Here is a 69,606-nt window from a genome sequence, read left to right on the forward strand (position 1 = left end):
TCCCCTCTCTGTGGCCCTTGGCCCTTGGCCTCACAACCTGCACAAGGCCAGCATGATGAGGTCTTGGCAGCAGGCCCTAGAGTCGACTGCCTGGGCGTGGGTCCCTGCTGTCCCTATGTCTGACCCTGGGCCAGTCTCCTAGCCTCCCATGCTCCGGTTTGCTTTCTATAAAATGGGATGCTAATCCCGCTTGCTTCAGGGGGATCCTTGGAATCAGGGAAGCATGTAAATATCCAAGAGCACAGCAGGAGAGCTGGCAGGGCCTCTACCCTTTGGGTCCTCTGACACAGAGTCTTCTCTCAGGCTGTGCCACTGCACTTTGCTCTGTAGCCTGGATGCTGCAAGTCACAAGTCTCAACTCAGATGGGCTTTGGCAGGAAAGGACCTTGACTGGCCTCAGTGACTAGGCGGTCTCTGTACAGGTGAGGCTCGCTCCTGGTACCATGATGGCTCAGCAGCTCCCAAGACCCCCTCTTTGGGGTGCAAATCTAGCACACAGAGAACATTTGCCCTGTGAGGACTGCAAACTCAAATCCGAGAGTAGGGCTCCTTTGAGCAGCCTGCCTGGCTCATGTGCCCGTCTCTGAGCCTGCCACTAGGAACAGGGCATCAGGCAGTCGGAGCTCATTTTCTGAGAGGGACTGGGGTGGCTGGAGGCAAACCCACCAAAGCATGGGGACTGGGACCAGCAGCAGAGAAATTGCGAGTTCTCCCAGGAGCTGGAAGGGGCGATGCTCCCTGACATCCAGATGCCACCTCCTCCAGGAAGCCTTCCTTGAGCCCTCTTCTCCAGCTATTCTCCCTCACAGTGAATCTGTAACTCCCTCCCTCCCCTCGCCTCTCCTCCTTTCCTACTCCCTGCTCCCGGGAGAGTAGGTAGGAAAGGTAGGCTGGTTTCCGCTGCATTCCCAGGGCCTTGTCCAGGGCTGACACCTAGAGTAGAACCATGAGCCTCAAGCCTTACTCTCCTGGCTCCAGCGCGGCCCGTGCTCCTGGCTCTGCTGTCTTGCACGTTTGTTTTCTGTCTTTACTCCTCTCGCTCCTCCCACCCCTGGGCTCAGCCTCCCCATGAGGGGCTGTTTACAAAGCTTAGGGAGCTTCTGGGACCTCTCACAACCTAGCCTGCTGCCCTGTCTTCGTTCTGAATTTTAGACCTGGAGCTCTAACTGTCCGTGGGACAGGGCCCCTCTGCAAACCCTCCTGGGATGGTCGAGTTGGGACAGGTGCTACTCTCACACCTAGGTCTGAACATAGCGTTGTCTGCTCTGACTCCCATCTGCATTCATGGTCCTGTGACAGTCCGTCCCCTGCTTTGAGAGATGGTGCACCAGGGCGGTGAGCAGAATAGAGCCAAGTGGGCCTTCACCTCCTCTCTGCTGTTTGGTCTCTTTGTCTCCATTTGGTGTGACAGGCAGGGTTGGGAAGTAAATGGACAGAGAAGCGAGGATTCTCTCATCCAGCAAATGAGCCAGGTAAGTGACCAGAGAGCCCTTCACCTGGCCACCAAGACACTTGAGGCCCACAGGCAGTCTCTTGCAGCTGCCCTGGCCGCCAGACCCCCCACTTCATGTTGCTTTGTTCCTGACGCTTTGTTTCTCCCTCGGATTTGATTGATTCACTGTGTGCATTTCCTATGAGTTGTCTCAAAACCTCTGTGGAACAAGGTGGGAGAATACATTAATATTTAAAACAAGATAAACAGAATGTCAGTGTGTGTGTCTTAGGCTGGAAATTCCTTAAGGGCAAGGACCATGTCTGTTTGTGCAGCACCTGGCACAGCGTCAAGCTGAGGCCTGACAAGTGAATTTTGATGAAGATGAGAAAGAAGCTGCCCGCATGAAGACACAGAGCTTCAGACCTCACGCTCTCGCTATGCCTCGTCCCAGCCCCCTGGGCTCCTGCCCTACCAGAATCCTCACCCAGTCTTGCTCCTTCCCATGCACGCTCCCAGGACCAGCCTCGGCCTTGCCTACCCTCTGCCCTCTCGCAGACAGCCACAGCCACACCCGCTCAGTGCTGCACCCTGAAACACCTGGCCCACTTTCACCTACCACCCGGCCCCTCAGGCTTGCCCAGGCTGGGCAGCAGCGTGGATGTGAGGAGATGCCAGCGGCCGAGCCCTTGGAGGTGCTATCCCCGTGGGGGCCTCCAACCAGGCGGAGACCTGGCAAAGTGGGGAGACGGTATGCTGCTTCAGAACTCCAGATGCGGCAGTTAAAAGAGGACAGAGGCAATGATCCTTCAAATTGCCACATCTGTATAATCTGCCTTTTATTTTCTGCTTCATGAAGTTTTATTTCCTATTATTTATTCACCTCCCCGCCCTCCCCTCACCCGACTCTGCTTCTCAGCAGGCGACGTGCTCAGATGGGTCTGAGCCTGGGCCTGGGTCTGCGCCCACTCCCAGCTACCCAGGCTGGCTGCCGGGTGGCACCTGCTCCCCTCCGTTATGTTTCCACCCCTGCAGACCCTCTGTCTACCCTCCAAGGAGAGCTGAAGGAAAAGCAGATGGGATAAGGGGTCAGGGCGGTGAGGCCTGTACCCAAGGCCTCACCACTGTCACCACCTCTGGGCCTGAGTTTATGGGAAGGAAGAGCCCAGACCTAGGACTCACAGCCAGCAGGGCCCCCACCTCCCACTTCTTCACCCAGGACCCTCCTCCCTCTTTCCTTCCAGCAACTTGGACCTGAGGTCTGGGGTCTAGGCTGGCCTCAGCTTGGTGAGGGGGCACTGAGATGGGGACAAGGGGGACCAGCCAGATCACACAGGGAGGGGCAGCTCTGGCCTGTTTCAAGGCCCCAGGCTTCCCGTCCCACACTCACTGTTGAGCAAAGCGGTGGCTCTGAGCAAAGCCAGGAGCTCGGCGCCAGCTCCTGTCTGGGCCCAGGCTGGGGAATGCTTGGGAAAAGATGGTACATTTTGCATCTTCTGGTCTCACGCCCTCCTTATAGCCCTGGAGACACAGGAACATAGAGAAAAGCCCTTTTTCAGGAAGATGGTCCAACTAGTCCTGAGGTTTAGAGTCTGCTCTTGGTCCCCAGCAGCTGCTTCTTGGACATGAGGACATGAGAGAGGCGGAGAATGGCCTGGGGGGCCTGAGGGGCTTTGCGAGTGGCATCGACTCTGACAGCACTTCATCTCCCCCTTCTACGCCTGTCATTGCTTTGCTACTCTGCTCTCAAGTGACTTTCGTGAAAGTCTCGTTTCTAAGCTCAGCGGGGGTTTTGCTTTGCTTCATTTCTGTGGAGGATGTAATCCGATTGGCTTCGTCTTGTCCCCTAGGTGCCTATCACAAGGTCTGGCACATAGTGGGTAGTTCATGAAAGACTTATAAAAGAATGAATGAATGAACGAGCGTGACTTCTGGTGCCTAGCCTATATGAACTGGCTGGTGAGCTCTGGGGGCTGTGCCAGCCTGGAAGCCTTTGGGTGCCTGGCTACGACTTGTAGCTGAGGCAGCACCCAGGACACCCACCCCCCCAGACAGAGACCGGATCCTGAATGTGAGAACATGGTTCTGGCCTGTGGTGTTGAGTGGAAAATTACCTGGAGGTTTGGGAGAATGAGGGCTTCATACCTGAACCAGCCAGATGAGGCTGCGTTGCCTTTCACTGACCCAGGTGTTCGGGGTGGACGTCATCCTGGCCAGAGCCTGGCATTTCACAGCTGAGGAATCTCGGGGCCCTGAGGTGTCATCTCTGGGGAGGTCATGGGGCACGTCACCAATCCACTCCTGGCCCAGACTCTTTAGCAGGAGGCAGGGGAAAAGGTGACAATCTGATGGTCTGGCTGCTTATGATGACAGTGACTGACAGGGTCCAATGACCCCCACAGCTCAGCACCTGGAATGGCAGGCAGGGGTACCAGCCCCTCCCTTGACTAGCTGGGCCTCACTCCCCTTCCTCGGTACCTCTTCCCCTTCCACGGGCGGTGAGCTTCCACTCAGATGGGCTCATCCCTGCAAACAGCTTCTTCCCTGCTGCTGTAAGGTCCCTGGTGTGGCTGGTAGACTGGGCCTATGTCCCCAGGAGCATAGGTGGGGGCACCAGTGTGAGAGGGGGGGGTCTCAGCCAGGCCTATGTTAAGCCTACTACCAATGCACCGCCCCCCCCCGCCCCCGCAAAGCAAACAAACATAAAACCAGCAAACCAGCGTTTATCTGTAACCGCACAGGCCGTCCCAGGCGTCCCTGGCTTTCTGCGCATGCGTAGCCCTGAGCCGGGGGGCCTGAGCTGGGGGAGGCCTGGGGATCCGGCGCGCTGGGGGCTGGTTCGCTGGTGCTGGTTTGATTTATCCCTAATGAGTTCTCAGCACATGGCTGCTCCGTGCACTCCAGGGGCAGCGCCTCCCGCAGCCCGGCCCGACTCTCAGTAGCGCCGCTGGCTCAGAAAGAGCCAATTTCCACGCTGCACAGTCTGCTTCACTCGCAGGAAATGTCGTGTCCCACCTCCCCCCACCCCACCCCCCGCGGAAGGCGCGGCCAGGCGCCTTGGCTCCCCAGCCTGGCCCGCTGCCACCCTTGTAGATGGAGCAGCTGCCCCTATCCACCCAATGGCCACTTCCCGCCCCCAGAAGGGGCCCCCACCACACATCCTCCCTGCCCCCTGCAGCCTCTGTGCGACTGGGCTCTGGCCCTGGGTGCTGACCTACCGCACTGGCCTGGCCTGTGCTTCTAGCCTCCTCCAGGGAGTCCGTATGAGGGGAGGTGGAGGGGTGGGTTTCTGCCACCAGGAGATGACATCCCCAGTGCGGTGTCCCCAGTCTCCCAGGGACCCAGGGGAGGGAAGAAGGTAATAGGACGAGCAGCCAGAGAGAAGGGGATGGAGGGAGGGTGCACCCTGTAGGCACTAAGGCCTCTAGGAAGGTGGTCGAGGGCATGATTGCTTGGGACACAACAGAAGAGGGACTGGGATAAACCAACAGAGGTGAAGACAGGAAGGTGGGAGGTGGGCTGGTGGATACTCTGTGGGACAGGGACCATGCTTTCACCAGAATTAGCCACTATCAGCCTGGCTTGGTCAGTGCTGCAGAAGGTGACAGGCAACCTGGGCACAGCATCAGATGGCAGTGCCTCTCGACTGTAAAGACAACTTGGGGGACTCAGAGGCAAGGATGGTGGGAAACAGGGTCACCCGGCACTCCTCCTGGACCTACGCTGACCTGTAGACCTCACCCAGGACAACTTGCCGCTGGGAGCTGGCGAAAGCGCCCTAGGTGGCCAGTAACTCTGTCCCTCCCCACAAGGGCCTGAGGCCTCTGCAGAAGCATGGCCGCCTCCAGGTACTGGAGGCCTTAGATGACAGTACTCAGGCTGTGGTCCCAGATCCTCTGAATGACCTTGAAAGTTGCCTCTCACTGTCAGTTTCCCCGGGTGCAAAATGGGGCCAATGTCCAAAGAGGAAAATGGGTGTGGACAAGCTTTACCACGGAAAGACACTGAGGCTACCTGAAGGGCTGTCATGCTCCTGGGGATGAGGAAGGCTGGGAGGGAGCCATACCCCTCCTCCTACAGGACAGGGATGCCAGAGATGGCCTGCGTGTGTGTGCATGTATGCATGCATGTGTGTGCATATGTGTCTCTGTATATGCACGCATGCACACATATGTGTATGTGCACATGTGTGCGCATGCATGCCTGTGTGCTTGCACGTACACACATGTGTGCATATGTATGCGTGTGCATGTGTGTATGTGTCTTTCTGTATTTACATATGTGCATGTGTTTGCATATATGTACGTGTGTGCGTGTGTGGAGGAAGAAGAGAGGGGAGCCCTCAGCAGGCCCATCTGTTGGCTGTGGCACTAACCCCCCTGCCTCAGTTGTCCCAGGGCTGAGTGTGTCCCTGGTACAGGATGGGCAGGAAGGGGAGTTCTGAACCATGTCACCCGCAGCACAGCCCAAGTCTCTTTGTCATTCAGGGGTTGGAGAGAGCTGGCCAGGGGCACCAGCATTCCGACGTTGCTCTGTGGGCTCCCTGGGTGCCCTGCATCTCCATAAAGGTGACTCTCGGGTGGGGTTCACTGTGGCCCAGAGCCAGATGGGCTGTCTTGGGGCCTTAGGTACAATGGGGGCCAGTCTCCCTCCCGGTTTGTGGCAGAGGGCAGCCTGTTGTTGAAGGGCAAGCCTCATTTCAGGTTGCCCTGGAGACACAGGTACTGGCTCCCTTGTGGGAGGGAACCTCACCCTGTGGCTCTATGCCATCTGTGGTAAGTGCCCCTGGCCTCTCTTGCCTCCAGTGTTGGAGCCACTGGATGCTGGGTATGCTGGGGTGAGGACTCCTCTTCTGACTCTATCCAGCTATAGAGCCTGGCCCCTTGTTACTGGAGTCCCACATAGATTCCACACAGACATCACATAGCCCCTGGGAGCCAAACACCTCGGTACATGTCCCCTTGTTCTCTGAAATTTCTAGAGGTTGTTCCTATGGGTTCCCTCCCCGATCTGGGCACTGCCACCTGGTGCCTCTCCACAGTTCCCCTCCAGCTGCCTGGCCAGGGCCCTGTGCTGTGGGGTTGAGGTGCTAGACTTATGGTAGCAGGATGTGACTGAGCCCAAGCTATCCCTTGGGCAAGCGACTTCATTGTTTCTGAGCCTCAGTCTTTCTACATGTAAAATGGGGACCAACCCCACCTAAACTGGTATGAGGCCTGCACACTGCACCTGGCACAATAGAGCCCAGTAAACATCTTCTCCCTCCCCCATCACACCGCAGGTCATGACTGTTTCTGTGCAACACCATCCCCGCCTTCACCAGCCTCCCTACAACCCTCTTAATAGTGACCACTTGGGTGGCCATGATTGGCCTGGGGCTGCGCCCTGTGCTTATGTTATCCTTGCATCTACTAGGAGATGGAGGCGTCCAAGCGTGGAGTCGTTGGTGCGCTTGTGTTCAGTGTGTTGGGGCAGAGGGCTTCTGGGCATTAGATGGCCTGTCCACCCTGGCCCCAAAGTGAGAGCCCAGTGCCTCACCCCTTCCCAGACAAGCCCAAGGTCTGAGACAGGGTAATGGTTTATTGAATCGAGTGGCAATGGTGAGTGGTCCTTAATAAAGAAAGAAGCATTAAGGAGAGAAGCCCAACGCGGACAATTTGGTGAGATGCTCAAGTAGATGTGGACAGAGGGGAGCTGGGCCCAGCAGAGCTGCATCTGCAGTACTTATAGTCAGGCCTAGGGCAGGAGCTGTGGGCTGAGAGGGAGCTGGCATGGCTGGTGGGTGGCTGCAGGTATCCTTGGGTTTAGGGGTTGGGGTCTGGGACTGTGGCAAGGCTATTGGAGGGACACAGATCCCCAGCAACTCGGCCTGCTCTGTGCTGGGCCCTTTGAAGAGTCTGTCTGCAGCTGTGAGGGTCTGGTTTCTGAGACGAGCCGTGGGATGACAGGCAGGGCATGCTGGTGCATGGCAACAGCTGGAAGGCCCCTTGACGGAGACTGGAGCTTCAGATTGATGGGACCCAGAGCTCAGCCCATGGCCAAGACGGGGGTGTAGGAGGGGCTTCAGCCGAGGAAGGGACCCTCAGTGGCCGTGGCGCGTGGGTTGTACAGAGTGCTGACAGCCTGGGACCGCTATGGCACATTGTTGGTGGAGCCAGGGAGGCACCCTGGGCCAGGTTGCCATCCCTCTCAAGCGCTTGGTCTCCCCTTGTCTGCACGTCCCTTGTCTGCATCTCTCGGGTGAGACTCTTTTTCCCACAAAGGAATCTTGGAGGACGGGGCCTCTGCAGAGTTGTCCTGCGTTTCATGGGTCTTGAAGCCAACCACACAGGGAGTGACCGTGAGGCTGGACCTGCATGGTCTCTGTGTAATAAATAAAGATTCCTTTCTGCGACTCTCTGGGGCCCGTCCCCGGCCGGGTCCTCCAGCTGCCCCGTGGCCACTACAGGTGGTCAAAGGCTGTGGCGGTGGTGGGTGGTGCGCTTGGCCTTGGCGTGGGACTGTAATAGTAGGGGGAACCTGGACACACCAAAAAATAACAGCATTGCTGGTCAGAGGAGGGTTGCAGCACAGCCGCCTGGCTCCGCAGACCTTGGGACAGTGCAGGTTATTCATCCACCCGGCCCATCTGATCGGCTCCTGGCCCAGGTTCTTCCGCTGCCTCCCCTTTGAACTTCTGGCCTGAATGAGAAAGGGGCTCTCGCCCCTCCTCCACGATTGCTGTGACCCCCATAACCATGCACACTGGGGGACCGTTGGGGGTCTCCCAGCTTTCCCTGAATGGTGCAAGGTCACAGAATCTTCCTTCCCAGAGCCAAAGGATTTGGCATCTGATGGTCAAGGGGCCAGGGTTTGAGGGCCCCGTGGACGTAGGAGGACCCTGAAGCTTGTTTGCCTCCAAGCCAACCCTCAGGGTGGTGGTGGAACAGGGGTCTCCTGCTGCATCACGAGCACTTATCACTCCTTAGGTGGCCCATGTGTGCACATGGCACACTCCCAGGCAGGGGACAGAGGGCACCCGCAGATGTCTGCTGCTGCTGGACTGCCAGCCCCTGAAGGCAAGGCATCCACCCTGAGACTTCCTATCTACCTGGGCCTCCGGAGGCCTGAGCCCTGGTCCATCTCAGAACAAGATCTTGTAGACGTGGCAGCAGGAGGGAGAAGGTGCAGGGACGTCTCTCTCCCGCCCTCTTTCCCTGAACAGGACGACCTGATCTGGTGCACCACCTTCTGGCCAGGTGACCCCACTCGTGACCCTGTCTCCCAGACCCTCGCCTAACTGGCCGCCCAGCCTCATACCCCAGCGCCCTGCATAGCAGAGGGCCACCCCAGGACTTACTCAGCAGGCTGGAGTTGGGGAAGCGCCAGGCCTCCCCGTAGGTGGAGTAGGGGGTGTGGCCGTAGGCGTTGCCAGAATAGTCGCTTCCTGTTGGGGACACAAGGGCGAGAGGTGAGGTGGGCGTCGAAATGGTGCCTGGGTAGAGGACAGGGCTGAGCGGGGCTGACGAGTCAAGCAAATAACACCCGAGGAGCCAAGGCAGCCTGATGGGAGCTCAGAAGGCCCCCGCAGCCCTCAGGCCCTTCATCAGCACACCTTGGGCAGTGCCCTTCCTGCCAGGTACTGCAAGCCCTGTCCTCAGGAACCCAGAGGAACCCAGAGGTGGATGTCACTGTATTCCCCAGGTAAAGGATAGGCTGGGGACCTGTGGATTCTGTGACCCCAGGGCCCATGCCTTAAGCACTGCTACTGTGGCCTGGGCCTTCTGCAGAGGGGCCAGGGCCAGGGGACTCTGTGGAAGGAACCACTCAGTGTGCAGTCTCTTCACCCACCCCGCCCCCTCCCCCCATGTCTGTTAGGGAGGAGTGGGGAGGTGCTGGGGGTGGGGGCTGCCGGGAACCTGTCCTGGGACTTGGCTGAGGGCTTTGTTGTCCCGTCCCAACTCTGCCACTTCAAGCAAACTCAGTGTGTGAATTTACACAAAACAAGTCAGATCGCTTCTTTCTGTGACTGGATTCTGGCATCACCGAAGAATTATTTTCCAAAGAAATGACTTAAGAATGCCCTTAAATAGCCACGGGGTCAGGTAGGCATGACCACTGTGCCCCTGCTGTCGCAGCCCTCCCGTGAAGCGTACAGAGAGGGGCGGGCAGAGCACGTCCAGGTGGACCAGGTCACACCGTAGGCAGCAGAGCAGAGCCACCTTAAGCCTCTTGGCTCTGAGTTCCAGGTTCCTGCTGACCCTGGTTCCACCAGTGTCCATGCTGCCTTTCAGAAACTCATGCTCTTGGGAGCTGAGTGCCCCTGTGGCACTGTGGCCTGAAACTGCCTGGCCACTTCCTGGCTGTGTCACATTGGGCAAGTCACTTCACTCCTCTGAGCCTTGGTTTCCTCATCTGTAGGAAGGGACAAATGGTTCGTGAGGGCTGAGTTAGATGATGCACATTAAATATTTGGCACCATGCTTGCTGTGCAAGAAACAGTCAAGGAGTGCTGGCCTTTCTTCTTTTCCCATTAAGCAGGTGCCAGAATACAATGTTAAAGCCTAGGTTGGGGTTGGAGGGGCTGCTTCCTGACCTGGGAAGGAGGCATTTGTGCAGGAGTGGGTGGGAGTGAGGAGGGGGAGGGGGAGGGGAGGACGTCAGGGCAGGAACAGAGCAGGTCCCTGAACTCAACTTGGGCTCACAAAACAAATGTGTAAAAGAGAGGAGGGAGGGAGGAAAAAGCAAAGAAAGAAAGAAATGATCTGACCCAACCACTGGTTTCCCAAATGAAGAGCCTGCTAAGCACAGAGGGAATGACAGCCCAAGGCCACGTCTGCACTGAGAGCCAGCCAAAACACCCCAGCTCCTATTCCAGCTCTTTCCCCACAATGCGAACTGCCCCATGTAGCCCAGACCTCCCTGGTTTACTACATCCATGGAGGAAACCAGTCTGCCCTGTGCCGCATGCCTATGCCCCACCCAGAGCCAATGCCACTTGCTCTAAGGGACAAGGAAGAGAGGCAGAAATGGAGTGTGCGTGCCCTCTGGTTTTGCCACTTATTCACTCACTCTCGAACACATGAACACACGTCTGCTTCAGTCACAGAGAAGCTGGGGTAGGGGCGGGCGGGACTTGATAGGCAGTATAGCACCTTCCCACACCTGTCCTGTGGGTGTCCCCATACACAGGAAAGGCGTGCCCTTGCTGCTCCGTTCCAAGAACTTGGCTCTGAGCCTGGATCCCTGCTCCTCTCCGTTAACTCTGTCTCTCCCTTTCTAGCCCATCACTCCCTTCAGCCAGCAAACGCCTCCTGTTATCCCCACATTAAAAAACCCTCTCCCTAAGCCCCCCACCCCTCTCAGCTGCCAGCATCTATCTCTGCTGCATGGTTGCTGCCTTCACCTCCTCATGCCCCTGTGTCAGGCTGATGGCCCAAATCCCCATAGCCTCTACCCGGTCATTCCAGTGGCCACTTCTGTGTCCACCACCCTGAATCTCTTAGTGACTTTGACTTGCCCACCATGCCCTCTCCAGGACCGCATCCCGACCCGCTGGCCTCTCCTCCTCACTCTCCTTCTGGCTTCCTCCCTGCGAGAATTCCAAGTGCTAAAGAGCCTGGCTGTGGTGTGTGAGCTTTCTGTGATTCTCACCCACATTCTTTTGGCCGATCTTGTCTAACTCTTCACATTCAATAACAGCTCTGAACAGGCTGAAATGTGTGCCCTCACCAGGATGGTCTCCTGACTTGGGACACATGCCATGCCTGCTGACTTACTAAACTGGGTACAGAGGAGGTGTCTCAAGCCTAACCTGGCCCAAAACGACTCTTGATTTCTACCTTCCACACACTCTACCTCTCTCTCTCCTAGTCTCCCCCACTTGCACTTGCCACCACCACCCATGCATTTTCCCAAGCCCCAAACCCAGGTGTCATCCTCGTTCCTCTTTTTTTGAATGCCTATAGCCAATTCACCAGCAAGTGTTGTTGGCAATGGATAGAAGGATGAATGGATTGGTGGATGATAGGTGGATGGATAAATGGATGGATGGAAGGATGGATGATATGTATGGATGTATGAAAATGTGTGTAAAGATAGATGAATGGATGGATGAGTGGATGGGTGGGTCGGTGGGTGGATGGATGGATAGATGGGTGGGTGGGTGGGTGGGTGGATAGATGGGTGGGTGGATGGATCAAGCTATCTGGAGCTGTTGGTTCAGCTCCAGAACAGGTATGAGAGTGTTAGTGGGGCAGGAACAACAACAACAATAATTAGAAGGCAAAGCAGAAGTCTGTGTCCTGTCCTGTTCCGGGCTGCTCTCCTAGAGCTGGCGTCTTTGTGTCCGGTGTGGTGGGTGGCAGAAAGAGCCCTAGGTGTGAAATCAATATACTAACTCAGCCAGGTAGTGCGGCTATGGCCCTGAGCACACAACTCTGCTTTCCTAAGCTTGTTTCCTTATCTTTATAAAACTAGGATAATACTAGCTCCCCAAGCACATGGGAATGGTAAATAAGAAATAAAGTTACATCTGTGGATAGCCAGGAACACAAAAGGTCTTAATAAATGATCTCTTCCTTCCTTCCGTGACTGACTAAAGACTGTCATTGGCATACGTTGCTTGGAGCATTTATTATGTACGTAGCACATAATAGGTGCTCAATGAAGGTTTATTGATCTAGTGGAAAGAATCCCCATTCAGTCAACCGGGAGATTGTGCCACTGGCAAGAGATGGACAAATAATTTTTCTATGAAAAAAACTCCTTAAGAATTCTTCTGCACCATGGAGTTCCTAGGAACTGGGTGAAACACTTCAGTAGTACTACATTTTCTGAAGACAAATTTGTATGTAACTTATCGAGAGCCAACCCACCACACAAAGCAGGGCCCCTTCCTTTTGCAACCCACTTGCAGTGGATGGTGTGGCTGTGCCATTTTTCTTGACACCCACTCAGGGTGAAGTCATTCTGGAAACAACCTGGGGGCCTTTGATGAAAGGCCCACGTCTCCCAGCTACCCCATGTTTCGACTTTGACCCCCCGGAACCCCTTGCCCTGGGCCTGCTCCCGGGATGATACATAATTAAGAGAGGAGCTGGGCTTTATGTTTCTTCCTCCCCTCTAAGCAGGCGGCAAGGAAAGGTGGAGAGGTTGGAAGGGGGATGGGGGAGCTGACTGGAGCCTGGGATTTTGATTGAGAGGCCCCATTATCCACACTCTTAAAAAAATAACCGAATCTTTTCCTTTTTTATCTTGACCAATCTCATTTCACGCTCCAGGAGAGGAAGGGAGGGAGGCAGGGAGTGGGGCCAGGAGGGAGAGAGAGGAGTCAGTATTCTGTATTTTCAACGCTGCATTAAGCACATTGCCACGGTAACCAGGCAGCAACAAGTGCCAGCTCAGCAGGTTCCCAGGGAGCGCAGAGCCCTCCAAGCCCTCCCTTCCCTTTGCCCAGGAGCCCCGCCCCCCTCGCACAGGGCACCAGCGTGGGTGGCTGGCAGAGACAGTCCAGGGTGGGGAGTGGGACAGGGAGCAGGCCTGGGTGATGGCACTGTCTCTGGGATCAGGCCTGGGAGGCTGGCCCAGGGCTGGTATGGGAGTCACCGATGCCCGGATCCAGAGCCCCTTCTAGAAGCTCCAGGTCCTCGGGCCTTCTGGGCGGTGGAAATGGCTTGATTCTACCCTGTCCACACTTCTTGTGTGGTTCCTAAGAGAGACACTCGCCCCAAGAAAACTTCCTTGTCCTCCTTGCTTGTCCAGACCTTGAGACCATGGGTCACCGTTGGGTGATGACCATGCTGGTGGACAAAGAAACCGAATGACTGACAGGCAAGACTGCAGGATAGCCTGGATGAGTATGAAGCAATGCTCCCAGTTCATGTCACACTCTGCAGTACCTCTGGAGTAGCTGCAATGGACTCTGCCCACACAGGGTCCATGAGTGTGGGATGTGAAGGGGGCTGTATTTCAGCCATCATCATTATCACCATCTCCAACACCATCCATATTCAAAGATTACAGAAAGGTGAACCAAGAGTCACCAGCATTAAGTAACTGGGTGACCACAGGTTGCTTACAGGCTGGGCTATGTTTGGCCCCTAGAGTTTTGCAGCCCCAAGCACACTCCATTGGGGCTCCTGGAATGGGTGGAAGGGGTAGAGCTTGGATTTGACCAGCTGTCTGCCTCAGCCGCCCCTTTGTCGCCATGGCAGGTGATATGGGAGCATCTGAGAAGAAGGGGAGGCCAAGTTAGGGACAGTTAAGTGGCTGGGACTGCGCTAGAATCTCTTTTCCAGGTGATTACAAAGGTGGACCTTCCCGTCTACCCTCCAGTGTCCTTCCAGAAGTCTATGCATGGGACACCCCTCCTTCTTGTTCCCTCTCGCTCCACCTTTAGCTGACACTTCCTCTTACAATAGTCCCCTCCAGCCAGCCTCTCCCTTACCTGCCACCATGCCTGCAATGGCAGAAGAGGCATAGCTGCCCTGTCCGCTGGTGGGGATGTGGGGTGGGTATCCAGGCAGCGTGGGTCCCACCATCTCTCGCCCTGAAAAAACACAGGAAGAAGTCATCAGCTGGGCCACAGGAGCCCACGTACTTTCTGTCTTGCTTCCCACCCACCATGCCCACTCTGTCCCAAGCCACTTCCTCTGTCCTTGGCAGAGGACAGGCTCCACCATGCAGAGAGCACTGACTGTTGTAGGCTGCATTGCTCCCTGTTCTTGATGACTCACATACGTGAATCCTACTCACCCACAAACACGTCACTGTCCTGGGGAGATGCTTGGGCTATCTTCCTAACCATAACCCTGACCCCCAGCCTCAGTACAGCAGTGGCCTAAATAAAAACATTAGAGGCCTGAGACCTCATGCCTTCTCAACCCCAACTCTGAGCAGAACCAAGAGCAAGGCCCCTCGAAGGGTGGCACAGGTATGGCCTGCAGGCCCATTGCTACCCTTTTTGGCTCCACAAAAGACTTCGTATTAGTCACTGTGCTCTTTTCCACTGAGCCACAGTGGGGTCTCCTCCTCTTGGTCTGACAGGGGAACAGCCCATCAGAGTTACAAAGGACATGAAACCCACTGGCCATCCCCGACCTGAAAAGGAGACATAGCTGAGAAATATTCAGCATTTACATGTGACTATAAACCACACACTGTCCATTCTACTCTTGAAAAGAACTACTCTCAGCCAAACAGAGCCCGGTCCTGTTTATTTGTATCTGTGGATGACCCGCCTGGTGTCCCATGAGGCCCTGCTTTCCTTGGCTATGCTTGTCTCCAACTTCAGGCAGCCCAGCCTCCCCATTCTGGAGGCCTTCTGACCTGGTGGGCTTCTCGCCTCAGCACCCTGTGCCAATGGCCACAGGCCCTTCCGCCCGGGCCTCTCCTCACGTCGTGCAGGCCCAGGTCAGGCCCCCTGTCCGAGGACTCTCACTCTGCCCTGGTCAGGGCCTCTGTCCCACCACATTTGTTAACAATGCCCATTCCACTGACAAGTGCCAGTTTGAAGGGTGACTTATTGGGTCATCCAAGCTCTTGGTGACCTCTCAGGGTTTCTCGAGCTCAGTGTTGTGACGTTCGGGCATCCCTGCACAGCAAGGTGTTCAGGCCCATTCCTGGCCTCTACCCACTGGTGGGTAGCAGTGGGTGCCGGTAGCAGTTCCCACACAGTGCGACACCGAAATTCTCTCCAGATGGTGCCATATGTTCCCTGGTTGGGAACCACTGCATAGATCGTGACCATTACCCAGTGCCCTTTGCTCTTCTGCCCCAGTGTGTAAGTCCCCTGAGGACTCAAGTGGCCCCGTGAGTCCCTGCCAGCCAAATTCTCAAGTGTATTCCCTTCTTGGACCCCATTGGGATACAACTTTCCTCCCACCAGCCCTGGTGTGGACCTTCCTCCCTTGGCCCCTTTGGGGGGTGCCTGGCCGTGATGAAGGGGAAGGCACGTCCCATGGAACCCTGTAAGCCATCAATACCAGTGGCTAAGTTCTCCTTGCCTCTCTTCCTGGGGAGTCCCCTAACATAGCTGCTCTTCCACAAACGCTGTGAGCACATGCTAGCATGTTTCAGAGCACGCGTGTTACAGCAGGAACAAGGCTGCTGGACTAGCCAGGCCAGGCAGCAAGTAAAGACAGGACGCAGATTGGGATGGGCACTGGGGGCCAAGCACAAGGGGTCAGCAGGCGGGGAGGCTTGCTGGACTTCTGCCCCTGGGATCCCGGGGCTCTCATCCTGCTTCTAGGATCATTTCCAAGCGGCCATAGGCCAGCCACCCACGTGCCCCAAGCCTTGGCCTCTGAACACACAGAACGTGAAGAGAAGTAGCCTCGTGTACTTTATCACTGTTACTATCTCATCCCTAGCGCTGCGGTGTCACCAGTGTGGTCCTGAGCCAGGGCTGCCTACTATAGGTGGACACCGCCTAGTGCTGTGGACACATCCTATAAATTATTACATGTTGTGGGAGTCCTTACAAAATAAATCCTGTTTAAAATGAGTCATCAGGGTTCATTATTTGAAACAGGGTGACTTTGTTGATCAACATGAACATTTTGTGTGAATGTCAGGATAATGTCCAGCTGTGACTGGCGCTGGACCAAACAGAGAAAACCCTGCTGGAATTCTACAGATGTATCCAGGTACCTAGACACAGGGTTCAAGCAAGTGAGGGGATGGCAACGCAGGCGAGGAAAGGGAACTGCAGAGCGCTCAGAAGCAGAAGGAGGATCCAGGGCCAAGCTGGTCTTCCTTCAGAGAAGATCGCAGGCGGTCAGCTCTCAGACTTGGCCCTTGGCTCTCAGGCCAACAGCCTGGCCAAGAGCCTGCACGAGGGAGCGATGTGACGTCTGTGAGGGCAGGCGGCCTAGTGGGAAGGCTATGGCAGAGGGGGCGTTGAGCTGGCTCAGGCTCGATGCACTGCCCCCCTCCTCCCCAGAGAGAGGGGCCAGGCCCAGGCCAGGCTGTGGCTGAGGAGCAAAGGACCGAGGCTCCCCTCCTGCCTGCATGTCTTATGAGGAGCCAGTGGATGAGAGACGGTGAGATGGGCTCACCTGACCCTTGACCAGTGGCCAGGGACTGCCTGGGGCGCTGCGTGGGGCAGATTCTGAGGTCACATCTGTGTCCACTGTGATGGGGCAGGAGTTGGGAGGCAAGTTTCAGCTCTCGGGCCACCGATTTGTGGGGCAGGCCTAGGTGCACCCCAGGCTGCTGTTTCCTCCTGCCCTCGTCCTGTCCCTTCCACCTCCTGACGGTACTGCTTCTTGAGCAGCTCAGTGGGCTGAGCGCCAGGGCACAGTAGCCCCGGGTCCCCTCCCGTGAGAACCAGCCCCCAAACTGCTCCTGGAAGTTGAACTCGCCAGCCTCACTCCTCTGTATTCTGAGATTTTAACCTTCGTCCCCCTCAGCTGTCCAATTTCCTCCCACAGGGCAGAGATTTCTGAGCGGTGCTGGAGCAGACCCCGAAGTCCTCCTCCCATGACCTTAGCCTCTGGGACAGGCTGCTAGACCCTCTTCAGGGCGCCCTCTCTCAGACTGTGGCCATAAACTTTCCTACCAGTCCCACAGCACTCTTTGCTTCAATTCCTTACATACATGGTCTCTTCCCCCAAAGCCAAGAGCCTTGCCACCTTCTCAGAAGTGAAACTACAGAAGCCGCGAGGCAGATCCCCTCCACGGCGGCCCGGCCGCGGCCTTCGTCCACTCGTTTTCAAGGCTCTTCACCAGACATTTCTCTTTGGTTTGTAACTCCATCTCCTCTGCAAATATGCTTCCGCTACGGTCCTATTTTTAAGACACTGGCATAGGCACAGGCCCATGTCGACTGGCTGTGAAGTGGGGTTTCACAAGGGGACGTGAGCACCCCAGAAATCTTGGTAGCTGTCATGATTATTGTACAGAGTGGGCTTAGGACTCCATGACGCAGAGGGATCCCGAGGTGGGCGGACATGGTTTCAGATCCTTTTACTTGCCCGCTTTGATGTCTGCCCTCTACATGACCTTTTCAATCCCTTATCTTGTTCCGATAGCAAGGAGAATTTATGGCAACCCAGCAATCTCCCTGGCAAGACTAAATATAATTTTGCACAAAAGGATGGAGGCAGGCAGTGGACTCTTTGATGATAAAACCAAACTCACGGCCTCTGACCAGTGGAGCGGGAGTCAGTCCAGACCAGCCTCCTCCAGATTGCTCCTGGCAAGTGTGTTGGGACCTCAAATGGGTGTCTGGAGGGAATGGGGAGGAATAGGGAGCAATCTGACACCCTCCAAACCCTGACGCGGTTTGGTCCCTAGTGGGATGGGGAGAAGCTGCGAGCCAGCAGGACAGTCAGAGCCCTGGGCTGGGTGGGCAGTGACCTGGAGACTCTGCCAAGCAGCAAAGGTGGCAGGAGGTAGCAGAAGGGTCCACAGGAACCTCGGAGGAGGATGGGGCACATAGGTAGGCCGAGATGGCCATGGAAAGGACACTCTCCCCTTGTCCCCACTTCCTTTCCTCTCTTAAATTCACCTCCTCCTCTCTGAACAGGTGTAACAGCCCCCCACGCCCCTGCCTTCTCTCTGTGGCCTCCTATCTGCTTGCACTGGCTCGGCCACATGGAGGGCACCCAGATCCAGTCTCAACCAGGGGCTGCAGGTGGACAGTCTTTAAGGAGCCCAGGCCAACACTCTGATCTTGGCATGGACACCAATTGTCATGGCCTCGTGCCTGAGGAACACCCCAAAGCTGTGATTTTGCTGCCTGCCTGACCCCAGGTGCCTGCCACCAGCTGCTCTGTCCCACATTGCATGCCCTGCAGCTGATCTGGAGAGCCGGCATGTCACTCAGCCAGGAGCAGATAGAAGTTGGAAGTGTCCCCTAACCTGACTGCATGTTGACAAGGGTGCTTGGAGCCCTGACAGGAAGATGGGGAGGTGAGAAAGCATGGGGACCTTATGGCGGGGAGTTTGTCCTGGGCTGCTTCAGCTAAACTCCATGCCACCACCAGGCTATTGTCCAGCCCTCTGTTGTTCCCCGTGCTTGGCTGGTCCTGCCGCCCATCCACACCCTCACACCCTCCATTCTTGCCTACACCCTCACCCCGAGCCTGCCTTACCCGGCCCTCCTGGCCCTGGCCTGCCTTTCATACAAGGCGGCCTCTCCTATGCCCGACCCCCATTTTCTCTGCTGACGTCAGCCCACGCAGCTCACAGACCTTCTCCTTTCATCGCTTTGGTCAAAACAAGTGACCCGTCCCCACTGACTTCACCTCTTTTGAAATCCCGACTCTGAGTCAACATTTTCTTCATTGCTTCCCACACACCAGGCTTGCCATGTTAACCCTTTATCTCTGTGCCCCCTCTTCCCAGAGGGCCTCCCACAGCAGACATGGGGCGCACAGAGGAATCTCCGTGTCCAGCGGACTGTGGTGCAGTCAGTTATGAGATGAGGACGAACTAACTCAGGTGTGTAGCTGTGGTCTCTGGGCGGAGGGGCAGTGATTTTTAAGCAAAAGCTTTCATTTCGAGAGGGTGGCCAGGACCAGTGAAAACCAATGGTCCAAGGGCTGTCCCCTCCTGCTACCCCAGGGGGGGTCCTGTTTCTATGCCTGCTCTGCCCAAGTAAATGCCCTGCCTAGTCAGCTGCTGCCCAGGCCTCGTCAGCGTCACGGGGTGTACTGGGCCAGGCCCTCACCAGCCATGTGCCCATTGAGGGCCCAGCCAGGCCCTCTCCCTGCCTGCCTCTCCTTGGGTGCCGAGATTTGCTCTCGACGTACCTAAGGTGCTTCCAGCTTGGAAGGCCTCGAGGACGCGGCCCTCCTGTCTCTCGTGGGTGGATCACCGCTGAGTGTCCTCTAAGGGGAACACTGTGGAGCCTGCTCAAAGGGAGTCACACAGTGGGAACTCAACTGTGACTGGCTTTCTGTCTTCTTTAGAAATCTGATCCAGAAATTGGCTCTAAAAGCCAGTGACTTTTTCCCTCCAAAGTGTTGTCCTTTTCTCCTTCTTTTAAAATGTTTTTACCCAAGACCAAGTGTTCACTGCCTCTCAGTGCCTGGTTCCTGGCCCTGGAGCCAGGTGCTGGAAACCCGCAGGGCACCCCACTCCCAGGTACCTCCAGAGTGCCTGCCCCACAAGGCCCGTTTTGCTCCATGGAGACCCACATCCTGGCACCTCCGGCAGTTACTGGGGATTTGAGAGAAGGCTGATGGGGGCAGAGCAGGGGCCGGACCCCTTGGACCAGGGGCTTGGCTCTGAGGACCCTCCCGCCCCCTTAGGCTGCTGGCCCGGACCTCCCTGTCGTACCTGAGAGGAGGGCCTGGCCCGCGAGCTGCCCGTACATGGAGGCAGCGTGGGGAAAGGCATTGAAGGGCGGGACCGAGGTGCCGGCTGCGACCCCAGAGCCGGCTTGCTGCAGGTCCAAAAAGGCGGAGCTAGATAAAGAGGAAGGGGTGGAGCTAGAACTGGACACCTCGGGGCTTTCCTGCTTTATGGCGAAGGGTGAGTGAGGATCTGCCGGGGAGGGAGACAAGGAGAGAGGGTGAGATGGCATGGGGGGCATGCACGACCGGCTATGAGATGGGGCGGGCGGCAGGCGGGAGGGGTGCTCGTCAGGCTGGGCGAAGCAGGGAGCCTCTACCTCCCTGCGGTGCCCCTGCCAGTGTGGCCGAGGGCTGTGTGCCTGCTTCTCCCGCAGCGGGGGCTGAGCAGAGAGGGTCGGACCCTCATGACCTACCAGGAGGCCCTGCTAGCACAGCCCCTGTCCTCTCCAGGCCCCGGGCCCTAATGCCTCCTCCTCAGGCCAGCCACACCCTGCCCTCCAGCCCAGCCTCCAGCCAGTTCCACGGGGCCTAGGAGATCCCAGCGTCCTACCTGCCACCACAGGGTAAGTCTGGTGAGTTGAGAGGTTGCGCCCCAAGGGTGTATTGGATGGGGTCAGGGTGGCCTTCCCGTCGTCCAGGGTGCTGTTGAGCAGGGGCAGTGGGTAGAGGCCCTGGGGAGAAAGAGAAGTCAGCACAGAGACCCCGGGGCAGCACAGAGACACCTGGGTCCCAGGAAACACCGTTCACTGTCCCCTCTTCCACTCACTCTTAAGTCCGCTTCGCAGGCTCAGTTGGTTTTATTCTCTGACTCACATCCTCGTTCTCCTCAACCCCAAGATCACGGCTGCCCCCTCTGCCACAGCTGGTGGCCTGCGAGCAGGCACGGGAGAGGGCAGCTCCTTCTGTGGGCGTCACCTGGCCTGACACAGTCCGGTTCCTCATCTGCTCGCAGGGTCTGAACCCGGCGAGGACAGGGTGCAGGGTAGAGCACTCAGCTCACAGAGCTGTGCCGAGCGCTTCACTCAGCTCAATAGTTCACCCCCATCCAGAGAGGAAACACAGGTGCAGAGAGGTCAAGAAACTTGTCACTGTCCCACAGGGCAGTGGTCCCCAGTCTTTCTGGCACCAGGGACCGGTGCTCCTATGAGAATCTAATGCCTGATGATCTGAGGTGGAGCTGAGGTGGTGATGCTAGTGCTGGGGAGCGGCTGCAAATCTAGATGAAGCTTTGTTTGCTTGCCTGCCGCTCACCTCCTGCTGTGCGGCGCAGTTCCTAACAGGCCACGGACTGATACCAGTCTGTGGCCCAAGGGTTGGGGACCCCTGCCGTAGGAGACGGCCAGGGTTAAACCCAAGGGGTCTGGCTCCAGTGCTGATGCCCAAGCTGGTTGACATCATCACACTTCTTACATTTGCAGAGCTCTGCTTCTGCTGGCTGATCTATCCCTGTCAGCCCTGTGACATGGGCGAGTGACGTCACGTTTGCTTTCTCTGTGGGGAGCCTGCAGCCAGGATCCTGGGCAGCTGCACTGAGGATACCGCCCTGACCCTTAACCCCGGGGCTTTCTCCTGCAGTGGCAGGTGGGCTCCCTCCACGTTCAAGCAAATGCTGGTGTTCAGCTCTGGCTTGGAGATGACGCTCAGCTGATGGTGTTGGAGAAGCTCTTTGTCCAATACGTGGGTTCTTTTCATTCGAACCCCATCTTCAACCACTCCCAGCCTCTGCAATGAGCAGGGCCAGCTCCTTGGTGCCCCTTCCAGAAAGAAGTTGCTCCATCGAAGGCAGGAATGCACCACGCCCACTGTGACCCAGCATGCGGAGTTGCAAGTGTTACAGATGAGCTATGTGAAATTGTCAGAACTAGAGAAGGGGTGCTCCACTGAAGGCGACGCTTCCAGTGACTTCCAATCCACCCGCTCTCCAAGGACATAGTGCTTTCGCTGCATGCGGGCAGTTCCGGAGGCCACCAGGGCACCAATATCGCAGCAACTGATGACTCACTGGGCTCTAGTCCCATGCCTCCCAAGGGGCCAGCTTCATGGTGGGTGGAGGTGCTGCAGCCCAGCGTAATGTGACTGAACAAGTACCTAATTTCTAGAGAGTGTAGGGAAGGTTTAAAGTATCTTACGGATGTCTTGGTTCTATATCAAAACACCTACTGAAATCCTGTGGCTGTTCCAAAATCCAGAAAATTCAGTGGACAAAAAACCCAAATCCATGCGGTCAGCATTTTGATGACACTGTGCAGAGTGGCTTCCACACCCTAGGGATGGCTGGATTGCTTGTGGGACTGCACTTGAGCTGGGTGAGGCGGGTCTGCATCACCCCTAGCAGCTTTAGTGTCCTTGCCTCTCTGAGCCGCGATTTTGTTACCTGTATTACAGGGGCAACAGGACCTGCTTCATGAGGCTGATGCAAGGACAGAGGTGTGTCCACATGTATGTGTGCAGGCGCGAGGCACGGGGACAACACGTGCTCAGTCATCCGTCATCACAGACGCATGAGGAGTCAGGAGCCGCCGGGCTCTTGACCTCTGTCATGTCAATGTGCTTCTAGTGTGAGTGGGCAGTAGAGGGACAAGAGCTACACACCTTGGGTACGCCTGGGAGTGACACCCAGTGCTTCTGCCGAACACCCTCCCCATGTTGGGTTCATGAGGAGGTGGCCTGTCCCTATCCCACCTCCAGCCCCCAGGGCCCGGCTGTTGCAGGTGAAGGGACACAGCGCTCCTTGGGCAGCACCGTCGGCCACCGAGGGCTGAAAAGACCTTTCGCCAGAAGCTAAAGGAGTGAATGACAACGAACGCGTGGCAGGGATAAGGTGGGGGGTCACTGAGGAACGTGCTGGGCTTCAGTCCCCCTGTCTGCAGCAGGTCCCTGGCTTTCACTATCCCTTTTCCAGTCTTCAAACAAGGACTGACCTAGAGGTACGGCCTCTAACACAGGTGACCATGGGACAGTCTGAGCGACACCAGTCGTTTGCACTCTCCTTGGCCCTGGCTCATCTCCACACACGGAGACAGTTGTCCTGAGGTCCCTGCCACTCTCACTGCATGACTCCTGTGCACGTGCTAGGGTCTCCTTGTGACCCAGCAGGTCCCATGCGGAATGGGGCAGGTGCTCAGGACCCTGTGGCAGGGTTCCTACCCTCTGCTAGGACACAGTGCTTGTACTCGGGTCATGCTGGTCCCTTTGGGGAGTGGCCCCACTGCTGCCCCCCTGCCCCGGAGCCCTGTGCCGACTCTCAGCAAGCCAGCCTGTCCTCAGCTGCTGATGGCAGCTTCCTCTCTGGCCCTCGTGGCTGCTGTAGCCAGGCTGACAAAGTCATCTACATGGACCCGGCTGCCCAGACGGTCACCAGCAAAGGTTCAGCAGATTGTCAGCCTCATTGTCATTGTCCTGCTCAGATCTTAGTGCGTAGAGCTGTCTCACTGCTGGACAGTGACAGCGTGAGCAAAGAGGGGCAGATACCCAAAGCTCTCCTGCTGATGACCAGCAGGGCGGGGGTCACGATGACTTCTGGCAGCAAGTACGGCCAGAGGCAGCTCCTGGGGGTTCTGTCAGTGGAGCAACTTCACTGGGCCATCTCTGCCACCTCACAGAAGCCATCCCACCACAAACAGTCACCTGTCCTGAGCTGGAAATGAGAATGGCTTTGGGGCTGTCAATCAACTGTCTGGATCTCGGTGTGTTCACTGACCCTGCCTTTCCTGAACACCTACTTCAACAGGGCACAGAGCTTGAGGCTGGAGAGTAAAACATGCTCCAAGATGCTGCCCCGTGTCCTCACACCTCTGTCCACTGCGATCCAGTGTGAGAGGTGACCAGGAGCAGCAGGTCGCCATGTAAAAGCACAGGAGGGAGAGGTCAAATGCCTGGGGAGCAGAATTTGCAGGCAAGGTGGTGCGTGAGCTGAGTCATACTGGCCGGGCGGTACTTTTCCGGGCAGAGCGCTGGGAGGGCACACGGCGTGCCAGGGCAGGGAGGCATGGACGGAGTGCGTACTCTGGAACGTGAGTCACCAGGGTCATGTGTGTGTGGGTGTGAGTGGCCGGAGGGGGCAGGGGTGCTGGTTGAAGTCATGGCATGGAGACTTTGGGCTACAGCTTTGGGGGCGGATCTGGGCCTGTGTCTCTGGCCAGGTGGTAGTGGCTGTGTGGCTCCTCTCAAAGGGCCAGCTCAGAGGTTGGTGAGAGGAGGCGAGAGGGCTGGGGGACAAGGAGGAAGTGCCAGCTCCTGGAAGAACAGCATGCCGGCTTGGAACCACGTGAAGCTTGAGCCCGAGCTATCAAGACAATTTCTGGCTGCTCTGGTGGCAGGACCATGGGCAGATCGGGGTCGTCGGAGACCGTGCATCGCCAGCCTGCACGCCCACCCCAGGCGCTTCTCACCTGTTCGCCTTTGGAGTGGCTGGGAGATGCGTAGGCCTCGGGGTAGTGCTGTCGCTCGAAGGGGCACTCGAGTGGCTCGAGGTGGTGCTGGCCAAAGGCCTCTGTGCGCAGATGCTTGCGGGCCCCACCGCTGCTCTGTGAATCGATGCTCAGGCGGCAGCTGTCCTGGTCACCTGGTGTCCCGGGCAGGGAGAAAGCTCTCAGGGGACCCATCTCCACCCAGCCTGGAGTGGAGGAGCAGACTCAGCTGCAGACAGAGGGTCAGGCCAGGCTTGGAGGCTCTGGCCATGGCTGCTCAGAGATAGGCCACATGCTGCAGGTGGGGAGCTGCCAGGCTGCAAAGCCCTAGGTTGAAGAGGTTTCTGTCCCCATCAGAGCAAACCACCCCAGCATCCCCCTACTCACTGTCATCAGTCTTCCTCTTGCTGTCCCCTGGCTGTGCAATCCCCAGCAGCCCATTGATGGAGTAGGTAGAGCCCAGAGAGTCAGACTGTGGTGACTCTGGGGGCGTCACGGCCGAGCTGGGGACTGCAGGGCATGAGAAGGACAGGGTCAGGATATGGCGGGGGGGGGAGGGGGAAGCACCCCTGAGAGCCCCTGCTGCCACCATGGAGGAGTTGGGGCCGCTGGTGGGAGAGATTCTGGAGTTGAGGTTGCCTGAGGTTTTGCCACCCTGAACACCTCAGTGACTGGACCCTGGAGCCCAGCAAGGCTTTGTTCCCGTGGAAGGGCTCATTTGCACAGCGGGCATGTGTACAACCCCCTGCGTGTCCCCGTGTGTGCTCCTGCAGCCCCTCGACCACTCACTCAGTGTATGTCCTGGGCTCAGGGACTTGGTGGCCACGCAGCTGTCCATGGGGAGGTTGAAGGGCTGCTGCACTTTGGTCCGGATGATTCTGCAGGGCAGATGGGGAGGCTAGGAGAGGGGGCCTCTCAGACCCAAGTGCCCTTTAGAAATTCCGCTTGGGGGTCATAGAGGCGCCTGGCACTCAGCCCATGCCCATCAAACCCACGACCTTACTGCTCACACCTGGTCCTCCCCAGTACTCCCATCTCACGGTGACATCCCAGTCACTTGAGGCAGAGACGCGGGGTCCGACACTGCCTACCCCTCCTTCTGCTATCACATTGCCCTCTGGTGCTGCAGTTTGACCTTGGACCCCTCCAGCCCTGGTCCCTCTCTGCACATGGCTGCAGGCACTGCAATGTGCCCCACTGCCCACTGCCTCCTTCCAGGTTGCTCACCGCCCACCCCATCCATCTTGCCCTTTCTGGTTTCTTCTTTCTATTGTAGCCAGACTGGACTTTCTGAAATGCAAGTCAGTCTCCTGCTTAAAAACTGCCACGAGCTTCTCGTTGCTCAAAAGTCAGAGACAAGACCATGTTACTGGGCCCCCCGCTGTTTCCCTACAGACACCACCCTGTGGCCTTTGCTGACAGTTGCTCCTCAGCCTGCCCCCTGCCTGTCTCTCTGTATGCTGGCTTTCTCCCAGCCTCTTGTTTCAGGACCCCCGAGCCACAGGACCTTTGCATGTGCTGTCTCGGTGCTCTGTCACCCTCTTTCAGCTAGTTGACATTATTCACTGTGTCTTGCTCAGGGGCATCTCTTTACTGCTCCTTTAAACTGAGTTGCCCCATGCTGGCTCACATGCCCTCATGGCTCTCTCCTTGGCAGCACTAGATCTGTGTTTTTACAGCTGTTTGTGTGGGCACTTGATGAGCCTCTGTCTTCCCACCAGACTGGAAGCTCTGCCAGGCCAAGGGTTGTGCTCCCAGCACCTAGCACGTGGCAGTGAATTATGTAGGTGTGAAGAAATTAGTGGGCAAGTGATTGGTTAAGGTCCTGAGTGAATCACCAGATGGTTAAACAAATGAGTGACTGAATGAGTGCCAGGTTTGGGGTCATGCGACCTAAGAATCGATTCAAACAGAAGGATCTGATGGAACGAAAGAGCATGTGTTGCAGGGAAGGAGACTGCAGGAAGGACGGCTAGGCGGGGAGTGGGTGTGCCTGCAGCCTCGGGGGGCAGGGAGAGGTGACACCTGCTTCCTCTTCTGCAGAGGGCCCCCCAAGCTTGCTCCACAAGCCAGGCCCTTCTCTCTCACATACCCCGAGGGCCCTGCCCTCTGCCCATCTCTCACCTGTTGATGGAGCTGACACTAGGCACAGTGTCATTGTCACAGACGCCCTCGGCCAGCAGCCGGTCCCGGATCTCCCAGGCAAACATGGTGGGGTTCTGGCGCTTGTAGTCCCCGATCTTCTCCACCACCTTGGGGGTGGCCACCTTGGGCTTAGAGCCACCTATCACCCCAGGCCGGATGCTGCCAGTCTCGTAGTACCTGCTCCAGTAGGCACCCAGAGACCGCCTAGTAGGCAGGAGGCCCTCGTCCCTGCAGAGGCTTCTGGGGAGGGGCTGGGGTCTGTGCCCCCAGGCTGGCCTCAAACACTTGGTGGTCCAGCGCTGTCTCCTGCATGGGCAGGTCTATGCTGCTGCCCGGCCAGACTGCGCTGCTGCAGACCTCAACCCGGATGCCTGGTTTCCCCCCTTCCCTTCCCTTCTTTCCTGCCAGCCTCCTGCTGTGAGTGCCTGCAGTGGGGGTGCTACTCTATGGGGCCTACGAGACTCCCTCTGAGAAAGGGAGTGCTTACGTCAGTGCTTTGTGAATCATGGGATCATTGTGGCGGGTTCCTCCATCCAGCTTCTCTTGGTCACAGTGTGGCTCGCAATCTCTTTGGCTGTCCTGGTTTTGCCCCTCCCCAGGAGGCCAGCCGGGGTGGCTGGGCCTCTGCCCGTCTGCTGGTTCATCTCTGCTCCCCCTCACTCCACCCCTGCTGGACACGGGGTTTTCTCTAGGTTCTGGGGTTCAGGCTGAAGCCGCCCCTCCCAGCCTTTGGGATCCCAGCCCCGCTTGATATCCAGCTGCATCCTCAAGCTGAGCCTCTGCTTCGTCCACCCAGCCAGCTGCTTTGGCAGATCACCAACCAGTGTCAGAATGCCCACCCCACCTTGTTTTGGAAACTCTGGTCTCCTCTGCCATGAACTAACTTCTCCTCTTCAAATGTTCTCCTGTCGCCACCCTCCAGGCCTTACCTCCTTTCTAGGACGGGCTCACCCCAGGGTGCCCTTTCCTGATCCCACTCTCCCCTAACACCTTCCATCAGGAGGCCAGAGCTTCCCAGGGCTCAGTGACATCCCAGGCTGAAGCCCCCCACCCCTCCTCGCTTGTGGGTGGGGCAGGGAGACAGGTTTCCTGAGGGGACTTGGATGGACGCCCCAACTCTTTGCCTTGGGGTGCTGCTATGGGAGTGGCCACAGCAGCCCAGATGCAGTCCTGGCTGCTTCTGGTCTCGCTCAAATCTTTGGTCAGAGATTCTCAATTCGCCCAGAAGACTCAGCAGAATGGGGGCGGGGGACAGCACGCCTCCCTGCAGCCCTCCCAGCTCTGCTCTCATGGGTGTGGGCTGGTGCCTAGACCTTGAATTCATTTTTTAAACTAAGGTTCTTTAGGTGACTGTAACGTGCAGAGAGGGCCATGAGCCACTTCGCTGGGTTAGTGTTCATGAGTGTTATCTGGCCATCTCATAAGGTTCCCAGCACCAGGCCTGGCTGTAGGAGATGCAGTGCAGTGGGTCTGGGGGCCCAGGGGTCTGTATTTTACCAAGCAGCCTGGTGCTCTGGGAGCTACAGTTTGAAAAGCACAAACTCGGACATCTCGTGTGCAGGGGTTTGAACTTGGGGCCACCTTTGAGCACATGTCCTCTGCCTAGTGGCTCCATGTCCCTGGGTTTTAGCAAGAGAACAGCCTCTAGGGAAGACTCTCCTGCTATAGGAGCAGAGAAACCTCTGAAAAATGAGATGAGCGGGGAAGGAGAGGTAGGCAGGGAAGGAAGAGCCACAAGCTGATGGCCAGAGGTGCTAGCCTACCCTGTCCGTCCCAGGACTGGGCCCTGCTGGTGAGGGTGGCCGTGAGGCCAGACTGCAGGAGAAGTGGGTGAAGTTCATGCTTACCTGCCGAGGATCTTGCTGACGCAGCCATGGCTGACGCGGAGCTGGCGGGAGATGTCACAGGGCCTGACACCCTGGTGCGCCAGGTCCACGATGCGCTGGCGAACCACCTCTGGCAGTGGCCTGCCATTCACGAAGGCGCCTCCCAGCTGGTTCAGCCCTCCATGGCCTGAGAGGACAGAGACCGGCTCAGGGGTTGGGCCAGGTGGGCAGCCTGGGTCGCTGTGCCCACCTGGGTCGCTGTTGTCCTACACCCAGGTACTGTGGGCCTACTATGTGCCAGGCTCTGTCGAGGGGAATAAGGCAGATGTTACCCTGCTCTCACCTCATGGGGTTTATTAAAGTAGGGTCCAGACTACCAGCAGCCCAGGAACACAACAGGTGGCCATTGTGGGGCAGGGACCTACAAGGGGTATGGAACCACAGAGGAGACCAAGCCCAGGCTCAGGGGACAGCAGAAGGGCTCCTGGAGAAGCCCAAGCAGGGACTGAGGAGAAGAGGTGCTGGCTGAGCGAAGGGGGAAGGGCAGGGGAGCGAGGGGCTGGTCTGTCAAGTCGAGCAACTGCCTGGATCCAGTCGGGATGATTTCAAGGGAGACCTCTGTTAGCCTGATAGGACACCGGGCTCGGAGCGTGTTAGTGGCTTGATCATAGCACTTATGTGCCTCTGCGTGTACATGGAAGAGCAAGGACCCAACTGAGGCTGAGGGCCCCACCGTGCTGCCGGCTGCGTGGGCCCTGCCCTCGGCCCAAGCTGATCCTGGGAGCGTGCAGTGGCTCTGTACTCAGGAGGCCATGGTTCAGACATGAGGACGTCTTTTCTCACAAGAGCAGGATGTGGCGAGCAGTCGTGATGGTGGAGCCTCGGGGGTGGCATTCGGGGAATAGGCAGGCGAGGGGAGCCAGGCCTTCTGTGTGGGCCTGGTAAAGACCCCTTGTGGCCGAGGCTGGGCAGCCCCCCGCTGAGCGCCCCGTGCTCATTACCGCCCACTGACTTAGCACAGTCGGAACTGCGTGCAGTGCCTCCTCCGGCCCAGGCTGTCTTCAGCACAGGGGTCAATTTCCCTTAAAAAAAAAAATTAAAGAGGCCCAAAGCCTCCGGCCTGGGCACTAAGTCAGGAGGAAAAGCCCGCTGGCCAAACACTCAGCAGGAGGGACACGATGATCCAGCTTCCTGGTGAGCTTGGGCACACCCTCCTCCTCCCTGTCCTGGACAGCTTGTCCCCAGGAGTACTTCCCTCCAGGGCTGGGGGTACCTGGAGGGGTATCAGCGCTGCCCAGATGGCCAAGGAGTGGCTCACTGGCCCCTCCCTGGCCGTAGCCTGTCTTGGAGAATGGCTGCATCCCTTTGACCTCTCCCTCCTGGTGGCCTTTCAACCCTTTGGGGTCCAGACACTGAACACCAGGTGGCGCCAGACAGCCACTGAAACCCAGTCAGCCCTTGAGACTCCAGCTTTGTCCCCATTGCCCAGAACAGAGGCCCCAGGCCACCCACCCAGGCCCAGGACCTCCGTGTCTGGAAGCCAGGCTCCCACAGCTGGGGATCTTCCTTGTCAGACAGGCAGCAGGGCTAAAGATCTAAATGCCACTCTGGGTGGTGTGAACTAGGTGTTTTGCCTTTAACACAATTGGCTGCTTCTCGCTTCTCCGAAAGGCTAGCTGGCTGATTCGTAGAACCCGGGGACCCAGGACCTCCCAGGAGCTCATTGACTAGCTCAGCATGTGGGGACTTTTGAATTTTGAATTTTCTGGGTCTTTATTTTATGTTAATGGCATTCGAGTGACTCGTGTGACTGTGTGGAGAGGTAAGCTCCTGCATTGACTCAATCTGTCCCAATTTTATCATTTGAGAAAGTTGGATTTTTTCAGCCTTAGTGTTTTCATCCACTGAATGGAGCTAAACAGAGCCTCTTATTTTGTCTGCCGCTGACCAATGACATCTGCTACGGAGGCGTATGTGTGTGTGGGGGCGGGTGGTGAGGATGGGGAGTGCTTGGTTAGCTGAGAATCCTGCTAGAAGTGTAAAGGTTTTCCAATTTTCTATATTCACGTGGTCACATGTAATGGCCTAAGCTTGGCCCTAAGCAGGGCAGCGGTGCTCAGACTAGAGCGAACATCCAATCACTTGGGGGCTTCTTAAAACACAGGCTGCTGAGCCCAGTGAGCTTCTGAGTCGGCAGGCCTGGGATGGAACCAAGAACCTGTGTCTCTAAGACGTCCCACGGTGGGGCTATGCTGCTGGCCCTGGCCCATGGGCTGAGAGCCACTGCTTCAGGGTGGGCGGTAGCTGGTGGAGTAAATTGAAGAGAATAGCTGACTACCTGTGCACCCCTATCTCTGGCCCCATCTTCTTCTGGAATCATAATTCTTACAGTTCTCTTCTCAACATGTATGTACCAAGTGCCCACAGCGAACCAGGCAAAAAGCCCCAAGGGCTCCAACTTGAACAGGACAGAAGCCAGGCCCTGGAGGAATTTAAATCTCTAGAGGGATGTGATCAGACCATTGGGAATTGCCATGTTAAGGGGACACTCTCTACAGAGGTGAGTCCGGAGGCTGGGGCCCATTGGGGTCAGAGGAGCTGTAGAGTGGTATGACCGGGGGATGGCCAGGTGGAGCCGTCCACGCATGAGGCCTTGGTGCCGTCCACACCGGAGGCCTTACTGCTGCCGGAGAGTGGCAGGAGGGAGCTTTCACACAGGGCCTGCTGGCCGCAAATGGAAACAGCCCCTCTGGTTGAGGCTTGGAGCTGTATTCCTGACATGGAAGGACTAGTGTCCCTCCTGTGTCTGGCGTGGGTGGGTGGACTCCTTTGGGTCAGTCTCAGTGAATGCCTGGAGGTGGGTGCAGCCTTCCTTCCTGCATGGTGGAGAGCTGGGCCGCCCACGGTGCTGACCACCTTTCCTGCAGCAGCAGATAGGTGGGGTTGGAGGCCGGAAACCAGGCATGAGTGGGAGCCCCTGGTGGGGCCGGGGGCAGGTGTGGACCAGGAAGGGGTTTGCAGACCCTGTGGCAAAAGCCCTTGGCATGGTCCAGAGGCTTGTAGGTGTGGAGGAGGAAGACGAAGCCTGGCTGGACACAGTGGGTTCTGCGTGAAGGTCCTCGGATGAGGGAGTGCCAGGTGCCCAGGCAGAGAGGATGCTGCACAGTGAGGGCGTCTGCATCCGGCAATGCTGCCGGGAGGCCTGCCGTCCTCAGCAGAGGGGGAGGCCTGAGGACCTTCTTGGTGTTTTCTTCTCCCCTTCTGGGCTCCAAGGAGTAAGGAAAAGAGAGGCCCATGCCCAGATTTGTGTTAGTCACCGACACCTGAGCCCTGGAGGTGCGAGGATGGCTTTCCGTGCCCCACAGTCCTTTGCACACATCTCTGTCACAGTGCGGCAACACTGAACCGTGACCTTATCTCTTTGCTTTCCTGTATGTGTCGTCTGTCACAAAAGTCCAACCAATGCTTCAGTAAATAGACACACATGACTGACAGATGCTTCACACACATGAGGGGTGCCATAATGGTTGTCGAGTGGGCTCCCCACCCTGGAACCCCAGGTCCAGACTCAGTTGCTTTCCTCCCGTACCTCTGCCTGGCCCTAAAGTGCCAATGGTCCAAGGTGCTATTCTGGGGTTCTTTGCTTCAGCCCAGAGTACGGTGGTAAGTGTAGGTGTTGACAGGACTCTGGTGGGAGGTGGAGTGTACTTTGGGTTATGCCTCCCCTCTGCACAGAGGCGTGGCAGGGCCGATGCCAAGCCAGCCATCTCTGGCGTCTTGGAGCACACTCACTTGCAGGCTGTGATCTCCCACTGTGACCTCCCAGCTGCTCCCCTTGGCACGGCGCCTTTCTGGAACAAACCTAGCGTTCCAACCTCTTGTTCCACCTCCCACCCTGAGTCTGCACCCCGGGTCACTCCTGCGGCATGAGGGTGCGGGAGACCGAGCCCTCAGGCCCTCAGATGAGGACAAAGGGGCTGGCAGGCTGAGAGTGGCGCTGCGTCTGGCTTTCCCCTGACTGGCTGTCTCTGTGCTTGTCCTTTGCCTCTGAAGGCAGAGGAGTCGGCAGCCATTTCTCGTTGGTCCTGCAGCCTCTGCCTGTCCTGGAACCCTCTCCACCAACTACCCTCCATTCCTATGATATCATTTGCCTCTCTCTTTCAACCAGGTCCTTGCCCTGGACTTGCAGACATATTTGGATCCATCTCTGCAGCCTCGCAGACCTGATCGCAGCAAACACACACACATGCACACACATGTATGTGCGCACGTAAAGAAAACCCTCCCCTTGACAACAAAACGTTTGCTTCCTATGGACTTCACCTGAATTTTTCAAGAAGCTTTGCTCTTCCACTTCCTTCATTTCCTCCTTTGCTGCTCAGTGGTCACCTTCCCATGTGCTGGACATGTGCTCAGACGCTTGGTGATGCCGGACAGACGGCTGTGGTGGAGGTGCTAGGACCCCTGTGGAGGTTTCCATGGCAATAAGCCTTCTGGTCCTTTTGCCTTCAGACTTGCTGTGGTTCCTTTTTGATGGGTTCTCGGCCCTCCTTTGTCCCATTATATCCATTGTGTGTGTGGGGGGGTGCTTCTCTCAAATCCAGGTGCTGTGTTCACTCCACCTGGCTGTCCTCAGTGACCCCACCGTCATTGTTTTACCTGGCCTCACGTACTGATGGCATCCTGCGTATCCCAGGTGCCTCCAGCTCCCTTTTATTTTCAACCTCTCATCAGAAATCTCCCCTTTGCTGAGGCTCCTCCTCTAGTGCTGTCTGTATGTTCCTTCTACCTGGAACTCTCATTCCCTCTTCTCTAGTCACCTCCCTGTACAGCTCAGCCCAGTCATAACCCCCAGGTGGCTCTGTGTCATCCCACAGGGCAGGTCAGAGCTCCTGTCCAGATGTTCTCGTACGTAGCACCTGTCACCTTTCTCGCATGGCATAGGTCATGTTTTAATTCTATGTGCATTCACATGATCATTTGTCCAAGTGGTGACTCTCTTCACTCACCAGGCTGAAAGCCCATGAGGACAGGACCCTGTCTGTTTTGTTCACCATTGAATTACGCTAGGTGTTCAAGAAATATATGCCACGTGAATTAACTAGCTGCCGCTAGTGTCTTCCATTCTCCCCCGACAGAGTACTCGCCAAACCGCGCCGTTTTTACCTCTTAAATATTTACCTAGCCAGTACCATCCAGCCGCCCCCAGCACGCGCACATTCCTGTGTTCATGTATCCACTCGACACATGTTTATTGAGCATCTATCATTTGCCACGCACTTAACCAAACTTGATGGCATGGAACCCGTCCTGCCTTGTGGAGCTTCCAAACCAGGAATAAGGAAACACACAAATAAATGTATAATCATTGCTAGGATATGTGCTAAGAAGAACACAACACAGGGCATGACATTTAAGAATAACGAGGGCAGGGCGAGAGATGGAATTAGTTCTGGATGACCAAGGAAAACCTGAGTGGTGTGTACATGCTCTGGGGCAAAAGTGAGCAGGGCTTAGCCCATTGCCTGGCTCACTGGTCCGTGCACCCAGCTTTGCGCAGGAGGCCCTCGGCCTGAGCACGTCACTCCCATATTCAAGGAGCCTTCCAGGGCATGGCTCCATTATCTGCAGGGCGAAGTTCAGGCTTAAATCAGGAGGAAGATGCCTATCTTCTGCAGCATCCGAATCCCTAATCCCTTCCCACCCACCACCACCACACCGTATTCTTATTCATGTTGCCTTCTGTGCCGAAAGGCCCTATCCTTATCTCCTCCTGATTGATTCATTCTCACACCTGAATTAGTTCAGGAAGCCGCCTTCTACAGGAAGTCCTCCCTGCCCTTCCTGCTTATTGTCTCTGATCCTTCGTTTTAAACGTGCCAGGGCATAATCTCGCCCCTTACGCGTAGCAGGATGTAAGTATGTGTTTGTTCTGGCTGTATCGTGCTGCGTACACTGTGCGCCCCTGAGGGATATCATAGCTGCTCTGTCCATGAGACCTTAAAATCTAGTATAATGCACAATAGGTACTCAATAAATGCTGATTGAGTTAATTATCAGAGGGAAAGAGGCAGGCCCAAATGAGCTTAGAATGTGTGGGGCCCCCACGTTCTCTGCCCTGAGCAGAACTCTGAGACATAGGCTGTTTAAAGAGAGGGTATAGATATCACCCCCAGAAACAGAGAGGTTGCTCCCCTGCAGGGGGCAGAGCGACTGCAGAGGACTTTGTCAGCTCTACCATCAAGCCTTGTCATTGACGTTAAATGTGTCAGGCTGTTGTGAGAAGCCACACAAGGTTCACAGGCGAGTCTGTCCTCTAGGCCGAGCCTCCCACACTCTGGAGTCCTGGCCAATGGGAGAGTCCTTGGGGCCCTGAGAACAATAGGGTGAGAAGTCTGGTTCCTTGGATCAGACTGGAGGGTGGGAGGGAGCACTGTGCTTCCAGCTCCACCAGGAGAGAGTTGGGGAGCGGGGAGGCAGGTAGATGGAGGAGGACACTGAGGCTCCTGCGGTGGGCCTCTGTGTGTGGGGGGGCAACTTGAAAGATGAGGGAAGCGGGGAGGGAAGGAGGGATCTAGGCTTGGGCAGTATTTAGCCTCTCTCCTGGGAGGGAACCCCTAGCCGGGTGTTGGGAGACTCACCCTGGAGGCAGGTGGACACTCCAAGCACATCTTTTTGTTAAATTCTCATGACGCCCCTGAGGAGGAGCACATTATCCCCACCTGACAGACAGGAGAAGCAGAGGCCCTTGGAACTTGCCTGGTGCTCCTTGCGGGGAGGCTGCTCCTTAGGCTGCAGCCCAGGCCCCAGGGCAGCCCTGCCTCTAAGAGCAAACCCTTCTTCCTGTCACCACCAAGCTCGGCCACTTTCTCAAACTCACTTTTCAACCCTTGCCAGGGTTGGAGCCTAAGTTTCCCTTTTTGTGATTTTCCTTAGTCAGAACGAACCTAATTCCTTCTCACCCGCTCTTCCCAGCCTGTTTACCCCTGCGCCACACCCCCTTTCCAGGCCTTTGCCGGTTTGCTGCTCTGTCCTCTGTCTCTTCAGGTCCCTTGCTGTCTTTTATTTCTGTCCCTGCTCTCCCCACTGCCGCCTCTCACCTCCTCCCAGCCCCTTCCCTGCTCCATCTGCCTCCCACCAGCCTCCCACCCACTCACCCAGAGACTTCCCTTCCTCCCTGGCTGGGCTGTCCCCTCCCCACTGTCTTTGTTGCCTGCATGACTGCTCAGGTCCCTTACCCGTCTTCCCCTCAAAGGCATTCTCAGCTCGCTGTTATTCTTGTATTAGCACCGAACCCATTAAAGCTAATTTGTTTGCCCTAATCTCCATTTATTTTTCCCTAGTTGATATTAGATTTCCTTTCTATTGCTCCAGCATGATTTTCTCTTTGTCTTCCTAATGGTCTACCCGCCCCCCCGCCCCCCTTCCCCTATTAATCTGGTTGGCTTCACGAGTGGTTTCAAGGCCCTTCTCCACCTCCCCCCAGCCCTTAGATTAACTCTGTCCCCTCCCTCCTGGGGTGCCCGGGCCCAGTGGACTGGACTTTCAGGATGGAGCTACTGCAAATGTCCACAGATCTGTAAGCCTCCTAAGCAAAGCGCTGCTGGGTGCAAGGCTCCGCCGTGTCTGGATGCCCAAACCTAAGGGTCACCAAGGACAAGGGTTCCAGGGCTGGGACTCCTTTGGGGCTGTCTCATAGACTTCTGGAGGCCTCTGCAAGTTTGCTTGAACCCTATACGTTATGTCAGTGGCTGAGGATGGGCCACTAGACCTCTGTCCCCATTTCCCAAAGTGGAGACACCCCTTCCTTCCTAAAGAGGCAAGCGTCCCCTCTAGACATGGCTCTGGGGTGGCTAGTCCTCACCCTGCACTCTCCCCTGCACATCCCCCAGAAAAGAGCCTTCATGGACTGGCCCTCAGAACCTCTGCCTCCTCACCATGCCCCACTGACCACTGTGCTCAGTCATCTACCGAGTCTCAGTGTCCAGGCCTCTCTCTGGCCAGCACTCTGCCTGCCCTGGGTGCTGGGCTCCTTGTGGGCAGGCACAGTGTTCTATCTGACCTCGCTGGCTTGCCCAGCAGGGACGAGGCCAACCTTCTGGACAATTAGATACTTTCCACGTCCTTGGGTCAACCAGAATCTCTCAGCATGTCCCCAAATCTGCATTTTTAAAAAGTTCCTCTGGTGGTTGCCCAGAGTTTATATCCACTCAGCAGATGGTTAATAAAGACATACTGAAAGCAGGAAATAATTGATTAAACACGAACTCCCTCCCAATGCTGACCACAGGTCCCCAGAGGCCACCTGTTTACACTCCTTCCCACTGAGCTCCTAAATGCCCAGACTCGGCCCCACACACCTGGCGGCAGTGTGAGGGCCAGGGCCCCTTCCTTTGGGGACAGCGGCGGCGCGCGAGGTGGGTGTGCCAGCCCCTGCTGCACACGCACAGGGGAACCCAGAGTCTGCACAGACCATTCCCTCCGGGGCTATAGGCCGGAGGATGTCACTGCTGATTCCACAAAGTGAGTCTGCCTTGCAGCACTTTTCAGTTCCCTGGATCACAACTCAATGAGCAGCCGTAGCATCTATAAGATTCGGGCTGTATGGGGAGGTGGCTTTGGAGTAGAAGACGAACTTCCATAACCCAGAGAGGGTACTGCTCTGCAGCCCTTCCTCCTCCAGGGACACCCGCGGTGTGTGTGTATCTACCTGTGTGTGTATCTGTGTGTGTATCTGCATGTGTCTGTGCATCTGTCTATCTGTGTGTGTGTCTACCTATATGTGTGTCTGTGTATCTGTCTGTGTCTGTGTATATGTCTATGTGTGCGTGTCTCTGTATGTCTGTGTGTCTCTGTGTGTGTGCATGTCTGTGCATCTATCTGTGTGTCTCTGTGTGTCTATCTCCATATCTACCTGTGTGTGTGTCCTGTGTGTGTTCGTGTGTGTGTCTAACTGTGTGTGTCTGTCTACCCGTGTATGTGTGTGCATATGAGTGTGTGTACATTTCTGTGTGTGTGTGCATGCCTGTGTGTGTGCATGCCTGTGTGAGCATGCATGTCTGTGTGTGTGCATGTGTATGTATCTGTGTTTGTGTGTTTGTGTGTATGTGTATGCGTGTTTGTGTGTGTGCATGTCTGTGTGTATGCGTGTGTGTGCATCTGCATTTGTGTCAATGTGTGCATGTGTGTGTGTCTGTGTGTGCATCTGTGTGTATGTGTTTGGAGAATGAGGAGACAGTTGTGTCCATGCTGAATTGCATGCTCACACTTCAGTGTTCTCGTCTGGCTTGAAGGGAGCAGATGGCCTTTGCTGTCCCCCAGCGCTAACATTTGCAGTGCCAGGATGCCTTCCCACTAGGATCTGTGGGGATCTGGGCGGTCTCCCACCCAGACAACTACCCGGGGTGGCCTGAGCCCTCCCATAGCCAGCGAGGGACAGTAGTACACAGTGGCCATGGTGGCAGTGTGACCTGCATGGTGGCAAGCAAGACACTCTGGCTAATACCCTGTTGAGGTCAACAGGTACCAGAGTTGGGGGTACGTCTGGGAGTGTGCCTGGCCATGAAGGGGAGAAGGCCCATCTAATGTCACAGACTCACCTCCCGGTGGGCCAGGCAGCACTCAAAGTCCCTGACCTAAGCCCTGTTCGCTCTACACCCTGGGGCCCTTTGGGACCTGGCGCCATCTTGGCTGGGGTTGCCCTGGCAGACAATGGGGGAAGAGGTGCTGGGGACTGGGCAGAATGGGTTCCAGATGGTGGCACACCTGCAAGCTCTCTGGTCCTCTAGTTGGCTTGCTTGTCATCTGTATTTTCTCAGGTGGAAAACCAAGTCATGAGGCTCTCTCCTGTGGGACCTGGGTCTGGGGGCAGCGTCCCCTCTTTGTGGGAGCGCTTGGACGGACACAAAGGGAAAGACTCTAGAGAATGTGTGACCTTCTCCGCCCTTTGTCACTTCCACACTATGCTTTCACAGCTGGTGTCACTTGGACCCAGACCTGCTGAGAGTCCAGATAGGGGCCAGGTGAGGGCTGAGGTATGCCAAGAATGTGCGACACCCATGCTTCTGTGGTTTGGACTGTGCCCGCAGATCCCATACCTTACAGCTGAGCCCCCAGGACATTGGAATGAAACCTCATCTGGAAGTAGGGTCTTTGCAGAGGACCAGCTAAGATAAGGCCACCAGGATGGGCTCTAATCCCATGTGGCTGTGTCATTACATGAAGGTGACGTGTGGACATAGAGAAGACACAGGGCGACGGAGGCCATGTGAAGACTGGACTCATGCTGCCACAAGCCAAGGAGCGGCAAAGGTGCCGGCAAACCCCCAGGAGAGGCGAGAGAGCATGGAATAGACCCTCCCCCAGTCTCAGCAGGACCCTGCCTTATGGACTCCTTGATCTCGCACTTCCAGCCTCCAGGACCATGAGAGAAAACATTTCTGATGTTTAAACCCCTTGGTTTGTGGTACTTTGTCATGGCAGCCCAGGGGAACAATGCGCAGATAATGGGGTTCTGGCTCTGAAGCAGACATGGCAGGCCTGGGGAGCCTCAGGCTCCTCTTGGAGTATCTGGTGACCCTTCCAAGTAGCTTTGCTGTACAAAGTGGGCAGTGCAGCCAAGAGCAAAGCTTTCTTCACTGGGCCCTCCCACAGGGCCCCATCCTGTTCTCTGCTCCTGACCCTGCATCATGTGGCAGATTCTTCCGTGACGCACAAGGGTCAACCATCAGCACAATGATGCTGTCTGCCAGCCTGGACCCGAGGCCACCAGGCTCCTCTTCCCTCCAGAACTTTCTGGGTTCAGTCTACAGGTTGGTGATGAACCACCTAACACCTGCCAAGCCCCTTCGAAGTGCTGTCAGGCAAGCCATTCTGAAATTTCACTCAATACAGTAAATATCAATTGGGCCTTGGCTACCTCAGGGACAGGTTCGGTTCTCACACTGTGTGGCTGGTGCTTTGAGTCTGTTTTATGGGTGAGGATAACAGCTTGGAGGTTCAGTGGCTTCTGCACAGCCATTTGAGAGCAGACCTGAGGCTGCGTCAGCACCTGATCTCTCCTGGGAGTCTCTGGGAGGACGGGTGCCATATAGGCAGCAGGCCGTCTCTAGGAGATTGAGAGACCCCAAGGGCTGGCCTGGATCTCTGCTTCTCACAGGCTGGTTTGCTAGCAGAGCCCAGAACATCTGACACTCAACTGGAGACCACAGTGAACAGCCCCATACAGGGCAAGTTAAAGACAGCATCCTGCCAAATGCTTGTTAAGCACCTACTATGCATCTGCTATATGCCAGATATTGTCCGGGGAGTTTTAGTACCAGCCTGCAGAGTTGTGTAACTGCTGGTCCTCGCAGATGCTCTGCCTAAATTTGATGGACTACCCTGCTGAGCCGACAACCAGTGTCCACCAGGAAGCTCCTAGGATCAGACTTGTCCAGGACGGCCAACACTTGCTACTCAGTGGTCACTGCTGCCCAGCCTCACCACTGTGCATCTGAGCCCAGGACAGAAAGACATCCCCAGGACCAGGGAGGTGTCCCAGTGGGGCAGCTCGGGCCCTGATGGCCGCAGCAGGTTCCCTTCTAGGGAGCCTCAGCCCCATAGTGGCCACTTATCATAAGGAAAGTAGTAGCAGGGTGACAGTGTACCTCATGTTAGGAAAAGACCAGGTGTACCTCATGTTAGGAAAACCTCACTAACGAAACCCAAACCTTCACATCAGGTCCACCGGCCACACACTAAAGCGTAGCATCACACAGTTAGGTGAAAACCACTGTTGTGGATGCCATGAAGCCCTCACTGCATGTAGGACAGTGAGGGACTGGCCCATAGCACAGACCACAGCTCTCACTCTGCCCAGCTCCAAGGCTGGGCCTCAGTGGTGAGGTGGATGACACTGAACGTTGCGGACGACCTGAGTGCTGAGTAAGGGGCAGAGCAGGTGTAAGGGGATGTCAGCAGGATGGCCACCACAGGTGTTGGCTTCAGAGGGTCTGGGTTAGGGAGCTGGGACTCGACTGAGCATGTTGGGGCAGGGGGCATGGGGACGGTGGTCCAGGCAGCTGCCAACGAATGCACAGAAAGACATCCCCTGGACCAGGCGCGGAGGTGGGGCTGTACACGTGCGTTTTGCAAGCAAAGACTAGCTGGCTGGAATGTGAGTTTGCACTCGGAGATGGTGGGAAGTGGGGTCAGGGTGTCAGGAAGGCACTTCTCGGACTATGCACGCGATTTTCCCGTAAATGCTGGTTAAGAATGGATGGAAAGGAAGTACGAGCAGGGCTTAAGACTCTTCTGGAAAGTCACCAGGCTGAGAAAGGGACAAACCAGAGCATCTCAACAATGCGATCCTCCAGTTCCTGCAATGGCCACCAGGCTGCCCCCTCAATAAGGAAAGCATGGAGCTGAGTGGGATGGAGCAAGTGGGCGCGTGGCTGTGACAAGGAGCTGGAAGGAACAAGGAATCGATGCCTCGAGTGCACTGTGGAGCCAGGTGAGGAGGGAGCCTCATGCTCCGCGTGCACGTGACCTGGGCTTCCCAGTAGAAGGTCGGGATCGGCGCCTGCACCCTCCGTTGTCAGAGCCCACAGTGGCCTGAGCCCCGCTGTCCATGCTCCCAGAGTGCGCACACCCAGCTCCTGCCAGCCTCTCGTCAGGTCATCCGGTGGGGTCCCGGCCTCAATCAGAGGCTCCCGCCCCCACACACGCAGCCCAGTGCTCAGCATTTTGTGTCCACCCTCACTGAACCTGGGGTGACGGCAGAGGCACCGTTTGTGGAGCCTGTAACTACACCTGCCATCCCAAAGGGCTCATGACGTTCTCCTGCTGCCCTGAGTGTTTGGGTAACAACGCCCTTTGCAGAGATCTGCAGTTAGACCCCAAGGCTTGTGTGTCCAGGGGTTCCTTCCTGGGTGACAGCACAGTGTAAGAACTAGGGTGATGGGATGTTGGTGCTGTGAGCAGTTATGCAGAGCCCTGGGGTGAGTGTGGGCATGCCAGGGCTCAGAGGCTGAGAGTGAGGGACACCAGGAGGTCTATTAGGAGCCATGATGAGACCGGGGTGATCCTGGCACAGGGTCCACACTGAGCGGCCCTTGGGGAGAAGTTGGCCAGGAGGGGAAGGGGTCGCATGACACAGAAGGCTGAGATTTGGACTGTTCAGAGAGAGGACCCCAGAGTCTGTGCACCCAATAGGGATAAGGATAAGCATGGTTCTCTGGGTGGTGTTGTGGGCTGAACGCTCGTGCCCCACACGCAGGTGGGAGCCCTGACTCCCAGTGCGAAGGCAGGTGGAGGTGGAGCCTTCAGGAGGCGATCAGGGCTGGAGGGGGTCATGAGGGTGAGTCCCGGTGAGTGTCAGCGCCCACACGAGAAGAGGAGGAGACAGCGACTCCTCTCCAGGTGCAGGCACAGAAAAAGGCCATGTGAAGACATGGTGACATGGCAGGGCAGCCGTCTGCCAGCTCGGTGGGGGTCCTGACCGGGCACTCCCTGACCTCAGACGTCCAGCCTCCAGACCGTGAGGAAAAAGCTCCTGCTATTTAAGCTGCCCATTGTGCAGAGTTCTGCAGGAGCAGCCCAAGCTGGCAAGACAGATGGCTGGAGCGGGCTCTTCTGGGTGACAGGATTTCAGAGGCAATTTCAAGGGGAGGTGTCTTGGTTCTGGGTTTGCACCAGGGAGCTGAGAGTGGGGTGGACGGGCAGCTAACACAAGGTGTAATGGGTGAGTGAACTCTGGGTAACAGGATCCTGGGCCCTTTGTCTTCTCATGCCACAAGACCACTGGGTGCCTTAAGAGACCGACATACATGCCTGGAAAGAAGGGGTTTTGTCGGGGAAGAGAAGAGTGAGGGGGAGCAGAGGCACAGCGTCTTCTTAGGTGGTGGTATCCTTTCTCTGTGATGGCAGCTCGGGCCATCTCTGGATCAGGTGTGTGGGATCATCATTCCACAGCACTGGACACTACAGCCACTGTGTGGACATCAGGCAATGCCAGCCCCATGTTCATACCAGCTGGCCTCGCCCTGGCTGGGAGCCGGGCACCTGAGAGATGTGCCGTGTTCCACAAGGAAGCCCATAGAACAGCAGCTTCAAGTGGTGGAGCCATACGTGTGACTCTGTCAGATCTGTGGGCTCTCGAGGTGGTGGCCACTATGTAGCAACATCTGTGACTCACAGGACTTTTGTCCGAGTATTATTCCTGCCACCACTGTTTCATTTTACCCATGAGTATCTCTGCTCACTACGCTCCCCACTTTATGAAAAGTCACACAAACACTCTCATGAAACATTCACGGTAACACCACATAGTTTGTAATGAGCAGTTTGGTGTCGTGCGCACACACACTGTAAAGGTTTCTTCCTTGTGTGCTTATGTGTGAGGAGTATCATGTTTGTGTGTAATGTGTGTGTACACATTGTGCATCTGTGTGCACCTGTGTGAGTGTGTATGCATGTGTGTGCATCTGAGTGTGCATGTGCATGTCATGTGCATCTATGTGTGCATGTGTGTCTGTATGTGCATAAATCTGTGTGTGTCTGTGCATCTGTCCATGTGTGTGTGTGCATGTGTGCACATACATATACTTCTCTGTGTGTGCGTGTTTGCACACACATGTGCATGTGTGTATGTGTGCACGTGCTTCCTGTATGAGTGTGTGCACATGTGCATGCAGGTGTTTCTCTGTGTGCATGAGTATGTGTGCATGTGTATGTGCACGTGTGCATGCGTGTGTGTGCATCTCTGTGTACAGGCTGCCCAGTCTACGTCAGCAGGCACGGAGGTCCCCTCGCTCCCAGGTCCATGCACAGGACAGGCCTGGCTCAGCCCCGCACCCATGCTCTGGAAGGTGGGTGGTCAGGAATGGCCCTGGCTCTAGTATGGAGCCTTACTCGGATAGAAAGCCTGTAGCTGCTCTGGCGTCTGTGTGCTCGTCTGGGAGTCCCTTCTGGCCCAACCAGCTTGGGGTGCAGGGGGACCACAGGGTAATGAGATCCCCTGAGGCCGCTGTGCAGTGTGAGGCACGTATTCCCTGGTGCTCAAGTATGAAGTCTGAGAGGGAGCTGCGGAGGTAAGGGTCGTGCCCCCAGTAGAGGGCAGAACAGGCTGTCATGAGAAGTGCAGGGAACTTGGGCAGCGGTGGGGGGACACGGAGGCCTCAGCCTTGAGGAGGCCAGGGAGTGCAGGGAACCCACGACCTGGCGTGTCTCCAACGTGAGTTCAGTCGGCCCTCAGAAGCCTGCATGGGCAGGAGCCGCCAGTCTCTTTACTAGTGTAGTCGTACAGGTACAAGCCGTTGGAAGGAGTTTGAAACCAGAATGTGGGACCCTGAAGGGCCAGCCAACAAGGGAGACAGGTCGGCTCCCTGACAAGGCAGGCGCGAGCGGCATCCAAGGGGATGGACACACTCAAACCGCGGAGGCTATGCCTAAGCTTCGGTGGGGACAGTGACCTCCAGGGAGGGGGACCGAGGATGGAGTGGGCAGGGGCACCACGCAAGCGCTACTGGCTCATACTCCAGGGAGACAGACACCTTCCAGGCCCTGAGGACAGCAAGTGCGGGCTCCTGAGAGTTGGTCTACTCACAGCAGGCTGTACCCATACGCAGCAGGCTGTACCCATACCCAGTTAGAGGCATTGATTCAGACGTTCTGTGGCCGCCAGGAAGGGAGGCCATGGAGGCATGGGATCTTCCTGGCATGGATGCTATCACCTCATCACAGAATATGGAGACTGGAAGGCCCCAGGCCTTGTCATAAGGTCAAGGAGACTGGAGGCCCAGAGCGGCATCCTGTTATCAGCAAACCTCTGGGACTTAAGCGTGAAAGTGTCCAGCAGGCGTTTCCATTTGGCAGAGGTGGGCATGTCCCCACAACGTTGGCACCGATAGCTGTCCACACTTCCCATGAGCTGGCCAGGCACCGCCCTCTGCAGCCAGCGGGGACCGCCATGAGACTGGCTGAGGCTGCGGCTCACGGCTGCCTGTCCGGAGCAGTGAGCTGGATTGAGGTTTCTGTGCGGTTCACGGCGTGGTGTACCGGGTGACTCTAAGATAAATGGCTTGATGTGCCCGCCAGCCAGGTTGTTAGTTCACAGTCCTTGTTCCCCACTGACTTCTGTGGTCTGATTCCTTCCCCTCCTGGTGCTGGTCGGTCCACTTGAGAGGGAGTCATGAGACCCCGGCTGCCAGCCCTGAAGAAACGTGTCACCCATCATCTACCTTGACTACTGGCAGGGACTGCCACCTTCGCTGGCATGGCGCTCTGCACACGCAGGCGGCCTGTGAATTGAATTAAACCACTGGTGCTTGGATCCAGCTGGCTCCTAGCTTGACTCCCGTAGCTGTCCCAGCCTCACCCCTGCTCCTGGTTCCCATCTCAAAGTCATAGCTAGACACCGAGGATGTGTCAAGAGGTCACCCGTTCCCGCCACCTCTGTTTGACAGTACTCAGAGCCACCTCAGTGTTGGGGAACCAAACAGGGCTGGGGCCGGTGACCCGCTGCTCAGCTAATCACAGATTTAAATGTCAACCGGGGTTTGCTCTCATGCCAAAGCAGGATATCATTACACAAAGCTAGAAAACATAAGACCTGAGCGGGCGGAGGGGAGAAGAATGAAGATGAGTGGATTTTTATTTTTTAAAAATAGGAATGAGGTTCTGTGTTGGTCAAGAACAGATCCTCCTGTCTTAGCCGCATCCCCTTCAGCTCATCTCTCCTTCGAGATCGATGCTCCCCAAACCCACGAGGGCTCTAGATTCCCACAGGAAGTCCACTGATAGCCTGTTCCAGGCCCAGCTGGGTGCTTCCCCTACGACTGGGTTTTCTGGTGAAATGAAGGAAGGAATGTTTTTCCAGGCAGGGCTGTGGTAGCCCCTGGTCATGGCCACAGGCACTAGGCCAGCACCTCCCGCCTGTCCTTTTGTTTAATCCCACAGCCCCGGGCAGGCGCTTTGATTTTGTGTGTGTGGAACATTAAAAGGTCTGTCCTCGGTTTCAACTGGAACAAAGTTTCGTCGCTTGGTTTCAAGTTACTCAGGATGTTTCACAGGAAACATTAAGAAAATATAAGATCTGGGTGTCTGCCTTAGTGAATTTGGGAAAACCGTCTCCCTGGTGACCACTGCTAGAGCAGGAGAAATTTTGTGAGCAGTTGCCATTTGCCAGGCAAGGATCCTGGTCCAACTGTCAGCGCCTCCTGGAAGCCCCCACGGCCCTGGCATTTCACACAGGTGAGGAAGTTCGAGGCAAGAGAGGCAGCTGACTGGCCTCAGATCACACAGGGAGAATCAGCAAGGTCGGGGTCACGCTCAGCCCCTCCTGCCTCTGTGGAGACGGAAGGCTGCCACAGGCCCTGCTCCACAGTGACTTCAAAAGTCACCCTCCTGATACCTCGCAGCCCAAGAGCACCCTGGAGGAAAAGTTGTGCCACCCTCCCGGAATCAGAACACACAGAGGCCCTGAGTTTGTGCGAACATGTGGTTCCCGTGATGACAGTAGATTAAGCTGTTTCATTCTCAGACCATCACCCAGCCAGCTCCCTGGCCTCTCTGCTGTGCGGCTCTGACAGCCACAATGTGTCCCAAGGGTCTAGGCAGCACTCAGTACTCCGGTCACTCCAAGGCCACTTAGGAGAGCAGTGCGGAAGACAAAGCCGACGAGCCTGTGGCTGAAGATGGGAGGGGGCAGGTGGAAGGAATGCTGTTTTTCCCCTCAAAGTCTCTGCCTCAACCATGAAGGATTCTCTTCTGAGAAATGCCACCAGTCCACTCTCCACAGAGAAAAGTGAGACCTTAAAATTAAACCTCTTTGCTGCCAACGTTACAAGCTAAACTCGGCAGAGCCCCCGATGGGGTGTGAGATTGGGCTTTGAACCTGAGTGGAGGGACCTGAGGGAGCAGTGGGGGTCTGAGACCCAGCACCTGCGTTCCGGTGGGCACGGGTCCAGCAGTGGCCTCTGACTTCGTGGGTCGGTCCTTCTAGCAACTCTGAAACTGATTTCATCGCCCCACTAACTGGCCAGTCTCTGGGCCCAGCAGGGAGGTCAGATGTGACCTCGAGATGCCCAGGAGAAAGTCCCTTTGTGGCCTGTGGTTCATTAAGGTGCCCGCGAGAGCTGCTTTTTTTGGTTCAGGCAGGAATATGGCAGCCTTAGGGGACCGTGTCCAAAGAAAAGCCCTCTCTCTGTCTTTCATGTCCGTCCTCCTCACAGTGGCCTCTAGGACCGATGTGAGTCAGGGACCACTTCTCCCAGAAGTCTCAGCCCTGCACTGGAGGGGGCTGTTCTTACTGAGCTGGAGACCTGGGGACACAGACGAGGAAAACAAGCGAGGGACTGGAGACTCTGGTCCCCTGTCTGCACAGGCCTGTGCCTTCTCACCGAGGGCTCTGGCCCCAGGTCCGGAATGCCACAGGGGTTGTGGTGAGCTGGACTTTGAGCAGGGGCAGCGGAAAGGGTGCAGGAGGCTGATCAGCCTCTCCGTGCAGAGGTCCGCTCCTCTCTGCCAGCGTAGGTAGCAGCCCTGCCTCGGGAGTCCCAAGAATGAGGAACAGCGACGGTGTCCCTCCTCTAGTGACCCCACACCTAGGCAGCCTCCTGCATAGCAGTCACCATCCCTTGGCTGAGGGCTCATGAGTGCAGGCATGCTTGCTCTTTCTCCGGATATAAAGGTGGCACTGGCAGGGTTGAAGCGGTTGTGAGGAGCCTTTGTGATATCTGTCATCATATGCGGCATTCGTGACTAAGGGAGGGTACTCAGGAATCCACACAGAAACAGGACCCAAGTTTCATGGGGGAGCCCCCCTTGGGAAGGACACTCCTGGGGAGAGAGCTGCGGTCACCGTAAAGCCCAGACTCAGTGATTGACTTGTGCCCCGTGAAGGTTGCCCTGGTGTGTGGCCTGTGTGACAGATGTTCCCATCATGTCGCCACCTGGCCAGGGGAGATTCTGAAGGGGCTTTCAGACTCCAGACGGGCTGTGGGCCACGACCCTGGCCCCAAGGAAATAGCTATGAACCCTCAAAGATATACCTAAAAGTGCAGTGACCCCAGATACACAAGGAAGGGTGATCCCCACCCTCAATCTCAACCCAGGGGCTCCACCCCAGGCCACTGACACCGGGCTAGATAAACCAGGACTGGCCCAGGAGAGTGGTCAGGAACAAGGGTCCACTGGATTGGGGTAGTCTGTGCCCCTTCCCCAGAAAGAATCCCAGTCCCCCTCCTGGGAGGAGTCATTGGGCACATCCCCAGGCAGGCATCTTCCAGCTCCCTTTGAGAAGCACCTGGGCTAAGGTGTTCCAGCACAAACCCAGAGCCCTGAGTGTGGGGCATATTCTCCTCTGTTTACATCCTCAAGTTCTGTCTCCGAAGAGAATAGGGGTCGTGAGGGCTGAGACTCAGCCTTCCTCCAAGTCACAACTAAAACGAAGGCAAGGTGCAGTCTTGAACGGGGTGCGTTCTCCTTCCTTCTCCCTTTAAAATCAGCTTTATCCTCTTGAGAGACGTTTCTTCTACCCTTTGGCTCCTCATGCACCCAGAACCACAGGGGCAGAGCTTTCTGTGCACATCTGGGAACTCAGCACCTCCGGACTGATAAACCCGGCAGCTCCAAGTGCTGGGGACTGAATACAGCTGACTGTGGTGATGGAGAGCATGTCTGTGCACGGCGACGCTGGCCACTTCCTCCCGAGAACACATACTGCAGCCGCTGCCCAGCCACGAAATGCTGGCACAGGCTGGGTGCAGCCGCAAAGCAGCCCCTCTGCCTCCAGTAGTTGTGTCCCTGAGGGCATGGGCCACCAGGGAGTCTACTCAGACTCCATCTGGGTATCCCTACCATGGCAGAGTCTGCCAACATGTCCCCCGCTGGTTTCACACTTGAAAATGTCCCAAGAGGAGAGGGGTGGCTTTAATCTCATCTAAGGGAACCCCCATCCCCACCCCCCGCGCTGTTTGTGTGCAGGTGGAATTTACCAGGGAGGGAACTGAGACTTTTCACAAAACAGAGTGTGATCACTACACAATGCGATATGAATATTTGAGAAACTTTTCCTATGAAAAATAGATACTTTAAACACACACCCCCAGCCACACATACACATTGTTTTTACGAGAACCAATTAATAAATGCTAATTCATTCAGGCATATCTCCACTAAATTACTGTTTCATTTAATTGCAGGGGAATTTTCCATTACTAAACTCTCCCTTGCTGATTTTTCTTTTTGCATTATTTATATATTTTCACTTGCACTAATAGTGAGGTTGGTATGTGATATTATCTGCTGTTTGTGCGTCTTAAATTTCTTTATCTAAAGTGTTTCCTCATTCTTGCAGCCCCACGTAATCTGGGAGAGACACCATTAAAGGCAAGCAAGACTTTGCACATAAATGATCTAAAAAGGCACCGGCCACGATCAGCCCACCGGTGGACACACTGTCTGATTGTGCCCTTGTTCTAGACGTGCACGCGTGTGCGAGTGTGTCTCCACTCTGGGCTCGTGAGCTCATGTTTTCCTGTCAACGAGTCACAAGTTTATCTGTGGAAAGACTGTGGGTACACAGCCTGGAGTGAAGATCCCGGGGTGGGGGGAGGGGTGGGCGGTGCTTTAATGACAAAATAAACAACACGAATCTCTTTATGAACCCCCAGAGCTCAGCACATAGTTTCCTGCTCCTGTTTCATGGACACAAATCAAGATGTCGACATCTAGACACCTGAGCTCCAGACCAGCTGGCTCCCGAAGAGCCTGCCTCTTTCCTCTTTTATGCCCAGAAAAGTAGGGGTTCTGGTGGTGGTCAGGGATTGCTTGGGGGCCTTGGTGGGAATTGCATTCAAACGGATGTGTTTTGAAGTAGAGCGATGTGCTGATAGTGAACGGCCAGAGTTCCATGCACTGGCTACCTTCGCTTATGAAATAAGTTCTTTCATTTTTATTCTCCAGCCACCTTCGCCCCAGACACCCCTACATTGTCTCCTTTCAGCGTCTTTTTCTCTGTATTCTTCCCCTACTTTCTCTTTCCTGGTAACTCATTCTGGAGGATGTGAATGATTAAACTGTTTACTCCGAGTTTAGGTATGAAAAGGCATGTCACCATAAGTAAAGTTTCACCTTTATACCCAACTCTATCAATAATTAGAGAACAAGGATGACTGTTAGTAAATCTTTCTTACAGTTAGCTTTTACAAAAGGGATACCATTTATTCTGAGCATTCTGAGTTCTATTAGTTTTACTTTCCACAAAAATTAGTTACAAAACAGAGTAACCTCCAAAATGAAGTCTGCTTACAAGAGTTGAGAGCCCTGGGTATGCATGGGAAGTGTATACCTAGAGACCGTGCACCCCATTAAAAGCCAAGATTTGAGCCCATGAACACAGAGTTTTGTCATATGAATATATTAGGAGATGCTCATTTTTGAACAAAAATATCTAATAATTAAAATTCCATGAGATTGATTTTTGTGCTGTGTTCCTTCGCTTCCTTTGTCCTCTTCAGCAAAATTAGGGAGAGTCAGTTTTGGGTATAGACGGATAAAATTAATTAACTTTTCTTCCACTCCCAAAAAGTCCCCAATAAATGCTTCCAATAGACATCAAAAAAGTGTCAATTAGAAATAATTACTTCTTATCAATCAGTGGGGCAATTAAAGTGACAAAGCTTGAAAAGATACTTATCTTAAAACTAATTCACAAGCTAGCTAAATTATCTCCTAATTAACTAGCACTGAGAAGGGGGGAGGGTGGACCATCTTGAAACAAAGATGGATTGAGAAACCCGAATAACTCTTTCTCTTCCTCTGGACAGGTTACCATCCCGGAGAGACCTTATTTTCAACCTAGGCAAGAAACCTCGAAGAAAACGCACCTGCCGCAAATTCATGGGGCCCCTTCCATCCTCTCTGCGATCCAGAGCGGGGCACAGGGCCTCACCTCCCAGACGTGGGAAATTACAGGCACTCTCCCCCCGCCATCTGAAGTCTCCTTTTACCACTTGAATAACCAACTTTTGACTTTCCGGAGCTGGACTTGTGGCAAGTTATTGCACAAACTTTTAATAACACCCTGCTTGCTTTACTAAACTCATCTGCACGGAAAGGGTATTGTTTACATTTTCATATTTATGTGGCGTTTCTCATTCCTCAAGCATCTTTGAATACTTAAAACATGTTTTTGCTTTAGAAGGTCTGTACCCTGATGCTACAAAATTCTCAGTGGGTTTTACAAACCGCTCAGATCATAGCTAACCAGCGCACACCAGAATAATTCGTCATTGGCTCTCCACATCCCTTCAGAATAAAGATGGGGAAAATGTATATGTTATGACCTCTCTGCAGAGCAAGACCAGCTGAGAGCAAGCCGCTGGTGGGCCGGCAGCAGACCAGCGGCAGGCAGAGGCAGGGAACACTCCGAGTAAGCTCGGTCTTGCAAACAGCCCACCCGGCTCCTGCGAACAGCCTGCTCCCTGCCCCAGAGGACACTAGGAGTGGGGTCTGCAGGCGAAGCCCCTAAGAAATGGAAGTGCTGCTAACACCTCAGAGAGGAATGGCATTACAAAACCGGGAGGGGCTGGGTTAAGGATTAGGGTGCGAATACAGGCAGCAGCACCAAGTTAACTGGGAACAGGGGCAGCCTTGAACCCTCAGAGCTGCCTTCTAGGCGATTCTCTTCTGTCCATTAGCATTAAATTAAACCAGAGAGAGTCTCATCCTCCCTTCCGCTCAGCGTCCTTTCTTTCTTTGTTTTGGGGAGGGGCAAAGACCCCCTGGCCTGAAAATGCCTCTGTCCTGGGCTGCGGGGGTGCACTGCTCCCCACAAACCAAGGGCGGTTTGCATCCGAGCCCACGGGAAAACACGCAGAGTCTGGGCTTCTTGTTGATTAAAAATAACGATAAATTGTGTCCTTTATCCTTCCTTTCGTTTATTCCCATTTGTTATAATGAGCGCTTCTAGAATGAAAATAAGTAGAGAAAACAAAATCAAGCCAGCAGGAGGGACCGCGACTTCCGCTTATATCTCAAAGGGTCAGGTCCACCGCGGTGAATTCGGGTCCTGAGAGCACCCACTCCTACTACCGTTAGAAAGGTCAGGGGAAGGTAGCGGGGAGACAGACCAACCGGGGTTGCAGTGAAGGCACCGCCAGCCCCGGTAGAGATCCGGCACCCAGCGCGCTCGGCCTTGAAGACCGGCCCTGCTCCTGAGGCGGTATTGTACCCGATTTGGCCACAGACTGAGCGGGCGAAACCCTCGTCCTGGCCTCAGACGGTGGTCCAGGAGCGCCCGTGGCGCCCGGGCACAGCTGGGCAAGGAGTGCAGGGCAGCTCCGCCGCTCCGTCCCTCGGCTCCGCGAAGGGCCGCAAGGTTCCCACCCCGCGCCCTCAGAGGGCCAGCAGTCGGGGGCGGACTGCTGTGCCCGTCTCAGCCCCGGAGCAAACCCTCTGGCGCCTCGGGCTCCCCGCGCCCCTCACTGTGGCGCCTCCGCCCCCGGACCCGAAGCTGCGCGCGAAGCTGGACCGCGGCGCTCTGGCGGAATAGAGATCTCAGCAGCTTGCCGCGTCGGCCCGACCCTCCTTATTATAACAAATGTCCGGTTTGCCGAGTGGACTTCATGTTTGGCGAGAATTCATCTAAGATATTGATTTCCTCTCACTTTGCCGGCCTCAATCGATAGCACTGCGCCCTGGCCTCATAAATCGCCTTCCCCTCGCCGGCCCAGCTCCATCTATCACCGCGGCCGGGCCGCGCCTCTGCTGGCTGTCCACACTGGCTGCGCGCCGGTGGCTGTGCCCAGCGCTCCCATCGGCCGGACCCTGGGGCTCCTTCCCAACACAGACCCCATCCCCATCCCCGGCCTGGGTCAGGAGATGGAGAGAGCAGGCGCCCACAGCCAGGACCCCAAACACTTCTGAAGGCTCTGAGTCCCAGCGCCAGCGGGGAGGGGTTTCGGCCCCTCAGGCAGTCTTCGCAGGCTGGATGACCCCCCGCGTGACTCCCCGCCTGCCCAGGTTCAGCTAGGAGGGGTCGGAGCTACCGAGCGCACTCAAGCCTCCCAGGCCCGGACCAATGACTCCTTTCCCTTTGGTTTGAGAAGTGCGCGGGGCGCACTGTCCCTCCCGGGGAACTACGGGAGGGCGAGAGCTGAGCGCACCCGGCTGAGGGCTCAGAGGTCGGGGCAGGGGAGCTGCAAGCCCAGCAGGGCGCGGCCCAGGGCCTGAGCGCGCAGGATGCCCGCTTCCCCCGGCCATGAAAGCCGCGGCCGGGCGCGAATGCCCCCTTCTGACCCCACAGAAAGCCTCTCACCGCTCCATGTGGCCCACAGACACCAAGGCCTGGGGAGGCGGCTCCGCCGGTTGCCGGGGACCTCAGGACCAGAGAGCGGCCAGGCGGTCGCGGCGGAGAGCCAGGCCCGAGGCTCCCCAGCTGCGTCCCCACGCAGGGGGGTCCCGCGAGCCCAGCGCGCACGCCCCCAGCCTCGCCGACCCAAGCAGCGCACGCACGGACGCGCGGCGACGCAGGTCTCGGTCCGGCCACGCGCATCCTTACCGGATCTGATGGAGTTGTGAGGCATCGCCAGGATCACTCGCGGCCCGCTGGGGCTCAGGGCGTTCTCACGCAGGTCCCCTCCGCGCCCTCCGCGCTGCTGCCCTGCAGACCCAGAGGAAGGGGCATGAGACGCATGACTGCTGCCTTAGTGCTCTTCCCAGGCCCTGTCCCCCTGGCTTTCATGGCATGGCAGGAGTCAGAGGGTTTTCGCAAAGTGTGGCCAATCTGAACCTGGCTGAGCACACATATGTAGGTCCGGAGGGTCCAGGACTTGCGGTCTGCTGACGAAGCCCCAACTCCAGCCCTGGTGCCCTTTTCCTCTGCCATCCTAGCCTCATCTAGTTTAACTTGGTGGGGAGATAGCTTCCTGGGACCCTCTCCCTTCTGGAGTCACCCCGCTCCCCGAGTCTGCTGCAGCCAGCCCCTGGGTGGCATACCTGGCCCACGGCTGCAGGCCCTCAGTGCCCTAGGTCCTCTGAGAGGGTGCCCTGGGCCTACGTCTCTTCTCCGTCCCAAGTTTGTTCCCATCCACCCGGCATCACAGACCGGTTTTATCCCGCCAGGGCCCTGAGACAAGGGTCTGGAGAGGCTCGCAGCCTGCGGATTGGCTGGCTTGGTGCAGGGGGGTGTGGGAAGGGGAGGATTTTGCAAGGGGGACATGGCTGAGTGGACTCAGGAGTTAGAAACATTCGCTGGAGCTTCTGTTTCCAGCGGGGAGAAGAGAGGAAGGCAGTGAGCCCTAACTGAGCAGGCCTGGACACAGTTGGGGGGTGGGAGACACTGCCTCAGAGCATGGGGATGAGGGTCCCTGCTACCAGAAGTGAGAAGCATGGTCTCTATATGACACCCTCACCTCCTCACTCCTGGTCTGCCCCTCGGCAAGCGGCCTTTCTTTTTACCAGAGAGACTTTTGTTTTCATGCCTATCTCTTAAGGTAGAGGCTGCTCGCAGAGCTGTAGGCCGAAGGTCCCACTTTGTCACCACCCCCGAACAGCTTCTAAGCCCACTCTGTCCTCATCACCCGACAAGGGCCACACTCTCCACACTAGGCTGATGACATTGCACAGGACCCCTCTCTCCCAATACACACAGCACCAGCTCTCCTTGTTGCTCCTTGAGGATTTCGAACTTGGGAAGAGAGTTCAGAAGACTGGCAGAGAGGACCTACATTGGACCTCAACGTGGAAGGCTGGAAAGGGACAGGGCTGAACTGGCCTCCGCCTTGTCTGCAGGGGTCACAGCCTCGAGGACGTGGGGGTCGGGGTGTGGGTAAGAGGGTCTCCTCTGTGGGACTGGGGAGCCCTTAGTGGTGGCAAAGCTGCCTCTCTTTACAGGAGGGAAGCAAGGTACGAGGCAGACTGTGTGTACAGGGCAAGGCCCAGTTATCCCCTCAATTTCAGACCAGGTTCCTGGATTCAGGGTTATAGCTGAGAGGAGAGTGTGCTGCTCTGGACTAGAGGCCAGAGGTGCTGGAGTGAGTGGAAAGGGAAGGGACAGAGGATACTGGGGTTGTTCAGGGATGTGTGTGTCTGTGTGTATGTGTGTGAGAATACACACAATGTTTCTTAGTTAAAAAAATATTTTAACTCTCAGGTTAATCTATTTCCTCCCCTCCACCCCCACCCTGCCCCTAGACTCTTGTTTTTGAACTGAGCAGAAATTAATCATTTTGGGAAAAGAGCTTAGAGTATGTATGTCTGCCAGTGGATCCTCGGCATTTGTGAATGTCTCTAAACAAACAGTAGCTGCTTTATTGTTTTAAATGTTTCTCTAAAATTGTTATTTACAATTGCTCGGTGGTTTCCAGATTTGCAGACACTCCCCCTCTCTGATCAGACCCCAGAGAGAAGCTCCGAGGTGTGCAGGTGAAGCGACCTCAGCATAAGGGTCATCATCACCTGAGGGGCTGTGGGCTGTTGGGCCTGGGAAAGGCTGCCCTCCCTCCAGGGACCACAGCCCTCACCTAGCAGTTCTGCAGACCTCAGAGGGGCACTCGACGGGGCTGAGGAACCATCAGCTATGAAAGCCACGCACCCATTCTTGCCAATGCTGTCTCCCGCTCACAAAACGAGCCCCTGCCCCCTCCCCATTTTGGTAAAAGTTCTCAAAGGACAAAAGGGCAAGTCATCAAAATGTGCCTGACACATTTGTGAGCTTATTTTTTTAAAAGTCATTTTAACATGAAAACCTAGTGTGCAAAAAACACCTCCATGCACTTTGAGAACACCCCTTGCCCAGACTGCAGGTGACACAGCAGATAGATGGCCAGTTGGTGGCTCTGCAGGGAAGTTCTGGAGCCAAGGGGCCCTCAGGCCTGGGGTGGGAGGCGGGGCGGGGGGGCGGGGGGTGCGGCACGGAGCTGGTCTCCTGTTCCGGCCTGGGCCTGCATTCCGGTGTCAGTGGGAAGCAGGCTTGGGGTCCCAAGGCCAAGAAAATTTGTTAACAGACCCCCACCCCTTGGAGCCAGCATCCTCCTCAGCAAAATGAAAGAGGTTGAATTATATATTTATGTTTATTTCAAAATGCCTTTTATCGTGGCTTTTTCTCCAACTTAAAAAAAAAAAAAATCTGTGATCCTCTTAGTTAAGTATAAAAATCTCCAGCCTTCCCTGATGTAACTTGAAAATTTGAAATGAATTTAGTGTCATGACTAAGAGCCGACTGTAAGCTCAATGGGAAATTTAGAGCCCCTTCCTCCCCAGCCCTTTTCGGATGTGATGCCCGCCAGCCTTTCATGCCATTATCAACAGGCAACCTGTGGTTTAAGCCCAGTTACAATTTATTTTTTAACTCAGTGTTTTTCCAAAAAAATTAATTAGTTTCCAGTATGAAAATAAATAGAGAAGAGAAAATACCTCTGGCTTGCCTTTAAAAATTGCACCGATCTGGCCACAGATCTGAGCGTTTCTTTGTGGAAATGAATATTCTTTCAGATTTAACATACATCTCAGGCATTTAATATACATCTCTACCTAAGACTGGTGAGTATTCTGTGATTTTTTAAATTTTAGGTTGATCTGCTGAACTTTCCAAAGATGATCTTTCTTCCCAGGACCCAGTTGAAACCCCCTGAGCTGGGGGTAGGGCTGGTCAGGGACAAGGCTGAGGGCATCCTTTTTCTGGGGTGGAGTTTTGGGTGCTGGAACCCAACCGTCCTGGGCAAACAAGGCCAAGCTGAGGAAGCTGGGAAGCTGGCGGCTTGGGGTCTTTTCCAGCAGCTCAGAGTCCACACTGACCACTGGCAGGTGTTTAGTTGTGCAGCCGAAGCCCACCCCCTGGGCTCAGGCTGCTTGGCTCCTTGAACTCCAGCTGGTCCACAGGCCTCTCCCCCTTGCCATGTGCCCCAGGAGGGACTAGGCTTGGGGGAAGGTCCCTGCCACCTCCCACAACTCCTAGGATTAAAGAGCACCTTTGGGAAGGAAACGGCCGCTCCTGTTCCGGGTAGGAGGTAAGCAGTTCTGTGGGCTAAGAGAGTGGGTACTGTCCTTTCCTGGAACCTCAGTTTCCCCTTCTGTGGGATATGGGTGCAGGTGGGGCGTGGGGAGGGGTGGCCCTTCCTAGCTTTGTTGTGAGGAGAATAGAATTGTGGATGTGAAAGCCTTTGAAAGGGCAGCTCTGCACAAAGTTAATTATCAGACAACAAAGGCAGGGCAGGGCTTCCATGAGGGCAGAGTCAAACTCCTCGGAAATTCTGCTGCAGAGGTCGGTTCCTTTAATCCTGTCCCCAAGCACTGTGAGCTTTTCAAGCAGCCACCTGAGCCCCTGGGTGATGGACAGGCAACTTCCTGTTGGCAGGAAAGGGCCATGAGTGTAGGGTGGATGTGGGGGCCGCAGGATGCAGGGGTATCTTTGTGGGACCCAGAGCGAGGGCAGAGGGGGCCCCGGGAAGTCTGCAGAGGCAGAATTGGTCAGGGTGCACCCTCCCCTCACAGACTGCCCAGGTGTGTCGCAACCACTCAGGGCTTCTACCCTGTCCCCACCCCAGGAAATGGCCACTGCCTGCCCCGGGGCCTCCTGGTGGCTGTGCCAGAGAATCAATCATTAATTGCCCTGTGCTCCTCCCCTCCCCTCAGGCTTTCAAAACCCAGAAATAGAAACACAGGTCCTGGCAGGTGAGAGGGAAGGCCCACTGGTTGGGGAAAGTAGTTTGGAAAAAGCCACTGGTGGCATTTGCCCAGTTGGTTTCGGGTTGGAGGGTGTCTCCCTGCCTGCCTGCAGCCCCTTGGTGGAGCCTTGCTGGGGGCAGAGAGGAAGGTGACAAGAAGAGGGAGGGCTGTTGGAGAGAGCTAACACAAGACAGCTTCTTTCTAATAATAAGAGTTTTTCAAGTTACAAATATTAAGCTGGGCCCTTTTGCAGCCTATTTTGCAGGCGAGAAAACAAAGCCTCAGGAAAGTAAGTGCCCCACACACAAGGTTCTCGGCTGGTGGGCGGATGACTTGGTGTCCTACTGATCACTGGTGACTCTGGCCTTGCTGTGGATATTGAGACTTCTGCTCTCCCCAGCCTGGTTCCTCTCTCTCCAGCTCTCACCCACTGCCTTCAGGAAGAAGGTTCTGGAACCCAGGGAGTTGCTAGGGTGAGGTCAGGCCCTGTGACTAGAAAACTTTCCTGCCCCAGGAGAGGGGAGCAGATCACTTGGCAGGAATGCCATCCTAGTGCCAGGCCCCAGTGTCTAACCCAGAGCAGCTGGGGTCAGGACCCAGGAACCCTCCTAGGGCCCTCGCATGCCCAGGTGGGCTGCCTTCCTGACAGGAAGGTGCCAAGGAAAAAAACCAGGCCCAGGGGTCCAGCAGACACAGGACTAACTTTGCTCTCTGTGGCCTTGGGATACCAGCGGTCCCTGCTGTTGGCAGAAGGCACCGAGCGGGGCCCTCCCAACCCTCAGCTGAGCCCATGGCCCTGAAGACAGTGCCAGGACCCTGGGGGCTGGTGAGTGGACGGGCCGCCTCCCTGGAAGGAAGTCTGGGCATCTGGGCACAGCGTCCCCAGAACTCCGTTCCGCTCCTAGTTGGGTGTCTTGCATTCTGCTACAGACCCTCCTCCCTGCCTCCCTGCATCTGGAGCAGCCTCGGGCGGGGGTGGGGGGTGTCATTGCTTTGCAGCCTGCTTCTGTTTCTGGGCCCCTTCCTGGGTGGTGTGCACCCCTGTGTGAGGGAGACTCTTGGTGTGGTGCTTCCTCCCAGTAACAGCAGCCTTGTCCCTTGTCACTAAGTCTCACTACCCTCCAGCCACTGTTGAGCACTTCTCGAGTAACCCTATTTATTTCCCAGGACATCCAGGCAAATTTTGAGGCAACAGGGATATAGAGGCTGCTCTGAGTCACCCTGTTGACAGCAGAGTCGAGATCTAAATGCTGAGCCAGAGTTCTGTCTGCCACTTGTGTGTTTCCGGGGCACAGAGGGTGTAGCGAGAGCCCCAAGACAGCCACTGGGACAAATGAGAACACAAACTAGAAAAGGGGGCCACTACTGGCCTGTGGAGGAAGTCTGGGGCTCTGGAAGGTGGGCTCAGTGTGACACCTGTCCCGGGAGGGCAGATGGGCACTTAGCCTCCCAGGCAATGTCTGACCCAACTGCCACTTTCTGGTTCGCTGGGAAGCCAGTCTTCTCTGTTTTCTTCTGGTTGTATTTACTTACTTTCAGCTCACCTGCATAACGTAACATAGCTTGCACGGCGGTGGCAAGTGTCCTCCTCTGTCAGTCCTTAGCTGGACAGAGCCTGTTGTTATTTGATGTTTGTCCTTGCAAACCTTTCTTCCTCGGACCATCCTCTGTCTCGTGGGAATGCAGACTTTGTCTTCAGGGTGTGCATTTTGCACCCTGGCCCTGTGCCACATGGACGCCTTGCTCTGTGGGCTGCTCTCGTTCCCTCCACGCCAGGACATGGAGCTATCTTGTCTCCTCGGCGTCTCCCTCAGAGTCTGAGTTTAAGTGTGACATGTCCAGGTACTGGTCTCTTTTCGATGGATATTTCTCTCTCCTCTTTTTCTTTTCAGAATTGTCCCACAGTGAGCTGTCTGTGCACATGTGTTGACGTTTTCCTGGAGAAGTTGGAAGTGAGAACTGGAATTGTAGGAGCGCGGGGCAGGCGCCTATAAACGGAAGGGTGGGCTTCCCACTGCTCACGCAGCCCTCCTCTTCCCTCTGCCCTCAAGTGCACCTCTCAAGGTTGAAGGTGAGCAGGTAGGGCAGGTAAGGAGGGATGCCGGTGTGGTTCCCTTGTCCCCTAAGCAGAGACCATGGTGCACAGAAGTCGGTGCCCTGACTAGGGAATGCTGCTCACCCCGAGAGCACCCTTGACTGCCCATACCAGCCAGGGAATAAAGAGAGAGTGGCCTCAGCCCCCGAGATCCCGAAGCCACCTGCGTAGTTCAGCTTGGGTCACGGCGTTCAGCGTTATGGTCTCTCCAGGATTGAGAGAAAGCTGGACCCCATGTTGGGGACCCATCTCTCTGTTCTGGAACCTGAGAAGCTGTGAACCAAGTGTCAGAGAGCCCTGGGTGGATGACACAGCCCGACCTTGAGCTGCATGGTTTTGGGAAAGTCATTCACTCTGATTCTCAGTTTTCTCATATTGGTTAAAAAGAGGCATATAATACTCACACAGCAGGGTGGTGTGAAAATAGTTTTTAAACTGTTAAGAAATGGAGCAATGTGAGGGATGATGAGTTTGGGTCAATTATAATGTAAACATGGCACCAGGGTCCCCTCACAAGGAGAGCCCTCCCTCACCCTCTTCCTTGCCCCATATCTTCTTGTGTGAGTACTCACTGAGCAGCTACTCAGTGCTAGGACATGGGGGCACAGTGATGACCCACATAAGAACCAGGTCCTCGTGGGGCAGACAGGGCCTTGAAGAGGTTGCAAGAGCAAGGCAACTCGCAGTCTGGGCTGTTTAGAAGGGACCTCGAAGCAGAGATGAGAGGAAGAGGTGGAGGCTGCTGACAAAGGAGGGCTGAGGGATGGGGAGTGAGGTGGAATGTTCTTGCAGGGGCTGGGAAGGCCACATGTGAAGGCTCAGTGGCCGGGGATGTCAGGCACGTTTAGGGGACTGATCTCATGGTGGTGGGAAGTGAAGTGTGGCTAAGGGGTGCGTGTCCCTGGGTATGCGTGCACACACAGGTGTGGTGGGGGTGGGCTGTGGGACTGGTTAGAGCCCAATGTCCTTGTAGGCAAGTTAAGGAATTTAGACTTCATCCTAAAAGCAAGGGGTGCGTGTGAAGGGATTTTATCAGCAGGAAGGAACAGCCAGACCCCTTCCTGGGTGCAGTGTGGAGAATGGGTTGCAGCTGCAGAGGCCTGTTCCCATAATTCCCTGAGGACCGATGGGCACACTGTGGATGGAGAGAGGAGACCATGGGGATGGGATGATGGAACTCTTGCCAGAGTCAGCCATGGACTCACACTGTCGTCCTGGGCTGGTGGTGAAAAGCTGTAGCCGGTGGAGACCAGAGCCCATGTAAGTGGGGCCCTGCTTGCTCTTCCTGTGTCTTCTGGAGGACTCCTGGCTTGGTGCCCCAAACTGTAGCTACTGCAGGCTGACCTAGCTCTTTCCTCCATGGCCCAGGAGACATTTCTGACAGGATGAGGGGCTGGTCCAGGACCCAGACTGAGCAAAGGAGCTGATGGGCTGGAGGGGCTGGGCCTAAAGATGCTCAGGGTTTGGGTTTCAAATCTCGCCCCAGTCTGGACATGGACACACCTCTGAAGCTGAGTGACAGAGATGTGCTGAACAGGATGAAGGCATGTCTGCCTGTACAGGACCTGGAGGGACCTCAGTTGAGCGTCAGGAGGTCAGGTCCCGGGCTTGGGACCAGGGGGAGGTCACTCAGCTCGCCTGGGCCTTGGTGTCCCTGCTTCTATAAACGAGGAGTGTGTGGCAGGTACACAGCACCCTGTGCAGGGGGTGGTCCCCACTCAGTCTCTTCACGTCGTGTTTCTCCCTTTCCATGCAGCGTGCTCAGGGACAGCTTCCTTCTCAGTCTCGCTGGGCTGGCTCCTGTGAACTCCGTCTATGACAGCACTTCGAAGCTCTTCACAGTGAGCAGAGCAGATGCTGTCAGTGCTGGTGTCACCACAAACGGCTGCTGTGCCCGCTGTGTCATACAGCACTGCACTCTGTGTAGCATGGCGTTGTCGTGTGTATTAGAGAGGCCACAGATTCTCGCACACCCCAGTTCACTCTCGGCCTGGCACCCTCAGAGGGCAGGGCACGTTCTCTTACTGGCCTCCAAGACCCACTCCACAGGCACCTGCACCTCCCTTCCCACCTACCTCCCCTAACCTGGCCTTTCTCCATCCTGCTGCAGCCACACCCGCCTCTGTCCTGTCCCCAGGCTCACTTCATGCACTTGTGCTGCTCCCTTCTATTAGCTCTGTGCAGGCCCTCAGCTCTAAGCCTCGGCCCACTCACCTTCTCAGCAAACCTTCAGTCCTGCTTGAGACGGTCTTCCTGCTACTTGGCTTGCTTCTCTCCTCCTTCTGACATGCTGTGTCACTTACTTGTTTACCTCCTGCCTTCCCCAGGCACGTAAGGGGCAGTTTTGCTCACTACTGAGAACTCTGTGCCTAGACCAGTGCCTGGCACACAGGAGGCGCTAGGCACACCTTCACGCTGGTGTGAAGTTTGATGGAAGGAATGTGAGGGCGGGGACAACGCGGTGATTTCACTGTGACGACATGCATCCAGGCCCTGGCAGGCAGCAGTTAACAAGACACAGCCTGGGTCATGCATGCCTCTCACTGGTCCTTGGTGGCTGGTGGTCAAAGCAGAAACTCAGTAGCCTTTACTTTTATGGGGGGATGGTGCCGGCCTGGCATTTCCTGGTTCCGGGCAGCTGACCATCCCCTGAGCTGAATCTGGGTGGGATGGGCTCAGACTCTGCCTGGGGAACGGGGAGAGGTCCCCTAGACCCTGGGGCAGAGGGAGGCAGCCAGACCACACTCCTCTTTGGCACTTAGCCCTGCCACGGAAGGCTCCAGAACTCTGGGCAAAGGTCACAGCACCTATTGCCAGGGGACATGTGACCATTTGAACACTGCTGGGTTGGAGCAAGCCACACAATCAGGTCACTGTGCTAAACATGCAGGTCCCCTTGCCAAGCCAAGCCCCACTCCATCACTGCCAGACCTTTGTGGGACCCTGACTGGGAGTGTGCTGTTTTGGTAGCCCTGGAGGAGGGGTTGCTCTGAGACTGAGGGAGAAGGAGGTGGCAGAAGGAGGCAGTGAGCCCCCTGAGGAGCAGCAGATACTGACAAGACCACTGCCCTTTGACTTTTGGTGACACCTGGGCACGTAGCATTGTCCTCCACACTTCGCTTTGGGCTGGGGAGACTGTGCACTGCTGACTGGATTCTTTAGAAATCTGAAGGTTTTCCTCCTGTTGCAAGCCCGAGGGGCCTTCCTGTACAGAGCTGACTCTTCGCAGGCCACTTGGCAAGAGGGTGGCCACTGAACTCCAAGGGACCCAGAGAGCATGGTGGGGGAGGTGCCTTCAGGCTGAGCCGGCAGGGAGACCTCTCCAGGCTTGGGCCATTCTCCTTCTCGGTGTTCATGTCCTCATCTACAAAGTGAGGGTGCCCAAGTCTGTCATACCTGAGTGAAGGTGATCTTACTTGAAACAGGGTCCCGCAGAGCAAGAGAGCGTTTGTCACTGTCCTTCTAGGAGTGAGGGGTCCACAGTGCTTTGCGCCTGCCATCCCTCAGGGAAAGCTCGCTGCCGGGTCTCATGCCACATGACCGTGTGGGATCCCACTCTGTTCGGCTGCTTATTTTGTCACTATAGGTGGCTCTAAGAAAGACGGTGTGATGAGGTGGCCATTGCAATCTAGACTTCAATAGGCAGGTGAGTGAGGGGTACTCTCTAGCTGGGTGCACAGCCAGGTTCTTGGGTGTCTGGGAGGTGAGCGTGAGCGAGAAGTGAATGAGTCAGAAGACTGAGGTCAAGCAGGGCCCCCTGGGGCCTGAGGGCTCCTTACATTCAGATACCCCAGTTCAGCTCTAGGCAGCCCTCAGCACACCTTTCCACGAAGAGGCAGGAGACCGGGAACAGCACTCACACTTCTCCACCTTACCTGCAGGGACGAAGCTGGTCCAGAGGCCGGGGCCCAGGCACCCAGAGGCCCTGACCAGAGCCTGGCCCTTGGGGCCCAGCAGGAGATTTCTGAGTCCCATATTTTTCTCTCCAGAGTCATCCTCCAGGGGAAACTCCCCCTGCCCCCCACTCTACCATGTGAAGGTAAGTCGGGCAAGGAGGGCCATTACAACCGTGGAGCACCAGCTCCATGTGCTGCATGCACCCCATTCCCACCGTGCCCCACCCTGGGTGCTCTCAGCGCTGAGGAATGAACTTTGGAGGTGGATGGTCCTGGAGGCTCTGCTCTGTCACTTACTGCAGCTGCACAAGATGTCACTGTGGAGCCTTAGGTGCCTCCCCTGAGGTGGAGGTCATTTCGAGAGCTGCTGGTGATTGGATGAAAGGCGTAGGTACAGCCCAGGGCGAAGGGCTTGCTAAGGGCTCCACAAATTTTAGGGGTGATGATGATAAGATGAAGTGATGTGGACTCTAAAAGTCTCCTGTAGGTGTTATCCTGGGCCTCACTCCTGCTTGGGACTCGAGAGCCCAGTTATTTGTTACTTGCCCGGTCATGTGGGGCCAATTGCTTCCACCAGCGTGGATTCCTGGTCTGGCCCTGGAACAGCCTGGCTCTGTCAGAACTGTTGCAAAGCACAGAGGGGCCCTCTCTTCTCCCAGTGCCTGCCTCTCCCCAGCAGGGTGGGGCTGGACCATTCCTCCTTTGCATGGGTGGGGTGGGGTGGGGGTGCTGTCAGAAAGGAGTGGGGCCAGAGGAAAGAACGACCCTAGCCCAGCAAGCTGTCCCCTTCAGTAAGCAGTTGCCAACCTCCTCCAACTCTCTTCTCCCATCGGGTCTCCAGGTGCCTCTCTGTAATTAAAGGCGTTTAGCCTTCATTTATATGGGGTCCTTTCCTTTGTGCTGCACAGCGAACCAGGAGTTTAGCCTAGCATCGTCGTGTGCATCCCGGGACAGCCCCGCTGAGTCCTGCGTCTTCACGCCACATCCCTGGCCACACCCCGCCCCGTGTCCTTGTCCCTGCGAGTCCTCATCCCTGCGTCCCCGTCCTCATGCATCCCCCACCCCCGCAACCCCCGCCCTGCGCACCCCGTCCCACGTCCCGGTCCCGTGCACCACACCCCATGTTCCTGCCCCCGCGCACCCTGTCCTGTGTTATGGTTCCCACGTCTCCATGCCCTGTCCATCCATGTGCCCCCTGCCCCACACTGCACGAGAGCTGCCTGTGTCCAGACCTTTGGCCAGCCTGGCGCAACCCCACCCAGTTCTGGGAGGAGGCTTACAGCCTCCTCTCCGTGGGTCCATGCGCCCCTGATCTGTGAGGAAGCTGGTGTTTTCCAATGACCAGTGTTTGCTGGACACTGGACTGAGTTCCTGTGGTATTTCAGGAGTCACGACTCCTGCGTCCAAGAAACTAAGGCCTGACGAAAGAAACTGTGGAAGAGTCCACAAAGAACTTCAAAGGCAGCAAAAATTCACCTGACGGGCCCTGGGGTTCAAAGGAAGGGAGGACACAACTGCCAGTCATGGCAGACCCTTCCTTGTTAGTGTTCTGATGCTTAGAAAAATCAGGCAGATTCACCAAGGTCAGATGCATGGCCTAACGCAGGCAGGCTGGCCTAACGCAGGCAGGCTGGCCTGCCAGGCCATGTCCCACTCAGCAGAAGAGGAAGTGTCCACCTCAGGGAGACCGGACCCCTCCCCTTCCAGATGCTCACGCTTTGGCTGGAAGCTAAGACACAGGCTTCTGCTCAGGGTCTTTGCTTCTGACCCCAGAGGCACCTGGACCTCATGGGTCTGGCTTTTTTAGCAGACGTGGAGTTTTCTCCATGACTTCTCTCAGCCTGCTAATTTTCTGCTGCTGCCAGGCCGATACCCACCTGCCCAGCTACTGTGATGTCTCGAGGCCAGAGTCAACAGCCCCAGTCTCACAGATGGGAAGAGGAGGTGCAGACATTGTTCCTCTACCTCTGCTCAGTGGTAGACTAGAGGACGGGCACCCTGTGGTGGGTGTTAAGGTCATTGTCGGTCCCTCCACACAGCACCTGAGGCAGAGTGGACAGCCAGTAAAGGGTGAATGGGCAAATGATGGGTGGGCTCAGAACAGCGGGGAAGAGACACGGACTTGGCTTGAAAGGGCTTCAGATCCCTTACTTGCTGGCTGTGTCCTGCAGTCTTCCTGGGAGGCAACACCAGAGTTACCTGATGTCCGGCAAAACCCCAGAGGCAAGCAGGCCACATGCCCTTCACTGATTATGTGAAGTCTCTGGAACTGGGACCTTTGGGAGCCCAGACAGTTAGTTGACACTAATGTTGGCCCAGGAGAGGTGGGTGAGTTTGGGACTTGTGCTGTGTGTGTTCGTAGGCGCTTATGCCCTTGGCTGCCAGCGGTGAAGCATGCAGAAGGTAGAAGTCTGTCATTAGCATTTACTCAGCCATAAGCCCAGAGTGGGGTGTGCCCTTCCTTCTCCATCTCCCTTGCTGTGGGTGCTCTGCAGAATCGGGGGGAGGTACAGGTAGTGGCCACCACGAACACCAGCGAGGCACACTGTTAGGTGGCATCACATCTTATCATCCTCATGAGCAATCGATGCAGTTAGTGTTGGTCTGTTTCACAGATGAGCAAAGCAAGGCTCAGATGGGCTCTATAACACACCCAAGGTTGCCTAACTGCTGAGTGTTGGGGCCCAAGTTTGGGCCCAGACCCTCTGATTCAGAGACCAGGGTTTGGCGAAGACCGTTTGGACAAGACTCTAAATCTCCCAGGCTTTCCCAGGGATCGCCCTCCATCCGGTGGCCAAGTGTTTGCAAATAAGTGGTAGATTGATATCATTGCATTCTTCCCAGGAAAAACATTTGTGTTTTAACACATCCGAGTCAGCATGCCTTGATTAGAGGAGAGATTTGATGAGTTCACGAATTGGAGAGACGAATTCCATTCAGTTTACCACCTAAAATGTAGTCAGCCTCAAAGGTGGTCCCCGATGGTCCCTGGCCTCCTGTTATCCATGCCCTGTGTAATCACCTCCTGTATGCTATCAGGGTTGGTTTGTGTGACTGCTGGAGTACGGCAGAAGTGATGTGCCTCTTCTGAGTCTTGATTATAATACAAAGCTTCTGTCCTGCTCACTCTTGGGTCACTTGTCTTGAGGGAGGCCAGCTGTCATATCATGAGGACACTCAGGCATCCCCATGGAGAAGCTCATGTGACAAGGACCTGAGCCCTGCAGTCACCCACTGTGTGATAGAGACACTTAGGATGTGGCTCGTTCAGCCCAGTTGAGCCTTTAGCTGGCTGCAGGCCTGGCTAACAGCTGGCCTGTCACCTTGTGAGAAACCCAGAGTCTGAGCCATGCAGTTGTGTGCTCCTGGGTTTCTGAACCTTGGGGACTCGGTCAGACGGTAAATATCTGTGGCTCTAAGAGCTAAGTGTGGGGTCTGTCACACAGCTATAGATGGCTGGCATTAGACTCGCTATCTGCTCTGAGAAACTCCACTCTTGGCCATAAGGCTGTTTGTCAGCAGACTGCTCAAACGGCGTTTTCATCACTGGAGCTGAAGGAAGCGTTTCTTCTCTCTCTTTTTGTCCTAAATTGATTTCTTTGAGCTTTAAAGTGCTTGTAGTACTGACTGAGGCTTGGTGAGTGTCATTCATTCTTGGCACTTTAGATGTGACTGTGATCAGTTCCCAGAGAGGATTCTCCTGCGGTGGTCTGGGGACAGCAGGATGGTCCTCAGAGTCCAGTCAATGCCTTCTTCTGCTTTGGCCCACATTCTGGCTGAAACGAGAGATCACCCTGGGGGAGAGGTCATAAGAAGAATGGTGGCAGCGAGAGAGGCCAGAGAGTCCCTGCGTGTCGCACTTGCATGAGCAGGTAGGGTGGTCTTTTCAGCCAGTCTTCCAAGAACTGGAGACCAGGACCGGCACTGGGCCAACTTTTCAGGTTTTGCTTGTTACTTTTATCCTGGTTTCTATGTCCTTTTACAGGCAAGGGAGCTGAGAGTGGGGATCACCAAGAGGGATGTGGAGGCGGTGAGGGGGAAGCAAATTGTGAGTCCCTGAGGACTTGGGCAAAGGAAGAGACCAGCCCCAAAGAGAAGCTGGTCTGGGCCCGTGAGGAGGCCTGGGCAGTCCCTCTGTGGCCCAAGACGGTCGTTGGCTGGATGCTGACGTAGTTCAGGTAAGTGCCACCAGGGGGAGGAGGTCTGCTTTGCATTCATGACTGCTTCCTTGGGGGCGGGGAGTGGGGGGCAGCATAACCAAAAAGATGAGGTTGAACCCTTATGTTTACACTGCCCCCCAAACACACGCACACAAACCACAAGCTCCAGTTACAAGGAAGGGCTCTCCACTCACCGGCCTTGCAAACTCATGGGAGCTGCTCACTGCTAACCCGCCCCAGAGCTTGCTGCTTGTCTCTAATGAGAATGGTCAGACTTCCAGTGTCCAGCTCTGAAACTCTAGGTTGCCCTCATCCAACCAGGACATGACAGGCTGGCTACACTGGTCTTTGCTGACTTCCGACTCCCAGTCCCTGAGGCTTTGGGGTTTGCCGCGCCCCACCCCCCAATCCCTTCCTGCTGTTTGCTTGGGCTCTGCCTCCTTTAACATTAGTAAGGGTTCTATGGCGACTCCCTCAGCTTTTGTTTTAGAAACGGCTCTGCATCTCCACTCATCCATTAGCCCTTTTCCCTGGTTGAGCAGATACATACTCTGGGTGCTTTCTCAGAGCCCCGCTCTCATTGGGTGCCCATCTCCCACCTCTAGACCTGACCACCTGTGAGCTCTGGCATTTGCTGGACAAAGAGAAGACCGGATGAAGCACCCGGAGTGCGGTGTCTGCTCGCTGTGGAGAAACCCTGACGGGTAGGAGGTGAGAGACTGGAGGGGGCTGCCAGCACGCCCTTCAGGGAAGACTGAGGAGTGAGGCCCATGCGGCAGGCACGCGCTCTCATGAGTGACAGCAGCACGGCATGCGCCCCATTGCTGTGCTTCCTCTTGCCCGCCTTGCCCTCACTTTCCCCCGCCTCCACTGCCCTTGGAGTGCACCTTTCCCCACCCGAGGTGCCAGCACTTCCATCCTTGCCGCAAGCTTGCTTTCTATGGGATCGAAGCGACCTCTCCTTCTGAGGCCTGTTCTGCCACTTGAGTTCTCATTCTGATCTCTTTTTGCCTACGCCCTGATTATTAACAACTCTTCATGGTCAGCAATTCACTCACAAATTCTTCCATCGTTCCGAATCCCCAGCTTCTCCCTGTCTACCGTGCAGTCCTGTTTCTTAGTCTATAAACAGACTCAAGTGAAACAACATCCCCTTAACCAGAAGTGTTTAATTCCATCTCTTTATGAAAAACATCTTATAAAGTTAAACTTACTGCCTGCATTACTTTCCCAGGGCTGTCATGACAAAGTGCCACAAACTGGGTGGCTCAGGACAGCGGAAGCTTACCATCTCATGGTTCTGGAGGCCAGAGGTCTGAAATCAAGGAGTCGGTGGGCAGCCCTCCCTTGGAAGCTTCTGAAGGAGGACCTTCCTTTGTGTCATTCAGCTTCTGGTCACACCACATGACCCTTGGCTTGTGACATCGCTCCAGGCTTTCTCTGCTCTTCAGGTGGCCATGTCTGCACATGGCACTGTCCTGTCTCTTACACAGACATCAGTCCTGCTGGCTTAAAGGCCCAGCCTATGACCTTATCTAGCTATTACACCTGTAAAGATCTTATTTCTAAATAAGGTCACATTCACAGGTACTAGGGGTCAGGACTTCGATATGTCTTCTTGGGGGACACAATTTGACTCATAACACTGCCTGAATATTCTCCCTGCCATTGGACGCAGGCTGTGGAGCTGCACCTGCTTCTGGTGCTGAGATGCTTACAGCAACAACAGCAACTGTGTGGGGAGCAGGCACCTTAGAAGTCTAGGTGGTTTCAGACCCTGCGAGGCCCGGGCCCTCCTGTCTCTCCGGCTGTTCGCGTTGGGGTATATAACTTACCCTTTTTCTGTGTTTCTTTCACAGCCTCTGATGGAATGCCCCACACATAGCTAGCCTCCCGTAAATGTGGGGGGATTCAGGACAGGTGATGAAACTGGCTGGTGCTCATCACACCATAAAACCCAGCACACCTGCCCTCAAGGGTCTGTGGACCAGCAGTGAGGCCGCTTCCCTGTCACTCTGCTGCCCATGCATGGCAGAGAGCGTGGTGCTGCTGATGCTCAGGACCCAGGCTGGGGTGGGCTGCGGGGTGACCTGCCCCCATTCATCGCCAAGCAGCCTTCTGAGACACGGGGCCATCCACAGTGCTACTGCCTTATTTGCCTTCCCTTTAGCATTGGACTCAGATGGCTGCTCCTGGGACGGGCTGAGGGACCTCTCCAAGCTCAGTAGTATGTTGGGGGTATGGTCTCACTGCACACTTTGTCCCGCAACACCCGCCCACAGTACCATGGGAACGCTGCCCAGCCCAGAGTACCTCAGGAAGCCTTCAGGGTGTTGTCCTGCATGGGCCCTTGGGGCCTTAAGGGCCTGGCACAGGGAAGATGGGAGATAGAACCCTGTGTGGACCTCTCGTTTACATGCAGCCCAAGTATGTGTTCTTAAGGGTTCTGTTGGGCCCATGGTCTCTCAGTGAAGGAAGCCTCATTGGGCAGCTGAAGGAAGCCTCATTGGGCAGTGACACATCAGTGTCACTCACGTACTCATGTGACTCTTTATTGAGGCCTGCACTGTGCCCTGTATTGATGTAGCAGTGGACATGCAGCAAGATAGACCAGGAGCACAGGTTTTATTTTATTTTCTATGTATTTTATTTTATTCCTAAGTGTGTGTGTGTATGTGTGTGTGTGTGAGAGAGAGAGAGAGCGAGAGA

At 55.8% G+C, this 69,606-nt stretch overlaps 1 protein-coding gene across 6 annotated transcripts; it reads right to left on the bottom strand.

The window, feature by feature from the left end:
- Nucleotides 1-7,736: 7,736 nt before the first annotated feature.
- On the bottom strand, nucleotides 7,737-53,220 carry PAX8 (paired box 8). Of its 6 annotated transcripts, none has more exons than XM_011377875.2 (12): nucleotides 53,078-53,220; nucleotides 52,641-52,742; nucleotides 28,118-28,283; nucleotides 26,250-26,447; nucleotides 24,915-25,003; nucleotides 24,513-24,635; nucleotides 24,108-24,280; nucleotides 20,267-20,387; nucleotides 19,700-19,906; nucleotides 13,860-13,961; nucleotides 8,772-8,858; nucleotides 7,737-7,951 (listed from the first exon to the last, which is right to left on the bottom strand). In XM_011377875.2, the coding sequence occupies exons 1-12, from the start codon at nucleotides 53,166-53,168 to the stop codon at nucleotides 7,875-7,877; spliced, it is 1,536 nt and encodes a 511-aa protein (XP_011376177.1). In that variant the 5' UTR covers nucleotides 53,169-53,220; the 3' UTR covers nucleotides 7,737-7,874. The 6 variants fall into 6 exon arrangements, with proteins under 6 accessions (XP_011376177.1, XP_023377705.1, XP_011376179.1 ...); XM_023521937.1 differs by having other exon boundaries at nucleotides 26,250-26,450; XM_011377876.2 differs by having other exon boundaries at nucleotides 7,744-7,951; nucleotides 19,700-19,827.
- Between the last annotated feature and the right edge of the window lie 16,386 nt (nucleotides 53,221-69,606).

The sequence above is a fragment of the Pteropus vampyrus genome, unplaced genomic scaffold (assembly GCF_000151845.1).
Source record: "Pteropus vampyrus isolate Shadow unplaced genomic scaffold, Pvam_2.0 Scaffold323, whole genome shotgun sequence".
Taxonomy (NCBI): Eukaryota; Metazoa; Chordata; class Mammalia; order Chiroptera; family Pteropodidae; genus Pteropus; species Pteropus vampyrus.

Coding starts and splice junctions, on each gene's coding strand:
- PAX8 (XM_023521937.1), bottom strand. CDS start 53,168: ATGGGAACAAACTTGGGACGGAGAAGAGACGTAGGCCCAGGGCACCCT. Junction 25,004..26,249: donor AGTGTCAGCTCCATCAACAG/GTGAGAGATGGG, acceptor TCTGCCCTGCAG/AATCATCCGGACCAAAGTGC. Junction 24,636..24,914: donor GAGCCCAGGACATACACTGA/GTGAGTGGTCGA, acceptor CATGCCCTGCAG/TCCCCAGCTCGGCCGTGACG.